The 72,089-nt window shown below is 39.0% G+C and overlaps 1 protein-coding gene across 1 annotated transcript; it reads right to left on the reverse strand.

Annotated features, from left to right (window-relative positions):
• Nucleotides 1–23,538: 23,538 nt before the first annotated feature.
• LOC128497665 (uncharacterized) lies at nt 23,539–33,089 on the reverse strand. The gene is made up of 4 exons (XM_053467829.1): nt 32,969–33,089; nt 30,998–31,096; nt 27,052–28,287; nt 23,539–23,908 (listed from the first exon to the last, which is right to left on the reverse strand). Exons 1-4 carry the CDS (start codon nt 33,087–33,089, stop codon nt 23,904–23,906), a joined length of 1,461 nt encoding a protein of 486 aa, XP_053323804.1. The 3' UTR covers nt 23,539–23,903.
• Between the last annotated feature and the right edge of the window lie 39,000 nt (nt 33,090–72,089).

Here is a 72,089-nt window from a genome sequence, read left to right on the forward strand (position 1 = left end):
GAACTTTCTTGGTAAAAGTAAAAATATTTGCATTGTAATTCAAAGTGATGTACCTGATAAATCATACACAAAGTTTATAAAACAATTGAAGCATCTTATAAAAAAATGATCAATTTTTATTACCTTAGCAATGTTTACAATATATTTGAAGGATCACTTTGCTAATAATAATTGTCACATTAAGAAAAACAGTCTATTTAAAAACACATAGTCAAGTAGACATTTATGGTAGTGAACCATCCAGAGAGGTAATGGGCCGTGATTGAATGATCAACCAAGCGGTGTATTTGAGCAGGATTAATTTTTTGGAAGTCTAATGGCTTTGCTAACATATTGTGAACAAATTAGTCCTGAAGACTTGATTTAGTGAGATAATATGTTTAGTTATACCGAAACATAACGTTTAATAGACTAGCTCATGCCTAATTGAAACTGCCTGTAGTATATTTAACCATAATTGTCACTTTGTACATTTGGTTGTGTCACAGTGCTTGATGAAAGAAGGTGACATCAGTAACACAGAGAGGGTTGGTGCACTCTGTGGTTAGATTCTAAATGCATTGTGTCTGTTATTCAGAAAGAAAATATGAATATACAGTATATCAGCTTGTGCATAGACCATGAATAGAACGTAGAATATAACTATAATAAATTAGATGGTGACACCAGTAACACAGGGAGGTTGGAACACTCTATTGTAGGAATAGGATTCTAAATGCATTGTACCTGTTATTCAGAAATAAAATATGAATATATAACAACTTGCAGATAAGCCTAGAATATAACTATAAATTACATGGGGCAGAGGTGAAAAGGACAACCGACGATAAAGGCCTTTTCAAAAGTGCCAATGCATTTGTGTTAATATGTACACTTTGGCATATTGCAATTTAGGTTTTTTATGTTCTCTGTCTCATATATATCTTATGCGGCGCATTTGACTTATGATAGGTTCTGTACTTTTCCTTTATACTTTTGTTAGTCTTTTATCTTATGTTTTCTTTTTGTACTATAGCAATAGCTGACGGTGGTGTTTTGTCACAGAGAAGAGAAGCTTCTACTTGTTTCCTCCTTTTCCATGCACCCTACTATGTGGTATTCCTGATGTTTAACCACAGAAGGATGGATATTTGTGCTTTTAATGCACAGATCACTTCTCCTCCAAAACAAAGGTGTCTGAGGATAGTAAAAGCACACATTATAAAAAAATACACATATTTTACATTATCACATGTATAAAACGGAAACATTTGGTATATAAAGATATATTTGGTTTAAGCAAAATGTAATTGGCCAATAGAGAAACACTTGGTACTCCTGTGTTTAAAAATCTTTGTTCGCCTATTTTAAATAATTGATAATAAACTTGTTTTATATAAAAAGAAAAATGTATACCTAAGCGCAAACAAATATTACATTTGTGCTGCAAACACAGGTCTGACAGAGAGAGAGGAGACTTTGAGCCTTGCTTCAAGATACCCTGTACACAGGGCCGGACTGGGAATAAAAAGCAGCCCTGGAAACATTTGGAGACCAGCCCCATATAGTTTATCTCACGGTCAAGCTCTTATACCCACACACACCCCTTATACATACCCGAGTCACCCTATTTGCCATACAAACAACTATAAAACATTATTTTTATCACATTATTTGTATTAACCCCTTAAGGACAATGGGCGGTCCCTAAACCCATTGAAAACAATGCATTTTGTCATTAAGGGGTTAAAATGCCAGAAAGCAAAAGTGTTAGAAGGCCCTAATAAATTAAATACATTACACATAATGGAATCAAAACATTTGCTACTGCAGACATTTTTAGATGAAAAAGTTTATTCAGTGTAACAAAACAGTGATCACATTATTCTTCACAATATTCTTTTATTTCTTTATTAATTCATGTAAACTATTTTTTCATATTTAAGAAAAAAAAAATTGTTTTGTTTTTATTTCCTTTTATTTGTCAACCTGCCCCCATCCCAATTTGCACATCTGCCCCCAGGTTTGCCACTCTGCCCCCAGAAATGCCTTATACCCTCCTATATGCCACTCTGCCTCCCTGATATGCCTTATACCCTACTATATGCCACTCTGCCCCATGATATGCATTTTAACCCCCTATATGCCACTCTGCCTCCAGAAATGCCTTATACCCCCTATATGCCACTCTGCCTCCAGAAATGCCTTTTAACCCCCTATAAGCCACTCTGCCTCCAGATATGCCTTATACCCCCTATATCCCACTCTGCCTCCAGAAATACCTTTTAACCCAGAAAAGCCTTATGCCCACCATATAACACCCCCCATATAACACCCCGCTAGACTTACCACTGCTTCTGACTCCCGGGTGTCTGGTGGGGGCAGTGGGTGGAGGCTGGCATTCATGAAATTAAAGGGGCTGGCGTGCATGCACTGCGCCGCCCAATGGCCGTGCCTTAGCTCTTCGTCCTACCCCTTTTAAGACATGTGACGAAGTGCTGAGGCACGGCCATTGGGCAGCGCAGTGCGTGCACACCGGCCCCCTTAATTTCATTAGGCGCAGGAGGAGGCGGCTTTCAATCCCGCTTGCAGCCTTTCAGCGGCTGGTTTGAATGTCGGTCTGCCGGCCTACTGGGAAATTTCCTGGTATCCCGGTGGGCCAGTCCGGCCCTGCCTGTACAAGCCTTAAAGCCATACCTTTAATTAAAGACAACCCATCACAGTAACCAGGCTGAATCATGTTCTCCTACATAGGAGGAGTGGGTTGCTCTTATACCAGGCAAGCATTCCTTTAGTCTATTATCACACATAATCTGAACAATTTTTTCCTCTTTTTATCGAGATAATCTACACTGAGATATGTTTTATTTCTGCAGTGATTAGATTAAGAATAATTGAAACTTCAAGAATCCAATATTTAAAAGGGTAAGTACTCCTGCTAATTTTCTTTTTAACCATTAATGTACGAAATTCACGTTGCTTTATGCCTGCTTTCTTTTTGAAATACAGTTATCGGTAAAAAGCCATGCAGCGTAATGTTAACACAAGTTGAACTTGAGGAATATGACGTTTTCTTATTTGTTGTGATACTTTGGTTTGTGCTACCTAGCCATTTTCCTGATCTAGATAAATGTTTTCTAACCCTGGACATTGAGCTGCGGTTGGTGTGCTATAAATGTAGTTTAATGTAGTTCCAGTCAACTAAGGTTAATGGCAAAAGGCAGTTTGCTGTTCTTTCCTCCTGATTCATTTCAGCCTAATATGCTTCCTTTGTTTTTCTTTTTAAAGTCGAACAGGGTAATTGTTGTTTAACCCTCTGAGTGCCAGTCGGAGGTCAATGCAAATAATGGCACATAATACATTATGCATCGACCTAACCATCATAAAAAATACCATTATAGGGCTTTGATGCTTAAAAGTTTACAGTAATGAACTACCAACACATTTTGGATGAATTTTATTATTGAATAACTGCACTTTTACATGAGAAACAAAAGTTATGATATAAATATCATCAACATCATTATATGAGGCAGACATCCTAGCTCCTTATCATACTGCCTGTGATAAACAGTAGAATGGCTCATTGTTAGTCGCCCAGTTGGACATGCTGACTAATAAAGGTCTATGGCAGAATAGACTTCATTAGGTTTTACCACAAAGAATTAGCCCAGTGTGGGAAGTCACCCAAAACATCATAACAATGGCAGCCTGCAGATAAAGCAAATTCTTGGAACAAAATTAGATAAAACCTGGCTTTTGTTAATGATAACCTACATTACTGTAAACACCATTATTTATTATGCTCAAAGAGATTTTTTTACTGGAATTGTTCTTTAGCCAGACAAAAAAAAATAGAATCTTCACTGGGTAAGAGCAGAAATGTAACTCATATAAAGCTGAAATATGCCCTTAAATGCAGGTATTTAAAGAAATAACAATCAAACCAAAATATCAGTATAGCTTCTAAGGGCAAGTATTTTGCAAACATTCCCTCATATGTTAGTCATTAGTCTGATATTTTTTAAGGTAATAAGCAATGACTGGGTTTTCCACTTTCACCTACGATGGGCCTATCCATAAATGTAATGGCCAATCCAGCTGATGGTCTTCTTGCTCACTTTTTTAATAGTGATACTAACTGCACCTCCGTGGTAAGGCCCATGGAGGCTGAAACACGTTACTGGGGTTACTGCTTCTCGGCTATGGAGGCTGGGTATGCTTGGAGACCCTTGTTAGGCCCACAATGACAGTTGACGTGTGTGGTGGGGGTGCACAGTAAAAATTCACATTGTCAGGGCTGGTAAGAGTACCAATCAATCAAGAAATCTTTATTTTTATCTCTGTCTCTTACTGTCCTAGTATATGGCTTTGGGGTGGAGGGAAGGATTCTTATGACACCAGCCATTAGCTGGGACCTTGTGTGGTAAATATGTTTTCTTTTTCCATATTTTCCATGAGCATCCGGCCATCCCTTAGGCTTTGGCCAGGGAGGAAAGTAAGAGGAGTGTAGCCGTAGAAGAAGAATACTGGGGATCTGGTTTCCTCTGCAGCCCTACCACTTTAGATCAAAGCCGCATTCTTCACAAGGGGAAGTGCAAAATGCCGCAAGCTCCTAGGGAAAAAATGTATGCCTGGGGTTATTGGTTGTCTTGTAAAGGTGACATTTGTCTTGCATTTTGGTTCTAGATTGACCTTGTGGGTGGATAGACTAATATGCTGGTAGAGCTTTTTCTTTTGTCATGACACGTGGCTTTAAATTTGAGACTGACTTGAATGTGGAAGTTTGTTTTGTGTTTTACTCCTTGTAGGTGGGATTAGACTATGCTGATGGAGATTTTTCCACAAGTGAGTTAAAATATGGGACTCTACTGATCACGGTTGATTATAGGACAGGCTGTTAAGATGTCTGTTTGTAGCTGAGCTACCCTCATACCTCTTTGTACACATTTTCTTTCCATTTTAAGAGTGCCACACCTTGAAGTCAATGTCAATATTAAATTTCCGCTTACACCTGTCTCTTAGACACATTCAATGCAGTTTATACTCTCTCCATAATTCGTATGCCTTATCTTATAGTTTTGAAAGAGGAGCCATATAAGAATGGGTAAATCACAAGAAAAGTTATATCAACTTTTACAATGATACTGTTGGATATCACTGTAGTTCAGATCGCTGCATTACTCTCCATTGAAAACATGACCCTTGTATTGCCCATGTTCCTAGGAGGTTCCCATTTTGGTTCTGAACCACCCCCATTAGTAATGACACAAGACACCAGCAGGATTGGATGTAGGCATTTATTTAGAAATATTTATAGACATAAACAGTATGAAAAATCTATCACACCCTATGACACTCTGTATAACTGAACCCATCTGGGTTCCGATTCCAGAACCATCAGTGGGGACACTGCCCCCCCACCAGTCGTCCGGGTACCACACCTTGGATCGGAAGGGGCAGATAGCCCCTTTAGCATGCACTCAACTCACTGGTGTGCTGTCCAAAAGAGGCACCTGTCCCTGTGTTTGGGCTATTTATTAGTCCTCCCCTACCTCTAGACCCTGTCTTCACTCCTTTCCCAGAACCCGCACATCTCTTTGAAATAACACATTGTGAGGGGGGGTGCCCTCCTGGAGGTCATGCACCCTTGGCCAATAACTCCCATATCTTCCTCAGTATAGTCCATTACACTAATTTTTTCCATACACAAGCAGCTCTGTTGTTTTAAAAGGACCTCTAATCATTACGTATAACCTCAATGTAAAGAATAATCTTTTTTTTTTTTTTTTACATTATCCATAATGCTTAAATTGACCAGATATAAATAGAATTAAGATAGAATAAAGATCGGATGACAGTGTAAGGTAACATGATGTAATTTGATAGAACAGTATTACAAAATTAAAGGATTGTTTTGAAATGTTTAAAAACAACCAAGATTTGATAACACAATACAAACAGTTGATGGTATATGAGAAATTGTATAAAGCATTGTGTATATTTTGCAGATTTGCTATAAATATATATGGGTATATTCAAATGCGTTGTTAGATATGTTTTCTTTTAACTAGTTCTAATAGTAGGTAAGAGGATAAAGTGAGACAGAAAACAAATTACTGCATCTCAGAAAAGTAACATAGCTTGCAATAATTACACAAGGAAGGATGGACTGCAGTTAAAATGATTTTTGTGGAATGCATCAAACACAAGCAAGGGTCACTAGTTCACATATAGGGAATTTCCCAAAAGAAATGACAGCTTTTACGTCTACACTCAGAGATATTATGTGCTGTGTCAAGTCATTTTTCAGGAAGGCCAAAGTGTGTAGAAAATCATCTTAAAAGAAATGCCTACAGCAAGCTTACAGGCAACCTGTTCAGGCCCCTTGATGAAGCACTGTTTATAAATGCCATACTCACAGTGGCATCTCCAGCAATCATATTTGGGGCGCGAGTCGCATTGGTCATATCTCTATCTATCTATCTATCTATCTATCTATCTATCTATCTATCTATCTATCTATCTATCATAGACAGCACCCAGATTACACCCACATGACTTGCTCCAACACCTGTATTATACACACACAGGTCTCCTCTCAGTCAGGCTCACATGCACCCTTTATCCATTCTATACACTTTAGGACCAAAACAACAATAATGGATAGATTGTCGAAATACACACATATACACTCTACCTTTACAAATGCTTCCCCATAAACAAACACTCCTCTTGAAACATACATACAGACACATTCACACTTGCCCTACACATAAACATGACGGCTTACACTTGCCCTTGCATCCACACACTTGCTTGCCCTTCAGATGTACTTTCTCTCTCTGCCTTTCTGATTATCTTTCCTCTTTTTCATTATTTCTTCCCTTTCTGCCCATCTTTCTCCTTTCTTGTTACCCCCTTTATCTCTCCCTTTCTCTTTGATCCTTTCTTTTCTATCTCTCCCATTTCTCTTTAAACCCCCTTCTCTTTGATTCCCCATCTTATTATCTCTCCTTCTCTTTACCTCCCTTTTTCTGTATATCTCCTCTTTCTGTAAATCTCCCCTCCTCTTTCTCTTTAGCTCCCCTCCCTTTCTCTTTACCACTCCATTTTTTATCCCTTCCCCTTTTCCTTGAAACCCCCTTTCTCATTAACACTCCTATTTTTCTTTATTTCTTTTCCTATTTTACTTTACCTCCACCTTTACCTCGTCATCTCTCTGTAACAGAGTCCTGGTGCTCCAGCTGAGCACCTCTGCTAATTTTTGCTTCCTCTTCTATTTTCGGGCCATCTGCTATCACTGCGCCAAGTCGAAACTTCTCAGTCGTGCAAAGCATTTAGACGCCCTCCTCGAGACGATCGATCAGTATTTCAAGTTGAATTATAACCAGTGATCGTAACAGTTGAATATAGCAAATGATTATAGCCTTCACCCCGCACTATGAGTCGAGACTACATGTAGATGTCGAAACGAGAAAAACCAAGAACAGGCAGAGCCCTCGGCACCTCCAAAGCAAACAAGCCGCTTAGACTTCCCAGCACAATGCCCCCTCAGCCCCCGTGGCGACCACTCCAACCAGGGCAAAATGGGCTCAGTCTCCTCACCCCTGACCAGATATCCAGGACCTCTCCCACCCAAAATATAGGAACCTCTGCCCTGCACCCCTGGATCCATGACACTCTACCACTTTTCATTATCCCTTCATTTCTCATTAACTCTTCCCTTTCTCCCCATCTCTCTCCCAATCTCACACTATCTCTCTCCTTTATATATCCAACTTTTGTCTCTATTTCTCTTCCTTCTCCATCTTGCCTCCTCTTTATCACTATCTCTCCTCTTATTCATTATGGGCTCAGTCTCCTCACCCCTGACCAGATATCCGGGACCTCTCCCACCCAAAATATAGGAACCTCTGCCCTGCACCCCTGGATCCATGACGCTCTACCACTTTTCATTATCCCTTCATTTCTCATTAACTCTTCCCTTTCTCCCCATCTCTCTCCCAATCTCACACTATCTCTCTCCTTTATATATCCAACTTTTGTCTCTATTTCTCTTCCTTCTCCATCTTGCCTCCTCTTTATCACTATCTCTCCTCTTATTCATTATCTCTCCTTCTCCATCTTGCCTCCTCTTTATCACTATCTCTCCTCTTATTCATTAATGAATAAGAGGAGAGATAGTGATAAAGAGGAGGCAAGATGGAGAAGGAAGAGAAATAGAGACAAAAGTTGGATATATAAAGGAGAGAGATAGTGTGAGATTGGGAGAGAGATGGGGAGAAAGGGATATGACATCATTAATAGCTGGCACACTTTGTGAGAGAGCAGGGAGACAGAGGTCTGAGCAGACCCTGCGTTCCCTATATTTTGGGCCCTGCTCCTCCAGCAGGGTTGACAATATTTCAGTTGGGGGGACATGGGAGCATGATATTAGATAGGAGGAGTATGGCCCCCTCTGCTCCTCTAGTGATGTCACTGGATACTCCATGACAGTCCAATAAAAGTGGTACTCAGGTGAATGCCACTAAAATTGACCCCCGGTATGCTCCACAGTTATATAGTAATGTGTTGGACATGCTTGTGCTTCTGCGGAAAAAAAAACAGCTCATTTAAACCTGTACAAACACCAAAGAGGGGAAGATAAAGGCTTCTAACGACACACAGCTAATTTAAAAGTATTTACTAGGAACATTAAATACCTATTTTTGTCCATCACATTACAGCATATTACAGTTTGCAAGGTATAACAGTGTCTTTATGATAAGTCCTATTATTAGGATGTTAGTCTTTATTAACATCATGTTTCTGTGTATCACAGATGCACTAACCAAAACAAGGTAATGTGAAAGTAAAAAGACTATAACTTTAGAAGTGTCTGTAATAATTTCAATATTAAACTGTAGATACTTTCAACCCACTATGCCCACAGGATAGGGGATAAAGAGTTGGGATCTATATCCCCCAAAGTTATGTATTAATTAAATCCTACCACGCTGCAAACAGAATGATGTTTGAGGGAACCCCTTTTTCATTAAAAAAAATATATTTATTCTAAATAATCTTGTTTTGACAAAATTGTGTGAGTTGCAAACAGGGACGTTCAAATTGTCATTCAACTTGCATGTCCTCACCTGTACCTCAGAAAATGTACAAAAGTCACTTGAACAAATTTCTCCAATGTACTGTGAATACAAAAATTGTGCTAAAGAGTGGGCTGGATTTATCTGAATTCATTTGATCTTACCCTCAGAGACATGGAGTTCTTTCTCATATCTATGCTTTCTTTCGTATAGATGAAAGCTATTAGAAATAAAGTAGAAAGCTTGGAATTAATGTGTTTTTGTTCCCCAGTCCTATCTTGTAAAACTATGCAGTTGGGTAACAGCAAAAATACAACATATTCATTATTTCTTTTTTAAACAAACAATGACCTGACAGATCACCAATGCAATAACAGATTCTTGCAAGTAATCACCAGCTTTTTGCACACAGCTTCTGATGACCAGTCAAGCCTAGTTATATGGAACATCTAAAACACGTCAGGAAAGAAAATGAGACAAGCCTGTCCTGTTCCTGTATGCAGACACACAATCTCACAATATGAAAACTTGAAATTGTGTACTCGTTCAACAATGCCTAAAGGCTTAAGAACATAAAAATATATCAAGACAAACTGAAACTCAATACCTGCTGATAAATCATTCAAGTATACATTTGTAATGGAGCTGTGTGTTTAGTTTTTAAAAATTACAGTAGGGATACATTTGGTCAAAGGACAACAGGTGGTTGAAAAGAGAATTGGCAGCATCTCTGTTATGAGGCTCGGCAGTAAGTGTATTCCTTATCATAACCCATTATTTGTCTGCACTTGTCTGAAATAAAAAATGGGGAGAACCAGATAGTAAAGCATGTGCTAATTTGACTCTGATATCAATTGTGAGTATGTATACATTTTACGTACACGGTGTATTGTACTTAATAAATAAATAGGAAAATTAAACGTATGTACAAGGCTTATGTGTAAATAATTACACAGAATATATATATGTTTGTTTAAATAGATCAATTACAATTGTTTATGGAGATAATTAATTAAGGTTTCCAGTCCCTCAGTTAAAGAATGTTAGCGTTTCCCTCATTCAGCACTATCCCTGTTTTGTGAAGCATCTGTGCAAAAGCTCATGGCATCTGTTGGCACGTAGCAGAGCAATAACATGTGTCACCATCCCAGATGAACGATCATTGCTTTACTTTAAGTAACAACATGACAAAGCACACACACAGTTACAGTGCCTGCTATACAAACCGAGGGTATCCAGAAAGCAATAAAGCTTTGTCATATCGCACAAAAGTGATGCACAACATGAAAAAAACATAAACCAGGAAAAAGCTTTAATAATCTAAAACTATTACTTGCTGTTCATACATAAGATTATTATAGTTGATTACAGAACATGTTTTAAAACACTCTGTAGACCTCATATTGGGATATGCAAATACATCAATGGTTTTCATTGCATTCTAATGTAATGGGACGTTTCCTCTACCAGAAACTGCTGCCCCCCCCCCCCAGGTCTATGGCAGTGGGCCTATCAATGGTACTTTGTTGCTTTAGAAAAAAAAATACATGGGCTGTAAGGTGATAGGGCTGACATCCCGTACCAAGCATCCTTTGTATGCAGCTATAGTGGATCAGCTTCACAAAACTATAGATTATTAAATACCATAAACTTGAATTATGGTATTTATTTATTTGATTGTGAATTTATTTCATTCTATGATTATTACACTAAATACATCAGAGATGGTCAGACAACACCTTAATTGCACAAGCAGGGTTACCACCGAACACCATCAAATGTAGCAAATAATCATGAGATGCTCTGCAATGTGAGTAAATTAGTGCAGTTTATTTTACTCACAATGCTGAGCACCTCATGATTCTTTATTACATTGAATAGACATACACATGTGATAGACAGACAGACGGGTATCGTAGTTTTTCATACACTGAAAATATAAAATTTCGTAGGAATGCAGTGCTATTGTAAAAGTGACCTGCTTTTCTGCATTATTCACATGGACCTGTAGTATTCAATGCTTTGTAAATGGTAATCAATTAACAAGGGAGAACAAAGAAGGGCATGTTTTAGTTTGGGATAAAACTGTATCGACCAACCATTAATGCATATAGTCTTGGCCTTGCTTCTAATTGTATTGATATTTCTCCTAGGCAACTTAATTTGTATTACTTTCAAATTATGTCTTTTCAAGGTGCACCAGTAAATTGAATGTATTTAATGGGTTATCTATCATCTTGGTGGCTGCATTGTTTTTCTATATAAGTGTGCCTCAATACTCAATAGCAAAGATAGGTAACATTATAATATTGTTTCTCTAAAAATCTAAGGGTTGCATGTACATTTTATTTGTCTTAGAATGTAACAGTTTAAATAACAACAAGGTATGTTCAATAAGCTGCAAGTGCAGTCTCGGCATGTGAGGGCATGCGGTTTCAGTCGCGTCTGGTCAGTCGAGTTAGGGAATGGTAATAATTTGAATCAATCAAAACATACCTTTTACCCTTTGTTAAATGTCACTGTGTTATGATCTGTGCTTATTTTTACAGAACCCCTTCAAGAAAGGTTAAAAGGACAATATAAATCGGTAGAAAATCTATTAAATGCAAATAAATGCACACGAACGAAAGCACAAAACAAATGAGATCATGTCAATGGGATCCTCTGGTGATGTTAATAATTAAAGTGATACACTAGCTCTTAATCTGTTTTATTTTAATGTCAATCTGTTTTAAAGAAGTCTCTTTTTCATGGACTCCAATACGATTTGTAAATCAGCGCATGCATTTTTTTTGCAAACGTCTGTTTCGTTTTCCTTTTTCCTGTTGGGAAGCAGGAATTGTGTTGTAGCAAATGCCAGCTCACTTTTCATACAATACTAGTAGTGCTACTTTTGAAATCCACTTGAATGCTTTTGAACTGAGTGGCAGACACTCACAAGCATGTGATTTTTAGACCCCTTGTTTTCAGTGGGATATTAACTTCAATATATATGTGTGGGCTGAGCTTACACACACAGGGAGCATACTTAAGTATCTGCCCGCTCCAATGGAAGCAGGCATGGGAGTGAAAAAATTAAATATTCTCATTTTATAGCTTCAATCAAAAATCATTGCTCATAGCAATGAGACTGGGGTTAGTTGGTGTTATTGGATAATGACAAGAAAGGGGCAGGGTCACCTAGTAGTGGTGGTGGTAGTAGTAGTAGTAGTAGTAGTAGTAGTAGTAGTAGTAGTAGTAGTAGTAGTAGTAGTGCATGATATACAAGGAAGTAAAACAAATGGTGGCAGGGACAATAGGATAAAATGATATAGGGATGAGACGAGGTCATGAACAATGTAGTCTAAGACACACACAAATGATAATGTAAAGCAGATGGTGTTGGCATATTGGGATTTTTTACATAGAAAGTTTCAAATAAAGCAATCTCTGCTTTACCTCTCGGAGAATTAAGAAGTTAAAATCTCTTTGTATAGATAGACACACTTGGTGCAACAGGCCAAAACATTTTAAGTAATTAAAAATACCTACCTTTTAATAATCATGTCATTAAAAATGCAGTTTCAGGTACTGTTTTGCTTTCAGTCCCCAAAACCTGTTCTATACTTTTCTAAGCCTGACTGGCTAACCCTTACTGCACCTTCAGTCCCAAATTTCCTGGGACAGTCATGTTTTTTTTGTGTCCTGACCCGTCAAATATGGGTCTGTTCCGGCATAAACACACACACACACACACAGCCTTAATGCTTGTAAATGAGCTCCAAACTATCTGGTATCTGTACTGGGTAGCCTAGAGCTCAATGCTGCTATGTCACTCAGAGTACATAGCCCAGCCCCTTTAAGCCCTGCCCCTTTAAGCCCTGCCCCTTTATCCTGGGATCCATTAAGGAAATGTTGCTATACACCTTTTTTCTCGTTCCAGGTAAGCTAACCTCCAAAATAGCTTACCAAGCTGAATCTTGGGTCCATGTGTGCAATGGACATAGAGTGGATGAGCCAAATGTATTGTAGGTGGCATCAAATTCCATGTTTTTCTCCTGTTTCTTTTAACCCTCGGAGAATCACCCATCTATTGACAAAGTGGGCTTAGGCAGCCAACTAGGTGCACCATATATTATTGCAACAGGCAACTCATCCTCCCCCAACAAAAAATAGGTTCTGTAGTGTAGTAGAGCTGTCGATCCATGCTGAGCCAAATGGCAGCCCTATGTGTTACCTGTTATTGTTTACCTAACCATAACTATTGAAAAGCTAAAAAATTGTCCTACCAACAATGACTAATAATCAACACTCAAAGGCTTGACCTGGAAGTACAATGGAACATGTTTCCAATCTCATAGTTTAGAGAATATACCCAAGTTGATTATTGTTTACTCCTTTTCTGAAGGAAAGTCCTGACTTTAGTTACCATAGAAACATTCCATCAAGTTTATACATTTTATCACATCATTTAATGTGTTAGGATGCATTCGAAACAGAGTAGTCATCAAGTATTAGGATATTTTGAGCTACATTTATTTAGAACTAAAAATGCTGTAATAAATCTACCCAGTTGTTATCTGCCTTTCTATAAAGTACTTGAAAAGAATTAAGTCATTTAAAAGCTTTTGACTTATAGTTTTAATTCAGATGATTGTTCTCCATGCACTTTTAGCCCAAGCATTATTAAATCACCGTGACAACAAAAAAAGAACATATGTATTCTTTAACGAAACAATTTACCAATTCATGTGGGCTGCCGCCATTCTAAGACTTTTAACACACAAGTGATAAAGGCTTGCAATGCCTGGTAAAATAGAATAAGAAATCATTTTGACGGAACCTACATCTCAGCCCCGTATGCTGTTTATTGTCTTTTCTTTACTTTCAAGGTCAACATTTCTAAGTTTATACGGTCTAGATTATATATGACAGTGTTCCAAGAAATGTAAGAATACCTAGTTAATGTTCTTTCTGCTTTGCAAACAAGATCAATATATTTGACTCCCATTCCATGTAATAAATTGTCGTGCCCTGTATTAAATACTAGAGATGCGGAACGTAGTCTGTGTAGATCTAACCACTACAATAACTGTTCCAGTAACTAACAACCTGTTGGATTATTTTATGACGGTGCTGTCTTATTTTATGTTTCTAGTTCTTTACTGTCAGATATATCATTCTTAACAGCTAGTTGCTGATTTCTGCCATAGACGTAAGGAAGCTTGATACAGCATGAACAAAATGTTTAGCGTGTTCCCATTCATCAATGGACCACACAGTTGGTTTATCAAACAGTGGCATGTGTGCTGCATAAATATACTCTCAAGAGTAGCTCAGACCTAGAGGGGTTTTAAAACATGTTTAAATTATACTCTACATCAATTCTAGGACTTTGGTGAAAAAAGATAAAAAAAAAAAAAAGCAGAGGTCTTTTGAGATTGGACATTAAAAAAAAACATTAAAAAGCATAGTGTCACATTTTGGTGTTTCAGACAATGTATAAGCACATAGTAGCGTTTATGCGGGATCTCATCACCTCTGTAGCCACAATCCCACAGTGGTTGTGCCTCAGGTTTGTTGCAGTGGCCATCCATGTAGGTATGCTAGGCCAGGGAGGAAACCAAAGGTTTAAGTAGATCAAGGTTAGAACTAGGACTAGATTTTTTTTTTCTTGAATTTGCATGGTTCCATGTGAAAAAACATGCAAAATTAAAAGTTAGACACTCAAATGCACTCGCAAACACCTCATATTTTATTGTAGCCCTTATCTCGACTAGCCATTTAAATCCTTTGTGAGTAGACCGTGAATAGATCTGTTCCTGGATGAACGCAAGGGGACAGATATTCCATATGCTGACTGTGAGGACATTTCTTTGGGTACTTTCTTTTGAAATGAGGGGACATCTAATGAAATACTTTTTACGCCCTCATATTTTACATTTAGAAAGTAAGTAGATATTGGAATGAAAACATGAAGAACCCCTCATAAGGTTGGACATTTGCTGTAGAAGCCAAGCATCTTACACTTTATAGCTATCTGTGAACAGGGATTTTACTGAAAGAAGATTCTATCAAAGTCAAATCTTTGCTTAATTTAGTGATGCTACATTGAGGGCAGCAAATGACTGGAATCTCAAATACCTTATTATGTCTTATGGCCACTTCATCAAGATTTGATTTGATTTTATATTTTATTATGTAAGAACACAGCAGCCTGGAGTATAATACTCAATGAGAATTAAGGAGTATTTATGATCGTAAAGGGAAAAAAGGTCCCAATAAAAATAAACCTTACATTTAAAGGTTGTATCTGTACTTAAAACAATCGATTCTTCAAAATAACTAATAAGACCATTAGACGGGCAATTATTCTGGCCCGATAATTTATTACTCCTAGCTTAGACACACACACACACACACACACACACACACACACACACACACACACACACACACATATATATATAAAGGTGCACCTGTCTGCTTGTGGCCTGGAATAATACGGCAAACTTTAACCAACCAGCAGGAAAGTTACTACTACTCTGAATGTTAGATTAAGGCAAATTCTGTTTTCTTTTTTTTTTCTCTCACTTGTCCCAGGCATGCTGTAAAGTATATAAAACAATTTTTCATCTAGGAATTGACAGTTTCAAAATAACTTTTATTCTGTCAATGACTCTCTTTGGAATAATCTAATTTAATATCCATAATTTATAACTAAACCTTACTGACGAGAGATACATTTGTAGTCAAAGGGAAAGTTGCTGATCTGCATAGTAACAAATATTTTGTGAAATACTCGGAACACAAGTGTGCATGATGTGCGGTGCAGGGAATTTTGACATTTTTTTGACAGATGATGATAACATTCTTTGGGAAAAAGAAATGTCCTCTTATACACCCAGTAAAGTTGCAAAGAGATTCATGCTTACTTTAACGTGCCTACTTCAGAACCACTCCGGGGACCATTCACTAAGGGACAAACAACTCCATTGTGGACTATTCAGTTTAAAAAAAAAAATCTGGGTATTAACTGCCATCTGCTGAATGTTGAAATTACTTTGGTTTAATTGAGCCAACTGGTTTGCAGTGGAATCGCCTAATGATATACATACATTTCATTGAGAAAGACACAGTTGGCAGCTAAACTGACCTACCGAATCCCGTTTGGAAAGCTTTACTCGCACATTCATCACTATCAGCAGAGAATATACTTTAGCCACTGAATTCTTTATTCACTCCGTTTGCAAATCAACAAATTTACGTTTCTACTTTCAAATGAATTTCAGCTGACAGTAGCTAACATCCTCACCCTTATTATATCGTGGGTATCATCATGGAATTATAAAAATATAGTATTTTTATTGTTCTATTGTTACACTGCATTTCCTCTTGTTAATGTGTTTGAATAGCTTGATAAAGCTAAACACATCATTAAATAGGCTAATTATATACAATTAATTTAATCAGTTTTTTTAATGTGAGCTGTCCAGCTAGATGCAATTTCTGAAATCTTTACTGTGATCTTAATTCTAAAATAGAGCTTCCTTTAGTTCTTTGTTGTGAGCTATACACCTTGATTCTTTTTGAGAACACTCATTAATCAATACGCATTATTAACCCCATAATGACAAAGCCCGTACAAGTATTTTAATATAACCTAGGGCTTAGTTGTTCTGACCCTTCCCCTTGCAACTTGGCATTTTGGATGATCTGACAAGAACTGCTTGCCTCTTGAGCAATAGAGTACATGGGTCTTATCCTTTGCGTATGCGTGGCTGCTCCTGTATGGAAGGAGGGAGGCATTCTGGATTTTTTAACTTTAGACAATTTCAGCCAGGAGATGGATGCCGGTGCTTTGTGTACTTCAGTGAAAGAAGATTTTTCAATTAACCAGGATTTGTTGTCCACAATTGGGCGGGTTGTTCAGCAGTGCAGGTCCGACTTGGATTTCTGGTCAGGCATCAATATTACTGAGGAACTGAACATTCCTCACCCCTATTTTGGTGCTGATTTCTTCTTACTCCTTTTTTGGTGTATGTATACTTCTACTAAATATTGACAATATTTATGTAATACACTTATTTATCAATTGCCCCCCCCTGGAGATTTTCTTTTCTAAAAGTGCTAAGTATTTTTATATTATTTTAGGTTTTGTTTGACTACTTGTGAGTCTATGTACCATTTATATAACATACTATATGTATGCCTATATATTGCAGACTATATGTATGTGCCTACTAGTGTTTAGGGTAGCAATTGCTGAGCCATTTCCTTTTATTTTATTATTTTTTTTAATATAACCAAGGTCTCTGTGTATCACTCAATCACACCCAACCAACAGCTTACTGGTTGGACAGCACGCAAACCTCAGTTTAATACCGGTTGTTTAGGTTGGTTCTCTGTCCCAAACTCATCAGGCACTAACTTTTAAGCTTTAGTATCTGCAGAAATCCCAAATGTACAAAAACAAATAGTAATTTAGGAAATAGTCATAAATCGAATAATTCTGTATCCCAATGCAGTACATACCGTTTGCTGGTTCACTCTTTGAAACACTCCTGTGTAGTACGTTACAGTGATTTGTGTTGAATAGCATCAATAAATGGTGGCATTTCACAGTACCATTTCCTGCAAGAGATGCTTAGTGTAGTAACATGCCTGTAGTTTCTGTGGATCAATAATTGGCATTAGGGAGCAGTTGACTAACAGACAGATTTAACTGTATTCTCTTGGCAAGGCTAAAAACGCATTTTTCGTCTCTGAAAATCTCTGGCAGCTATGACTAAATTGTCTTGTTGGAATAACAGTACACGCTTAAGTCTGACAGAGACCAAACATATTTAAATTGCAATATATCAACGGGCTACAAAGGTTTAACACAATTTTAACTTGACCATTTTGTTGCTTTAATGAGAAGGTATGTTAAGCAAATAGGTAATCATACCTGTAACACAAAAGCTAACTTAATTTTATTTTATCATGATTAGATTGATTGAAGTTGTTGAATTGTATATGATAAGCTGGAAAAGCAAATGTTTAATGGTATCAATACATAAAGCAACAAACAGTAAAAACTTAATAAATACAGTATATTGCATTATAAAACAGATATGGAAGTGAAAGCAATGATTTAAAGGCCTGTAAGTACTTTATGGTTCGTTTATCAATATAATGAATCAATCATTGAAATATGTATGTGTATATTGTCCCATATATATGTTATAAATGGGTCTTGAGAAATGTTTTTGATACTGCCAAGTTGCTATAGACAGGACCGAGACAAAACATTATTCTAGAATTATTAAGTGACCAGTCATTATCTAAAGTTATGACATCCTCTCTTGTTTATATCAAGATGTTTCCCTACATATTTTAGAATTTAGGCACACTCCAGCCCTATTATCTCGTTAACTGCAGATTGGAGTCCTTTAGCAAATCAACATATGAATTCTTATGTTACTGGTGTAAGAACATGAGACTTGAGATGAGCTCCCGTTCAAATCAATGAGACTAGTGCAGCCAAATGCATGTACTCTGTCTGTCTGGACACTGATGCTTTACTAGCATGTTACTCCTCCAGCTGCTTATACTTCCTGGTTTCAGCAGAAACAACCAAGGGAGGAGTTAAATGAGACTATTATTTTCTAAACCCATTAAACACATTGATTTGTGTGGAGTAAAACATCCTGCCTCAAGATACTGAACAATACGATTTCATCAACTGACGTATTGGTGGGGGGAGGGGATGTCCTAAAAGTGTACAAAACCAAAATTGGTAACACAAATATTTCTCCTCTGCATACATTCATTTACTGGTATTGTGCATTTCCTTGGTTTGTTATTTTATTAATGTTTTTAATTTTGTATGCTTTTATATCCTGCAATTGGTGTGTATAAAAGTAGTTATTATTTTTAGCACAGGTCACTCACCCCATCTCTGACCGGCATACCCATCTATTTCAAGTCTTGATGTTTGGCTGCTTGCAGGTAGTCCAGGTAAGAAAATCAAAGGAAGTAATCATATGAAGTGCAGATCACAGAAAATGTTATTTGATCCATCAACAGGACAGAAATTAGACCTATGATTAAGAGTTGTTAAGCAGCTTGAAACACTTTTGTATGTTTTGTATCGTTTTTGTATCTTTCTGCCTCTGCCCCCTCCCTATTTTTGTCCTGGTTATGGATTCAATACTCTTCCAGACAAACATCCAGACTTGACATAGTTATGTTTTAATTTCATTTACATTTTAGTTTATAATTTTCTTTTTCAGTTTTTCACATTAAAAGTTTGCCGTTTTTATGCTTTAACTAGCGTACCACAAGCTACAGCCATTACGATGCTGAGATATAACGCTAGACATTGAGACGGAGTAACTGTCTTCAGATTATTGCTGTGTAATTATACACTGTAAAATGCAATGAAAATCTAAAGGATTAAAACAAATTTGAACAGGCTAAAAGATTGACGCTGGTAATGGTTTGAACAGAAGATTGTTTGTTCTTGTTTTCTGAAGTGTTAATTATAAGCAGATGGCAAAAAAGATGATGCTAAAAAATCAATTTATCTTCATTTTTTACTAAGGTATAATTCATATCATCCATTAATTAAGCCTTTTGTAGCATAAAAACGACATAATTAATACATTTGCAATAAAGTGACATACAATTAGCAAAAAATGTAAGGAAATATGCATGTCTTAGCACACACTATGCCCATACTTCTGTGCACATAATTCTGATTGGTATTATATATTACGTGATTTAAGAAAAATATTGCAAAACAACGAATGCTTTAAATTTGCAACTTATTATACACATTTTTATTGCTACACAATCTAGTGGCTGGCAGTATAGTAGAGAAGTTCTTCTCAAAGCTGACATCACATGCAGTGGTGTATTCAGAGTTGCCAACATTTGAAAACAATTTCCAAGGACACTTGACCACTGCCCCAAAGCTCCATCCACTCTGCCCAACCCACATAATTAGCATGATTCAGCTCTACTTAGTTATAATGGTTCATTATATCACCACTGTTGCCATGGCACCCACACGTCTTGCCATGGAACCCAGAGAACGTGTCCTTCTACCCAGTGACTTGCCATGGCACCAGGCTCCAAGCTTGCTTTTATAAGACATTAAGTGACAGCATTGCATACAGGGATGGATCCAGAGCCTGACCTGGGGAGGGCTACTCTTTCAAACACTCACACTACCACACACACCCATATTCAATCACTAACACACATAGACACCCACACTTCAATGTAGCTCTGCTACAGCTTTGAGGTCACTGTGCATCACACCTGGCACAGGAAATAACTGCTCTGCCTCCTGCTCTGTACAGTCCTTCTCCTTGCACCACCTCCCTGGCCCATACACTCTAACACTATATGCAAACACACACATTCAGTCTAACACCTGTGACAGAAAGCATGGGATGATAATAGAGGGAGTGTATGTATCCCCTTATATTTTTCAGGGTGGCTACCCTCAGTAGTTTTTACCAGATGTTTGGAATTTTGCTTCCATGGTAAATAGTGTATTTTTGGGTCCCTAGGGTGGAGCACTTGGAGAGTATGGTGGGTCAGTGCTCCACTCCACAGTTTATGAGCAACAGAAGAAGAGCAGGTGGGAATCAAGTCTGGGGATTCTTACAAACTCTCATTAGTGCGCACCTGCATTCACTTATTAATGGGAGAGACAGTTAAATAGCCTCCTGATCTGAGCAGACGGAGATCATTTGGCTCCCTTTGAGCAGGGAGAGAGCTGTGTGAGTAGTTGTTACTACATGTATCCTCTTTTGTTGGTAACGGAAAAGACGTCCAAACGTCCAAAACTCTGTTTAGTTAGTGCTCATAAGAGCAAGGATTGTGTGCCTTTATTTAACCCTCCTTGTGTTACTTAGAAAACTGTGTGAGCAAAGATTCCTGGACAGAATACCAAGTTAAGGAGTATCGACCACCTGCTTCATACTGCTATCCATATTTGGACTTCATATCTCCATGGCCCGTTCTTTTAAGGACACTTGGTGCCGTGGGACGGCACAGTCCTCTATAATGTCAATGCGCCTGTTTGGGAGATCAGTGACATTCCTTTTAACCAACTTATAGAGCAGGGGTGCTGCAGGGAGCCTGATTACCAATCTAGACCTGCAATCAGCTGGCTCAACCTCTGTCTTCTGATAGAAGTTGATAAATAATGACTACCATTTTTCTTTAACATAGTAATATTATTTGCCCTCTAATCCCACCATGATAAAGCAAAAGCAGATAGACCTCAAAGCAAAACAGACAACATTATTAGTTCATTAAGAACTTGTATTGTATTGTCAACATGTATCTTCCTTTTGGCTATATCCTAATTATTTTTGATGTTGATACACAGCCGACACACTTAAAACAGAACGGATACACCTGGCATCTCGACTAGTTTCTACTTACGTTGCCCTTAAGAGCTAGAGCAGGTTTCTTGTATTCTTGCACCTTATGGACACCAGCTGTAATAGTGAATACTATTATTATGGTTGTTAGAATCATACCTATGTCTATGTAGTAATTATAAAAAAATAGTAATTGTTACATTAGGGTACAAGATGTTTTCTGCGGTGTCAGCCAAACTGGCAAAGAGATTCTCAGAGTGTCTGTTTCCTAGTAAGATATCCAAATATTGTGAACTGCAGGTCAACATATACAAAGTTTGGATTTCTGGATATGAAATCTGAAGAACAAGATTGTTCAGTGATAGGGTGCCATTTAATAGCCTTAATAGAATAGGGCTTTTCTTCCTTTTTCGTTTCCCTTTCTTTTCTCCACCAGATAGAATTTACCTCTTAATGCCCAGAGGGAAGGTGCAGTTTTTCAAGATATTCCTCATATGTTTTTGTCGGGATCAGGTGGAGAAACCCGGTATGCAGGACAGAGACCAACAGGCAGTGCTAGATTAGTAAACGCAGCAAGATCAGGAGCGGAAATCAGCAGCGTAGTCAAAAACAGTAGCCAAGGGTCAGGAACGGAGAGAACAGCATAGTCAGTAAACGGTAGCCAAGGGCCAGGAACGGAGAGAGCAGCGTAGTCAGTAAACGGTAGCCAAGGGTCATTCACAGGAATCACTAGGCAAACGAACACTAAAGCTCTGAGTGGCACAATAACCGAGCACTGAGGGAAACTCAGTGCTGGTTTTTAAATCCACCACCAGGGGTCGCCCCACCCCCTGTATGTGGCGTCGTTAATGCGCATTCCCCGCCCTCCCCACTCAGGGATGAATAAAGAGAGGTGGTGGGACGCGAGGGCGGCAGACGGAGGAGAAGCAGGGATGGCAGGGATCCAGATGTGGATCCTGACAGTTTCCTCCAAAAATGGGAGTTTTTCCTCTCCTGAGTGCTATAGAATGACTCTTTGGACTCCAGAGGTAGTCCTTCTCTAGCCCGCTTTAAGGTTTGTTAATCACTTCTGTTCCTGGACATAGATTGTATTCAATAAAGCTTGATTATTTTTATAATTCTTGTGATGCATACTTCCAAATAATAAAACTGTTTATTTGCCTTCAAATGCTAACTTTCCAATTAAAAGACGAATAAAAAGCTAATTTAGCCTAAACGATCATACATAGGCAGGTTTTCCGTGTTGAAGTAAGTGAGGTCCACTTTATCAACACAGGTTAGATATATATTCAGTTAATAAAATAATTGAGTTAAAAAGCAGCAAACAAAGGAGAAGAGACAGTCTACATAGCAACAATTATGCTGGTCTGTACTGGGACTGTACTGGGACTTTTATGTCCAGCTGTTGTATTATGAAAGCCTTATTTACTTTCGTTTGTTTTCTTTTAAAACTCAGCATCCATTATTTTAACACATAGTCATTTATGTTACTTGTATAGCTCCCACTAAGTACATCTTAATGTGTGTTAATGTTATAGGCCAAAACTACTGTTTGTTCTCACTTTCCTTTTGCAAAGCACTGCTGAATCTGCTGCCACTCTATAAAACACTGTAAAAGTATAAAATATTTGTGCCAGTCATAGTTTCGGAAAATTAACTGGTGAACACAGGATGGTAGCAAGATACCCCAGTGTAACGTGACAAACTGGAGGGTTGTTTAGCATGTATTCTTTTTTTTGGTTGATGACTAACAACAGGACAGAATGAGTTAAATCTGCCGGTAACTTGAATGACTGATTGTAGGTCACGCTTAGCTTTTATAGTTTCTATGTACACTGGAGATACCACAAGGGATATTTGCCAAGAAAGATTCTGTCACTCTCAATATTAAAACTGCTGAAGCGGTAACTATGATGGATTCTCTTTCTTGAAAGGTGGGGTCTTTAATTTTGTTCCGTTATCAAGCCTTGCAAACAACATTTTTCCCTCAGACACTGACCCAAAGTAAGAAAACACTAGTGAGTAATTTGGGCATTTCACCTATGCAAGGACTATATTAACAAGTGTGCTCGAATAATTATAATTTTAATAAAGACAGGAGGCGAGTATTTTGCATATCTTCCTTTACTTCTCACCAATAGCAGCAAAGAAAGAAACATTGACAAAGAAAAAACAACCAATAGGCATACACCACAAGGTATATACACCCTAGCCAGTCCTTCCACTTCCTCTTGCGACCGCTGCGAACCGGAACCTACGAAGAACATCCAAACACCGGCGACGAACACCGGACACAAACTGGAACTCCAACCAGAAGTCGGAAGAAGGCGAAGAACAGCCGACGACCTCCGACAACAAGAAGACCGGATCCATGGCAGGCTCCAAACAGGAACAGGGGAGTCCGCATGGGAAAGAACCTCAACAGCAGGTAACGAAGGATCTCAACCCGGAGGGGTACCACCCGGACAGGGCATCAAGCTGAAAAGCAAAGAGAACACGTAACAGTACCAGATACCAATGATACGGTAAGGGAGAGCACAGGTACACAGAAGCTGTAATATCAGAGGCAGTAATCACCACAAAAGCGCCGAAATGCACGAATGACAATAACAGGAGTAAAAGACACCACAAACGAAAATTACCTCACCATGGATCCCGAAGCTAAACGGGAGGGAAGGGAGGGAAAATACTCGCCTCCTGTCTTTATTAAAATTATAATTATTCGGGCACCCAGGCTAGAATAATTTCCAATTTTAAGGCAAGACAGGAGGCTTCCTATTTTGCAGTTTTAACGCCCGACACCAACGCGGGAACTGCAGAGGATAGCGGACGAAAGTAAAAGGTGCGAAAGGTAGCTGCACGAGACCAGTCCGCCGCCGACAAAATATCGCTCAAGGCCCCCCCAGCCCGAAGAGCGCCCGAGGCCGCCGCACCCCTGACCGAGTGGGCGCCAAAAGAGGTCGCTACACCCGCCAGGGAGAGCAACCAACGAACCCACCTGGCTAAGGTAGGGCTCGAGACCGGCTGAAAAGGCCGAACATACGAGATGAGCAACTGAGAAGAAGAGGGAGACCGAAGGGCCGACGTACGTGCCAGGTAAGCCTGAACGCATCTGGCAACGCAAAGTTTAGGATCGTCGGATAGGTAAGGGTAGGCTACGGAAGAGGACAGAGATTTAGTCCTCCTGTGAATGGAGAAGCGAATACCGTCAGGCGAGAAAGAGATAGCCGAGGCATCGAAAGCCCGAACGTCAGAGACCCTGCGAAAAGACAAAAGACATAAGAGCAAGGTAAGTTTAGCTGACAACTGACGTAAAGACAGGGAATCGTTATCGGGCCAGGCCCGAAGGAAATCCAGGACCAGGGCCACATCCCACAGGGAGTCATACCGAGGGGCCGGAGGCCTGGACAATCGAATGCCCCGTAGCAAACGGCACACCAAAGGAGCCTTACCCACAGGCTCACCCGAAAAACCTACATGGCCAACAGAAACGGCTGACCGAAAAAGGTTAACAGTCCTATAAGACTTACCTTCCTGAAACAAGCCGGCCAGGAAATTAAGAACACCCTCTAAAGGGGCCGAATAGGGATCCATGTGTTGTCCCAAACACCAAGAAGCCCATCGTCCCCAAGCCGCCCGGTAAGACTTCCGGGTGCCCGGAGCCCAAGACTCTCGGAGCAGGGACTGAGTGACCTCCGATAGGCCCTGGACAAGCTGGGGTCCCCCGAGATTGTCCACAGGACCAGAGATAGGCGTCCCTCTAGGAGGAGGGGGTGAAACCGCCCCTCCGAGTCCGTCAGAAGAGACGGAAAAACCGGAATGGCCAACGGATCCTGAACCGACAGTTCCAGCAGAGCCGGGAACCAGGGCTGCACATGCCAAAGCGGAGTCACCAGAACCAAGGAGCCTCCTGCACGCCGAAGAAAGTGGATGACCCGAGGAATCAGGGCGAAGGGGGGAAAGGCATAAGCGCCGGACACCGGTCAAACCTGAGTGAAGGCGTCCGTCGCCATGGCCTCCGGATCTGGAAGCCAGCTGAAGAACTCCCGGAGCTGGCGGTTCGTCCTCGACGCGAAGAGGTCTAGGTGTAGAGGCCCTCGGAGACGCAGGATGTCCTGGAAGACCCTCGGGTGAAGCCTCCAGTCGCTTGCATCTCTCCAATGTCTCGAGAACCAGTCTGCTAACAGGTTCTCCGGACCCGGAAGGTATTCCGCCTGCAAGGTGATGTTGCGAGGGAGACAAAAATCGAAGATGCCTTTCGTCAGATCGGCGAGAAGCTTGGAGCGCGTACCTCCTAGGCGGTTGATGTACCGCACCGCCGAGATGTTGTCCATACGGAGAAGGAGACAGCAATCGGAACGGTCCCTTGCCAAGCTGCGGATAGCGAACGACCCCGCAATCAGCTCCAGACAATTGATATGGAGGGATCGCTCCTCCAGCGACCAGGAGCCTCCCGTTGCCTCGGTGAGGGATGCTGCACCCCAGCCTAGGGAACTGGCGTCGGACTCCAGGATGAAATCGGGCTGGGACCCGAATATGGCCCGGCCGTTCCAGGCCTCCATATGACGAAGCCACCAATTCAACTCCTGACGAGCTTCTTGATCGAGCCGGATCGGCTGATCGTAGGAAGGGAGAGAGCGGAGGTGTCGCGCCTTCAAGCGCTGGAGAGCCCGGTAGTGCAAAGGGGCTGGAAAAATGGCCTGGATGGACGCTGAAAGCAGACCCACCACTCGAGCTAGCATGCGAAGGGAGCAAACCTCCTTCCGCAAAAGGACGCGGATCTCCTTCCGAATAGTCACCATCTTTGACCTCGGGAGACGCAGCATAGCCGCCTTGGAATCTATGATGAACCCCAGGAACTGAATCCGCTGACGAGGAACCAACTCGGACTTGAGCGTGTTGACGATGAAGCCCAACTGATGTAGCGACCGGACCACAAAATCCGTCTGTCCCTGGAGGAGAGTCCGACACCTGGAGAAAAGAAGAATGTCGTCGAGGTAAACAATACACGTAATCCCCCGAGAGCGGAAGAAAGCCATCACCGGCTTGAGGAGCTTCGTGAAGCACCAGGGGGCCGAACTAAGGCCGAACGGAAGAGAGCGGAATTGCCAAAGTTGATCGCCCCAGAGAAACTGAAGGAACTGCCTGTGATCCGGGTGGATAGGGACCGAGAGATTGGCGTCCTTGAGGTCCAACCTCGTGAACCAATCCCCTTCGGACATAAGGTCCCGTAAGAGGTGAATACCCTCCATTTTGAAGTGACGGTAAGCCACGAATGCGTTGAGGGACCGGAGATTTATTACGGGGCGAAATTCCCCGGAGCGTTTCCGGACTAAGAACACAGAGCTGAGGAACGAGACGGGACCCCTGGACCGTTCGATAGCTCCCTTGGCCTGTAGAGACCGGAGCTCTGACTCTAAGAGATATTGGTCTGACGCGGATCTGACCGCCGGAGGAGGTTTGCTTACCTGGAACGGGGGAGACACGAAGTCTATCAGATACCCGCGAACCGTTTGAAGGATCCAAGGGTCTGACGTAATCCGCACCCAGTTGCGGAAAAAACGGGAGATCCTGCCAGCGACCTGTGGATGGGAATAGAGACAGGAAACATCTGTACTCACCGAACCCTGAGCGTCCTCTGGGGAAGCCGGTAGAAGCTCTGCCTCTGCTGCCTCCACGTTGTGGAAAGGGTCGCTGCTGGAAAGCCCCACGGTAGGACGGTTGAGGCTGCTGGGGGTATCTGGAGCCTTGGAAAGAGTAACGGCTGGCGACCCGGCCCCGCGGTCGTCCAGCCCTGGAGGAAAAACGAGGGGCTGGCTGGAAAACCTTCCTCATGGAGAGCTTCGCTTTATTCCACGAAGACAGGAGGGAAACATGACGATTGAGCTCTTTGACAAAGGCGTCGCCAAAGAGCATTCCGTTGACGGCTGCCCCTAAATCTTTGGAGCCCAGTTCTGCCAGCCGAGGATCCATACGGAGCAGGACCGCCTTACGCCGTTCTGTGGCAACGGCGACGTTGGCGTTTCCCAGAAGGCAAACAGTCCGGAGAGCCCATTCCCGGACAAGCTTGGGATCAAGGGGAGAGGCCTGGAGATAAGCCTTGTCTGCTAAAGACAAAATTTGGGTAATGGGGCCAACAAGATCCAGGATCTTATCCTGGGCGGATTTAAGACCCTGTTCCAAGCCCTTTCTAGGGTAGCGCGAGGCGGACAAAAGGGCGACCACATTAGGGTCAAGCTCAGGAGTGAGCGCCACCTTGTCGGGAATGCAGGGACGGGGACATTCAGCCCGTAGCTTATTGCGCACCTCCTTAGATAACGGTTTGCGCAGCCATTTGTGAATATATAGCGCAATGTGCTCAGGAGGAGCCCATTCCGTGGCTCTGGGATGGCGCATTGTGGTGGGGTCAAATAGGGCAGAACCGGAGGGGTCTACGACCGGTAGGTCCGTAGATGTAGAGGCAGAGTGGGGGGTAACCGAGGGGCCTCCGGAATGATGGGGTTCATTAAGAAGGGGTTCCTCCACCAAACACTCACGTACGTATCGTGAGTCTAGAGTCCTGGACGAGGCCAGGTTAAGTGACGCCTCAGAATTATCAGAACCCTCTGCCTGCCATTCGTCTAAAATGGAGAGGGGTAGTTGGAGGGAATCCTCATCCCCAGCAGCATGGTGCACGGAGAGCAGGGAAGGGGCAGGAATTTTCGGGCGTTTGGCAGGAGCCTTGCCCTTGCCCGCTGAGGCACTGTTGCCCTTCCAGGGGCGTTTAGAAGATCTAGTCTCCTCCTCGGACTTGTCAGACCCAGAGTCTGAGATGACATTAGAAGGAGCCACCGGGGCTGGAGGTGGAGGAGGGCTGACTGGGGTATAGATGCCGACATTTTAGAAATGAATGACTCCACAGAGGAGGAGAATTTGGAATCTAGCCATGCCATGAAGGCGTCTTGGCTCGGGGCATTATCCTGGGACATGATAGGATCACAGGGGCTCAGCCTGATGTATATAAGGATATGAGACAGGGACTCAGCCTGCCGAAAGCCAATGTGATAATGGCCCTCAATATATATGCGCACAACAGGGGCTCAGCCTGTATAGTGTGACAGGGGCTCAGCCTGTCTGAAGCCAGAAGCAATAGAGGCTCCAACAATAAACTCTGAGGCACACAGAGAATAAAATTCAGGGCTCTGAAATAGAGAAACCTGCAATAAAAAACAGATGAATAGAAATGACAAACGAGTAGAAAATATAAACAGACTGAAAATAAATCATAAATGGCGACCAAATCATGAAAATACCCGAGATCCGGACGCCACCAAAAACATGGCCGCCGAAAACGGCATCAAGAAGTCAAAAAAGGAAACCAAGATGGCCGCCGCCACAGAAAAACCGCAAAATAACAAAAATGGCGGCGAAATCTCGCGAGGCGAGATCTCCCCGTCAAACCAACATGGTGTGAGGGAAAAGAGCACAAGAAAAGCCCGCGAAAACGGCGAAAACCGCCGGTAGCGGCTCCACCAGTACAGCGAAACGGCGGCAGACAGAAACGCCGACAGCAGAGAGAAAAAACAGAAAGTGTGGTACTGATCCTGGGGGGGGGGTCGCTAGTGGAGAAACCAAAAAGCCCTCAGGAGAGGACTAAAATGACAAGGACTAAAGCCTAGGGAATCATTCCATAAAAGGCAAGAAACATACAGAAGACACAGTAATGGATAATATATCAAATATTATTAAAACAGAAATCTGTACTAAACGAATCTGACCTGTCACTATCGGTGAGCAGCAAAGAAAGAGGAAGTGGAAGGACTGGCTAGGGTGTATATACCTTGTGGTGTATGCCTATTGGTTGTTTTTTCTTTGTCAATGTTTCTTTCTTTGCTGCTATTGGTGAGAAGTAAAGGAAGATATGCAAAATAGGAAGCCTCCTGTCTTGCCTTAAAATTATGTGTTACTAGTAACACATGAAAACAGAATTTGACAACAGAGAAGAACCATTCGACACATCTAGTCTGTCCATTTTTCCTGACGTAAATACTCAGTCCTTAGTCAGCCCTTGGCATTGTCTTACATTCATGATAGGTTTATGCCTGCCCCATGCATGTTGAACTGCCCTTACTGTAATAGCTTCTACAATTTTTGATGGGAGGCTGTTCCGTTTATTTTACCACCTTCCTTAGTCTTTCCTGGTGGTGTTTTTGTTGAATATGTCTATATGTAATTTTACTTTTCTTTACATCAATGGATATTTACATAAATTGTTTCAATACATATATAGTATAGTATTTACAGCATTTTACCACATAACAATGTTAATTGAACTAGGTAAGGATTTTTTTATTAAAGAGATTTTGTGGTGCCAAATCACCATAGCAACTAAAATAATTATCCTACTGGTTACTCTGTAATAGCACTTTACATGAGAATTGTTGTTTTGGCGCCCCACCCTTGTGTCTTTGGCCTATTGAAGGACCATGTCTCTGGAGCCCCTTCCTGCATGTGAACATCAGGAAGATCATGGGTTTTGTTTCCTGTGCTAGCTCTGTTCCTTAAGCAGGGACATTGTTCCCTATAAAAAGAGCATAGCTTTACCGTGTTGCATTGCTTAAAAGTCCTGATAACTTAAAGAAGAGCCTGAAGGTGGCATTCCCCACCAGCTCACTTAACACCTGTATAATAGTGCTGGCCTTAGGTTTTTATAAATACCTTATATGTTAAATCCATAGTGGTCGTTGTACCTCCTACTCACAAAAAAGTATGATGCTTAGGGGTTCTATTCTTTTTTGCATTAGTTTTTATATTTACTATTACTTTGTAAGTATGTGGGATATGCTGCCATTTTGTAAATATATATTATCTTGCAAGATGCAACCTGATCTTAAATGATATTCTTTTAATGGAAATACTATATAATTTTATTGACGTGTACAGTTAAAATCATCTCTTTTTTTCATGATGCCTTTTGTATATCTTGATTACTTTTAAAGTCTTTTGGCTATCGATTTCACTTTAGGTGTTTAACCTTAGGTAGTTATTTGATGATTTTGTCTATTTTTCTTCTCCTGGTAGCCATGTTTACACAGTTTTGTATTTGAAAGATTGCGGACTTACAGATTTCCTGGATAGCATTTTTTTAATGTTGTTCCAACGTCTTCTGTTGGTACTATCATGTTATTTTTGCCAACTTAAAACAAGTGATTTTTGTTGCTGATTTCTTTCATTTGTACATTTTGTACTTTTAGAATTAGGCTTGCACAGATTAGGATGATCACACCAGCTATTTTCCCAGCACCAATATACATTCCACATGTAGCAGACCACATATGCATGCAAGTATATGTGTACATGTTTCTGTTTTTTATTCAGTGTAGCGATGTCTGTATATGTGATTCAATACATGGATGTTACATGTGTCTTTTGTGCTTTTGAATTACATTTTATTCATGTTATAAAACTAGGTCTATTTTTGTATTGTGTATAGTTAGTCTAAGGGACGGTGGAAGGATTTTTGCCACCCTAGGCAAAACTCTGCCTCCTCCAGAAAATGAAAGAGGTAAGTCTTATGTCGGGACTTACCTCCCACTGGGACCCATGTAAGTGGTGGCTTTGCTTCTGGGAGACCAAGAGAGTTGTAGCCTCCAAGCACAAGTAGTAGAGGCTTATACAGTAAGGGAACTAAAATATGTATTGGATAGGCATATGGATATCCTGAACCTAAGGCAAGACCAAGGACTGATTAAGGTATGTGTCTTTTACGCAGGGGAAAACAGGCATGGGCTGAATAGTTCTTATATGCTGTTAAAAATGGGAAGTTGATATGAAAATATGTCTAACCAGCTTCTTCTTAGTTTAAAATATTGGGCACAATGCATAGGAAATTATGATCTGAAAGGGATTTTTTTCCAATGCATTCAGTTTATGGTTTATAGTTATCTGTTTTGGTTACCATAAACCACGTGACGAGAAAGAAAAGGTGTCAAATTAGATATATGCAGTCATAATACTGAAGAAACAACTTAAAAAGGTGATTATTAATAGCAGACAACACCTACATGCAGAAAAAAATAATATTTCAATTTCATTTGTTAACACAACATAGTAAAAGATTCAAGAAATTCAGTTATGTTTGTTCAGCTGTCTACTGTTAAATTGTTTGTGCAATAGGTGAGCAATGCAGTTAAAAGGAGAGGCATAGAAGAAATCGGTATATGAATCACTAGATAGTCTAGCACTGTTCTTGTATGTTTTGGGGGAAATATATTGACAGTTTGCTGTGGGTCTAGGAGAGTGACAACAAAGGTTATTTGGGCATTCTTGAGCATATCCTACTTCTTTAAATGACAAAGACTAATGTAGTATAGTTGGTGCCTTCTATCATGCACACATATAATTTAGTTCTATAAATAAAATCATAGGAATAGGAGGTAGCAAGATTCTATATGGACCTGAGCCTCTAGATTTCTTTTCTATTGATATTTAAATATTACATACTTTTACATGGTTTTCATAGAATACAGGTACTGCCCCGTATAGCCAGTCACATAGCCTCTGGGGTGATCCAGCCCCCTGGTGTCTAATTGCACAATATGCTTGTTACAAGGAAGGTCTTGGATCTCCCCGATCAGTCTATTTACACAATGGAGGTGAACAGCTACTTTTATTTTCTTGGGATGCTTTCTGCGGATGGTGGCAACTGGGGACTGCCACACTGTCCCAATTTTTTGGGCACAAGGGATCAGAGGCCCGTTGGGAAAATCCTACATTGGGAATATATTTTATTCTGTATAGAGTAAGAAACTATGCTGTTTTGCATCCCTTATTTATTTTTATTTATTCAAGTTTACAATCAGTCCAATAAAACTTAACATGCAATTCACAATGTCCACATGGCAGCAGTCATCTTAATTCAACAGTGGCAAGACTTTTTTTTTTTTAAACTTTTATAACAAATGAGTTGCTCAGTGTTTCCAGGTACCTCCATTACAACTGAAGCCTTATTGTAAAGATGTGGAAGGGGCGCCCATTATTTTTAATATTATACCCACACAGGCTGTTATACAGTATGTGTCAGTAGCCTAGTAAAATCAAGCTTCCTGAAGTCTCCATACAGTCCAACGGAGTAGAAATCTAGATGGAGGCAATATAGTGCTGTTATATATTGAACCTGTTACACCAGGTGGTCTAGAACTTTTTGTGAATAAAAAGTAATGTAGGGCCTGATTTTTACTAAAATGACACACATAGCAATTATTAGACAGCTTTCAAAAAAAGCCTTACAAAGTACTAACAAAATAATGAAATTAATAGGTGATATGGGTAGTATGTATGTAAGTCAGTTACTAGGTCAGTTTGTTGGAAAATGGTCCTATAATTTTCTTAAAATAGCAGGACATCTGTGTATCCAAATGAAAAGTTGAGAAGAATGTACACAGCTTATGACCATAACCTGAACCTCAGCTGCAAACTTGTGTTCAGTGAATAAACTCATAAATAACTTAGAAATTCAGCAGATATGTTTTCTAGACTTTTACGAGCCCAGCTCCATACTGACACTTGTAGGGTCACTGATCGACCATGAGTTTATGAAATGGGTTTCCAAGGCTGAGCAGCAGCACACAGGCCGAAGATCACTTCGTGCAATGCCAAGTGTCATTGGACTCTTGGTCATCTGGAGTGATCAAGTTTCAGTGATCTGATGGGCCAGTCTGGATTTGACAGATGCAGGAGAACACTATCTACCGTAATGCATAGAGCCTGCTGTAATGTTGGTGGAGGAGGTATAATGGTGCATACACACTGATTCACATATACTATTATATATTATTAAGAAGTCTTGAAAACCATGTTGATTTCAGATTTAATAATATACATACACTCATTACAGACATGAGTACATACAGAATGTTAACCCCTCTAATACCAGGCATTAGTAGTTTCAGAGAACTAACTCCACCATTACTAGACATTACACACACAGTCACACAAACAGACAAACACAAACACTGTGACAAACTGACAAACACAGTCACACACAGAGTCAAACACACATACCTGGTGCTGGCTGTAGCTTCCTCTGACTTAGTGTGAAGGAGGAACTCAGCCTATCAGGAGAGGCTTCGGAACTCTCAGGCAATCAGGAGATTTGAGAAGTCTCTCCTGATTGGCTGAGACCTTCTTCACTCAGACTCCTCATTCTGGGACAATGCATTGTCCCGGATTGAGGCTGCCCGGGACCCAGGACTTAAAGTCCCATTGCGGGACTGTCCCAGGAAATCTGAAATCCGGGGCATGTGGTGACCCTAGACTAGGCCCCTTAGTAATGTTAATGCTACAGAATACAAAGGTATTTTGGTTTTGTAATGGGATGTCCAACAAGCTCATATAGCTGTGATGGTCAGGCGTCCACACGTTTGGTCATATAATGTATTTATACATAACCCCCAACAATTATAGTGACCAAATTGGCACACCTGTGTTGAGAGATGTGGCATGAGGTTAAGAGGGGTGGAGTCGGCACTAGAAGTGGGAATACACAATGTCACCACAGACCTCCACTGAAAAGCAAAAGCTGGACCTGTTGGGAGTTATGTGTACCGTTCCATGCCTCATTCTCTGTATAGGAAATAAGGGGTTAAGATGATGAACAAAAACTTAATGATAAACTATCATTTTAATGATAAACAATTTACATTGGGCCCACCAGGCATTTGCCTAGGGGGCAAGATGGCCAGTCTGGGCTGTGGTTTTCATCTCCCCTACTCACTGTATCTAATGGGTTTTGCTAATTAGTAATACACTATAATTGTGATATTCGTTGTGGCTTAGAACTGGAATACATTTATAGAAGTATCAAAATAATGTCCAAAGAACACTATTAATGCCTGATACATGGCAGTATCTTACAATAATTTAAAATTGAATTTATAGAGCAAGCCACCTTTCGGGGGTAAGGTTATTTCTCTGTCATTTGAAAGCAGGTGATTTTGAATTGAGTGATTGGCATTTATGCAGAACATACTATTACATTGGTTCAGTCCATCACTTTTGCATTTTAATGGTATACCAGCCAAGAAGAAATGTGTCACATACTCATATAAAATAATGACAGAGGTGGAGAAAAGAGAGATTATGTAAGTACAAAAAGCGAGAAATAGTTTAATCTTGCATTCAGTATGTAAAATTGCTATACCGTCAACATGATTGACATATTGAGCGCTGACAAAGCAATGCCAATTTATCATAGCCAGCATAAATCTAAATCGCTCTTGGGGATTGTTTAAAAAACAAGTTAAATACATAAAAAAAAAATCACAATATCATTTAAAATAACCAGCTATATAGATAGAAGTTATAATAACAAACAAACAAATTGTTACATGTGTTAAACTGATTTTGTTGACTAATTAATCATAGTTTAAAAATACAATGCTGTAGGGGCTGTCTTTTGTGGGTATTAAAATATATTTAGGTTGTACATATGTTTCCATTACTTGTTTTAATTCTTGTGGGTGTTTTGTGTAACTACAGGCATATATTTAAAATTATTTTATTTATTATTTAATTTTTTTTGTAACCAAAATGTTCATTATGTTATATCAATCTATATATATATATATTTATTTTAAATGACGTACAGCTTTTTGTAATTTAAACAGGTGCTTCAAAGGTGGCATGTGGCAATGGTAGGCTGTGCCCTATTGGGCAAGCATAATAATAATGCAATGTAATATGGGAACCCACAGACAAGATTAACACATTGGCCAGTCTGTGCACTCTGGCCTCTCCTACGGCTAAAATGTGCTTCTTGGGAAGCTCATCAAATGAACTGCCATTCTGTCCATAGGGTCAACATACTCGTGAGGAGCTTGCACTACGACAAGGAAAGTGCTGACAATAACGTTTTAAAACTTTAGTGAAGTCACGTTAAATTAATTTGTGGTAATGAATGTGTGGCTGATAGGAACAAATGTAATTTCACCACAACTTTAGTATTTCAGCTCTTTGTGATACATGGCACATCATATTTTGATTTGCCTTTGACCATACACCCTTACTACCATGGATGCCTTTGGAAACAACCGTTTACAACCACATTGGCTCAACCAACTCTGCAATAAAAAGCCATAATTAGATAATGTTATTATAAAAAAATGTTCTTTTTAGTTTTAGCAGGTATTTATGAAAAAGGTGTGTGTGTGTAATTATGATAGCACAGAAGATGGAGAGCACAAGGTATACTGCCCTGGTAAAGTATGCTGATTTCATTGGCCTTGAGATTACGCTGATTTGCTATAACAATAGATCTATAACAATAGGTTACGTCAAGCTAATATGGGAAACAAGGTATTTCTATTTTACGTCAATAGACACACAACTGAAATGTAAGTATTATACTGATTTAATTAAATGTATTAAATTAGAGACGTTCTGGGAAAAGGAGTTCATTTGATACATGGTTGGGGTTTCTGTTTTGAGTAATAGTATTATGTGCAGAGGAATTCACGTTTTAGTAAATCGCAATCTCTTGCTACAGACATTGGAAGAAATACAATACTCAGTTGTTGGGTAATAGCACATTAAGTCAATGGAAACGGCATACTATATAATGGTATTTCAAGTAGAAAAACATTATAAAATATGGAAATTCCACATAACAGAGCATTTGCATTTTAATCACTTGATTTTTGTTTTACATTAAAATGAGATACTCACAAACTCAGTCATTAGTTTGCTTCCAAGCTATTAAATCCTCAATTTGTTAAATTTGTTAGGAAGTACCAAAACTAAAGTGTCTTTATCGCTTTCTATAACAGCAAATGTGATCATACTCCTCGGCATATATTTTGAATTAGTGAATATCAAAAAAGGAATTTGTAGTACACTTCCTCTTATTATTATTTTTTTATTTGACTTAAGACAGGTGAAAATAATTTTGGTTTGAAATATTCTATTCTGTGCAATCAAGTGTGTTGTAGTTGATGCTAATGTTCGGAAAATGTATTGATCTGTTAAATCCTAAATGATTTCTTATTGTTACTTACCCTGCTTTACAGTGCGACAGTTTAGCATACACTTCAGGGGATTTCATTATGCTGCCTAACATGTAGTTGACATGTAAATCATTTTGCAGAGTTTTATGACTGTGGTCCTGGACAGTTTCAGTTCTGAAACCTTCTGCTCAAGGAGAATGTGTTGGGAGCATGTACATGTACACTTTTGATGGCTATACACGTGAATGTAGTGGTGGTGGTGTTGCCTGCCAGAAAACCAGGAAAAGGAGGAAGCAGAGTTTCTGAGTTAAACACTCACCCGATGAAGGGCATCAGTTATCAAGCACTATTGTTGCTGTACTGATACGTGAAGATAAATGTTTATGAGACTGCCCCCTTAAGACAAGTCTTCATCCATTTACGGTATATGTCTTCATTCACAACTTTAGTCCAGGATTTGATTAGCTAAACATTTTGTTTATTTAGTATGCTGTCTTTTATTAAGTTCATGGCTTTATTGCTTTCATATGTATCTCAAATTTTCAGGTTTAGAAAATTTTCATTTGTTCCATTATTTGTCTACATTTCACTTCTATTTTAAGCAGTAATTGAACTATTGGAAATTGTTTTGGTGATAAAAATCATTTATTGCAAGTTTTTATAAAGAAAGGTAGACAACACGTCATTTAAAGTATATTATTTTTTAATATAGGGAAACCTTCTTTCCATATTCTCTCTCTCTTTTTTTTTTTTTTAACAAGAAACAATCTACATTGCAGGTTCCAAGGCGGATACTGTACCTCATAGAACCTTTATCTTTACCACTTAATGGATGGTGGCAGGCAGACCCACGGGCAGGCAGACCCAAGCACATCAAGCAAATACACAAGTGAGACACTGCCCAAAGCACTTATGTGCATAAACACATACCCTGCTTCCTGTCAAATGCAGCTATTGGCAGCAATTATGTCATTAGGTGGCCTCTGGTACTTCAATAAAAACAGGACTGGTTTACTCAAACAGGATAACGCATAGGCAGGATTCAGACTTCTGATAAACACCTTGATATGAACTTTGGACAGGTAACTTGGCAGGATAGGGATATGGACCTTAAATAGGAACCACAATTTGGAAATTATATAGACAGGAGGCTTTGGTCTTATTGGTGGGGCCCACCCTCTGTGGCCAAATAGCCCACTCATAGGACACTATGGCTGAATAGCTCACAGACAGGAAGCTGTGCAGCTGGATAGCCCACGGACAGGAAGCCCTCAGGCAGAGCACAAGAAGACGTAGACAGCAGAGCAAATCAGGATCCAGACAGCAGATTCGGAACACGCCGGGTCACAATGGGTTGGATACAAATCGGACACATGAACTAAAACCAGAGTAAGAGCAGAGCTGCATACTCCTCAATGCAAAGGCATAGACTGAAAGGGACAGCAGGTATTTAAGGGCAGGGGGGTTGCACCCAGGTACCAAGACTCTGCTGATACTGTTAATTAGGTTTTAGCCTGAGATGCCAAACCTGATAGGGAGGCCACTTTTTAAATAATTCTGGAAATTAGCTTGTGTCCAACCCAAGAAACCTGTATGGAAGGTGTGGCAAGAGGCACTAGCGGAGACAGAACTGAGTTTATTGGGGACAGCACAAACATTTATACACAAAACAATTGGATTAGAGGTATAATCTCATCAACCACCAGACAGCCTAGCACCTCCCTACAGTTCTATTGCCAGCAATGCCCACGCGACAGAGTCTCTATTTTGGGGTGATCCCTAAGAAGGAAAATAACATCTTGACAAATGGGCTGTCACAGGGGGCTTTGGGAGGTATGATAAGATAGTCATGCCTACTTTCAATTATGTAAGGATTACACAGTATAGATATGTTAAGGAATGTTTGCATATTTGCAGTTCCTGACCAGACTTTAGGGTTAGCCACCCACTTACAAGTCTCAGAGAGACTTTGCAGTTGTGGGGAAGGTTACACCCAGGTGATGTGTCAGCGGTCTGAAGATAAACTCAGGATATTTGGGAGAAATCAGCAGTGGACTAACCAATTTCCTACTGGGACATTTTCTATGCTTGTGAGTTTTACTGTGGTACAGTAGAGAGAGAGAGAGAATTCTTGAAACTGTGACAAATATTGGTCACACTGGAGCTTAAAGTAAGTACACTCTGATTGGCCCCTACCCACTCATGATTGCAATTCCCATACAGTATCTCACAAAAGCGAGTACACCCCTCACATTTTTGTAAATATTTTATTATATCTTTTTTTATGTGACAACACTGAAGAAATGACACTCTGCTACAATGTAAAGTAGTGAGTGTAAAGCCTGTATAACAGTGTTAATTTGCTGTCCCCTCAAAATAACTCAACACACAGCCATTAATGTCTGCACCTTGGCAACAAAAGTTAGTATACCCCTAAGTGGAAATGTCCAAATTGGGCCCAATTAGCCATTTCCCCTTCCCGGTGTCATGTGACTCGTTGGTGTTACAACGTCTCAGGTGTGAATGGGGATTAGGTGTGCTAACATGTGGTGTTATCGCTCTTACACTCTCTCATACTGGTCACTGGAAGTTCAACATGGCACCTCATGGCAAAGAACTCTCTGAGGATCTAAAAGAAGATTGCCAAGACCCTGAAACTGAGTTGCAGCAAACTGGGCAAGACCATACAGCGGTTTCAGATGACAGGTTCCACTCAGAACAGGCCTCGCCATGGTCAACCAAAAAAATTGAATGCACGTGCTCAGCGTCATATCCTGAGGTTTTCTTTGGGAAATAGACGTACAAGTGCAGCCAGCATTGCTGTAGAGGTTGATGGGGTGGGGGGTCAGCTTGTCAGTGCTCAGACCATACACCGCACACTGCATCAGATTGGTCTGCATGGCGTCCCAGAAGGAAGCCTCTTCTAAAGATGATGCACAAGAAAGCCCACAAACAGTTTGCTGAAGACAAGCAGACTGAGGACATAGATTACTGGAACCATGTCCTGCGGTCCAATGAGACCAAGATAAACTTATTTGGTTCAGATGGTGTCAAGCATGTGTGGCGGCAACCAGATGAGGGGTACAAAGATAAGTGTGTCTTGCCTGCAGTCAAGCATGGTGGTGGGAGTGTCATGTGCTGCCGGCACTGGGGAGCTACAGTTCATTGAGGGAACCATGAATGCCAGTGGCAACCTGTCGGCACTGGGGAGCTACAGTTCATTGAGGGAACCATGAATGCCAGTGGCAACCTGTCGGCACTGGGGAGCTACAGTTCATTGAGGGAACCATGAATGCCAGTGGCCACCTGTGAAGCCAAGGCTTGTGGAAACCATTAATGTTTTAGGCCATTTAGTCAGAAATTTGTCACAAAACATAGAGATTCTAAATCCTGGTCACGGGTAATAATAACTAATTATAAATAGATCAATACAATTAATACCCCTGATTATTATTCATTGGATTCTATATTCTAGTATTCACTACTAAGGGGATTATTTCTTTCTATGTGTTCTTGGGAGCAATGATGCTTCCTGTTTAGATTGTAAGCCACATTTTTGTCCCATTGTGTTGGATGCAGCTTTGAGCTCTAGGATATAGGAGATAGTGTGAAATGTTGTTTTGTAGGATAACACAGACCTGCAGCTGCGATGATATTGCTCCTTCTGTGCAAATGTAATGATAAATTATTCAAACCTGTACTCTTGTACTCATCAGTGTGGCCCTTTAATGATTTAATTGATGTACTTTTTATTTAATTATTTGTAAATTATATATTATTAAATATATTATAAATGGGTTTTATACAGAGAAACAGGATGTATATAATCACTGATTAAAAAATATAACTCAGAGAGTAATTCTGACAGACCATTTTGAATACACATTTAACATAATCAGATAACTTTTATTTTTAATCCTATAATATAATCTGAAATGAAACTAAAAATGATTTCAAACCACTTGTCAGACTTTCATAACTATGTAAAATCTTTGCTGATTGTGTCAAAATGTAAATGTTAATTTGCATTTTCTTTTACAGATGTTTAGAAGTATGTATAGTTAATTTACATTGTACAGTATATTTAATCATGCCACAATTACTTTCACCAAAAGCAAATGCATATATACTTTGCAGACACATATAAAATGTTATGCTTAAATAATGATCACGTATTTATATCTATACAAAATAGGGCTTCTCGGTTAATCCTTTCACTTGTCTGCTGGGTCCCATACTTGAATCGGGCAGGAAAAGATGTCATCACGTCCAGTGATCCATAGTGCCTGATGAGCTGTACCATTGGTCACCAAAGTCTCTTTGGCTGTACCATTGGTCTAGCAGGTGATCAGCATGTTGTTCAGTTGACTGTGCTTCATTAATTGAATGGTTAATTGAACACGCCTTTCGGGAATGCAAATCTACAAACCAAGGCACCAGCACAAAATTCACCTGATGCTCTAAGCTTTTTAGTTCTTTAGAACTTTAATGTTTTAGAAGGGCCTCTCTTCAAAGTGTTCATTTTCATATTTCTCTTTGTCAATGTCATCCCAGCAAGATCATATAAAAAAAAATCAGGAATAACGTTCTCATTTCTCAAGTTTCCGTTTTTATCACCATTCCACTTTAGTTTTCAATAACAACACTATAGTAAAGTTCTAATCAAATCATGACAAATATTATGTCACATTAACATAGATGTGTACTGCCGTTAAACATGCAAAGTCAGGCTGGCAGTCGAGCTAATGGTTAAGTCTACTGATATTTTATCAACTGTGGTCTTAAACATTCACGGGCTACAACTTACAAGCAACTTGTATATTCAATAATATACCAGTTGTTTCTGAGTTGATGGTGCTTGCAGGTCCAAATATATTCTTTGTTTTTTTGGTTTGGTATATGTCTGTAACAAAGATCATATAGTGTTACATTTTACAATTACATTTTATGACTTGGCAACTATTCAGTATATTGATTTCACGTGTCTAGGAAGGAATCAAGAAAGACTATGAGAACATTACGGCATATATTAAGGATTGTAACTTACAAACTTAGATGCCTCCTCTCTTTTTTGAAGTGGTAGAAAAATCTTGCTGTTATGAATGTTGTATCTTCATTGAGTAGATAAAGAAGTGAGTTTTTGATTATTATTATTATTAAAACGCACGTTTATATACAAGTAAATTATTTTAGACCACATTAATTCAGAATACTGAAGTAAATCACTTAATCATTGTTCAAAGGGCCACAAAAAGTGGTAGAATGTACAGTCTTACATGGGAAAACTTTGGGGAAGTAACATGCAGCGACATTTTAGCAAGTGATTTTAATAGATCACTCAATACTCTTCTCATTTAGTAACTATCTAATATTGTAACCTTTCAAAATTAATTTTGTGAATGCAGCAGACAGAATGTTCTTGTCTCCATATTAACTTATTCTGAGTGTATTGTTTGACAAATTACATTTGATTATATATTACATTTTAATTAATTCAAATGTATTTAAATAGTTTCACTAATTCCAATGTTAAGCTATTAATGTGTGTGTGTGTGTGTGTGCGTGCGTGCGTGTGTGTGTGTGTGTGTGTATATATATATATATATATATATATATATATATATATATATATATATATATATATATGTGTGTGTGTGTGTGTATATATGTGACAGAAAGGCCGGTACAATAGTGGATGGGCGGTATATACGCCCTACTCTGGCTAACTTTGTGTGTCCTTATGTGTAAAATTGAAGTCCCAGGGAAAGATGTTGTTTGACTACAAACTGCATTACTGGCAGTTTGCAAAACATGGTAAGGGTCCCTGGGGCGGAGCATCTGGAAGAGCAGGGTGGGCCAGTGCTCCAACAGCACTAATTGCTGTATTGCGCCAGTCCAGAGTGTGCATTCTGGACAGGAGCTCCACAGGTGTGGACTAAGTAGCAGCTCACCTGTGGTTGATTAATTAGCAGGCAGAGGGTAAAAGGAACTGAGCCTGATTCAGGAAAAAAAGGCCATTGTTATTCCAGCTGGGAGAGCTGAGGAACTGAGGAGTGTGGTTTCTCTCTGAAAAGCCATTTTGATGGAAACTTGTGACTTGTTGGAAGGTGAATGTTTGGAGCTCTTTTATACTAAGTCAGTGCTCAAGCAAAGACTGTTATCCTGTGCTGCTTATAACTGCTGCTGTTTCTTCCTGTAAAATAAACATTGATACTGAGCTGGATGTATCCTGGGCTTCATTGACCCTAGAAGACTGTGGTAACAACCAAGATCCTTGACAAAAATCCCAAGGAAAAGGGAGGCCTGTCGCAATATATATATATATATATATATATATATATATATATATAGGATACCAAATGCAGCTGAAATTGGTATATACAGTGCTTTTATTTTTTAATATGTGTTAAATGTTTCAGGTCATCAAACTAATTTTAATATTGGACAAAGGTAGCACAAGTAAACACAAAATGCAGTTTTTAAATAATGATATGTATACAAGGGAAAAAGCTATTCAACCATACCTTGCCCCTTGTTTACTAAATTAGCCAAATTTAACTGATAGTTGAGTTCAATTTCACTAGAAAGACCCAGCCATGATTACTGCTAGCCCTGTTGAATTTAAACATAAATTAAATTTAGTAGGCTAAAAGGTCAAACAGTATCTAAAGAAATTAAACAACAGATGAGAAACAAAGTCATTGACATCAGCCTGGAAAGGGTTACTAAGGCTCTGGGACTCCAGCGAGCCATTATCCAGAAATGGAGAAAAATTTGAACAGCGGTGAACCTTCCCAGTAGTGACTGGCCATCAACGACTCATCCAGGAGGTCACAAAAGTACCCAGACTCACTTCCCTCAGTTAAGGTCAATGTTCATGATAAATAAGTTAAACAATATCATGCATGGGACAGTTGCAAGGTGAAAACCACTGCTGACCATAAACATAAAACATATTGATGAACCCCAAGACCGCATTGCACAATTAGAACATCATACCACAGTGGTGGTAGTGTGATGGTCTGGGGCTCCTTTGCTGTTTCAGGTCCTGGGATGGAACCATGACTTCTGCGCTCTACCAGAATCCTGAAGGAGAATGTCTAGCCATGAGTTAGTGATCTAAAGCTCAAGCGTGGTTGGATTATGCAGCAGGACAAACATCTGAAGTACACAATCAACTCCACCTCTGAATGCTTCAAAAGACACAAAATGAAGGTTTTGAAGTGGCTTGTCAATGTGGTCACTTGAATTTGATTGAGATGCTATGGCATGACCTTGAAAAGGCAGTTCATGTTTAAAAACCCTCCAATGTGGCTGAATTAAACAATTCTGTCATGAAGAATGGGCCAACATTGCTGTACAGCAATGTAAAAGACTCCTTGCCATCATCATGAATGTTTGATTGCAGCTGAGCCTCCAAGGGTGGTACAACTTGTTATTAGGTTTGGGGGGGGTGACTTTTTCACACAAGTGATATAGGTTTTGATTAACTCTTTACTATCAGTAAATGAGGTGGTAATTTAAAAGCTGAATTGTGTTTACTTTTGCTGTCTTTGTCTTTTATTAAATTTATAAATTGATACAAAACACTTAAGTGCAACAAATAAGCACACATTGGAACCTGGAAAGGGTAAATACCTTTTCACAGCACTGTGTATAGTCTTTAAATATATATATATATATATATATATATATATATATATATATATATATATATATATATATATATATATATATATATATATATATATATATATATATATATATAAATCACTCTTATACAAACTAGCTTTTATCCATATTCTAATTAATTTTCTAAAGGTCCTTAATATTAATAATATGTATGTATGTATATATTTATATATATATATATATATACTCTTAATGTTAAGGACCTTTAGAAAATAAATTAGAATATGGATAAAAGCTAGTTTGTGTAAGAGTGATTTTTCCATACTGAGTGGTCGTCAAAACATATTAATGTATTTTTTAAGTTGTAATTATTATAATTACCCCAAAGTAATTTCCGCTTATATTTTTCTAGCATTGCGATAGAAGCTTTTGCAGATACATTTTTATTATAGTTATTTCAATAGGCAATTATCAGGGAGATGCACAGATATTAGCTACTAATGCTTTTCTCTAGCAGGAAAATTAATTTAGCTATATATATATATATTTTTTGACTGGTGATCACCAATGAGGGCACAGCAATGTCTATGTGGGCAAACTATGTGTGGATGATAAAGTTTAATTAATTAATTAATACATGAAAAAGGTTGATATAGAGGGTATTAAGTAACATTTTTTTTATGGCGCAATCTCAGCTTAAAAGTACAGATTGCTAGATAAACATTGAATAAGGTGTATAGAAATAACATTTCATTTTTTTAAAATAGATCCTTATGTGTAATGACAATGACAGTTGTGGAAAAGATGTATTATAACAAGCCTAAGGAATAAAACTTTGTGAAGCAGCAACAGATGATGCATGAGCAAGATGAAGCATTGCACACCAATAGAGACTGAGTATTGTGTAGCTAGGTTAAAAGAAATAAAAGAAGGATCAGCAGCATTGACAGAGCAGACCACAGTGGAGGTAATGAAATCAACCAAATATGAGGAATATCACATGGTGACTTAAAGTTGAATAATGCTGTGTAAGAAGAGACAGTGATAGGCTCTACATTGAATGTAGGTAATCAGACATATACACAAAAACTCTATTATGATAACGAAATGTAGACATATTATGAATATTATTTGCTCCTCCAACCAAGTAGAGGACTCCATGCTACATGCACTGACCTCCCACCAATATCCCCACAGCTCATCACTCATGTTCAAGGAACCTCCGATATAGGATTCAATAATGTTTGTAATAGATAATATAACGTATAAGAGGTTTTGGTTATTCTTGTTATTACCTGTGTTTTGGTGATAGTCTTGAAGCCAATACCATCTTCTCTTTATATGCTATGAGATATTCTCTTTGGATTTTTTTTTTAGTTATTTTTATTCTAATACATTTTTCAAAAAAAAAGTAATATAGTGACAGTGATTTAAATAAATGTATTCAGTATACATGATTGAAATGTATTTTAATATCGTATGTGAAGAGCGTTATTTCCTTAAAGACTAACAATAAAAGACTGCCAGCTTCAGGTGTCTGTTTAGTAAGGCAGTCTAAATATGGATATTTTCCTAATGGAATTTTTATTAATAATTCATTTTTATTTCCTATTTCTCATACAGGCCCCATAAATATTTCTTTCCAGTATTTATTTGTGCTGTTACTCATCAGAAGCAAGAGGGTAATTGGATTACTAGACATAAAGATTTTAGGCCATTTGTATATTCTCTTGGAGTCTCTAGAATAACAATGACTTTTAGCAGCATTTACACCGTAACATGATCCTCTCTAACCTGTTTGTATGACATTTCTATGGTGATTATATGTTTGATAGGTCTGGATCGTGTAAATTTAGCTTATACGATCACTAATTTGTATGGACCACTTGATCATTACCCATTTGGCTAACATTGCCCACATTTCCTGCAAGTTGCTAGCGTCTCCCTGGGCAGGTGATTGGAAAAATCAGTACAACACCTCAAGATATATAACATATTAAATATTGCATGAAAACATTCTAAGCATGTTACATAACATCACAAGTGTGTGCAACTACCGTTCTTGGGGGCTCTGGATAGACAATACATTCTGTATATCTTGTATGAAAACAAGTAGCTTAAGCTAGAATAGTTTACAATTGTGGCCTGTTTGCACACGTCTGTTTTAGAACGTTTGCAGGAAGTTTTTGCCCCATATCAGTTAACCATTGTTCTGTTTTATACAAGCACTTACCCTAATCAATGATGCATAGTTTCTTATAGTAAAGTATGTACAAAAATCTGGCATATTGAATTTTAAAAGGTGGATGTTTTAGGCCACACAATCACATATTGCTGTATCTTAAGGGATTCTAGAAACCTGTTATAAATTCATTAGCCTGGAAGTTGTTTGCATTTTGCAAAATGCAAATTGGAACCTATTTTCAACTTTCAAGTTTGCTTCCCCCAAGGAATGCAAAGTGACATGTGAGTCTGCTTACCTGAGCACACTATAAATGTACAAAAAAAGAAAAAATGCTAAAACCGTAAAAATAGGCCCTAACCCCCCCCCCCCTTTTTACCAGGAGAGATGATCATCTCCACTCTCTCTGTATCTTGTGCATGGTGGTGTGTGTGTAGATGTTAAAACCACTGAGTTCGGTTTCCCCAATGTAATTTTTTAAATACATCAGGTTTAATAAATGTTACTTATTACTTTTTATTACTATTACCGTATTGGCTCGATTATAGGCCGCACCCTAAAAGTTAGGTGCTTTTTTAAAGAAAAAATTAAATTCTAAGTGTAATAGATATGCTCTGCCCTCCTCCGAGATATGCTGCCACTCTGTCCCCCCAAGATATGCTGCCACTCTGTCCCCCCCCTGAGATATGCTGCCACTCTGTCTCCCGCCCCGGGATATGCTGCCACTCTGCCCCCAAGATGTGCCCCCCCCTAGACTTACCAGTGCAGACTCCTGGGTGTCTTGCGGGGCCTGCAGGGGACATCTACGCAATACGTGTATACAACTTCCGGTGCTGGCATTTCCGCCGTGGGAAGTGGCGGCAAGGAAGATTGTTAAAGCGCATTGCACAGACGTTCACCGGCTGCGGCGATGCGAGCGTAAACAACCTCCGCTGCCTGCATGCCTGCACGATGTGTTTTAACAATTGTAGGATGCAGGTTCCCTGCAGCAATGCGGGGGATCTGTATCATAACCCTGCTCCCTGCTCGGCGCCCGGAACTGCATGTCCCGGGCATCGGCGATACGAATTGCGCATTCCTGCACTAAACCCGAATAAAGGTTGCACCTCCACTTTAAAGACTTTAAAGTGGGGGGAAAAGTGTGGCCTATATTCGGTCGGGCAAATACCGTACTTAATTTGTACTACATTTTGAGAGTTTTAGCGAAGTCTGACGCTTGCCCTGACCTGAGACTTGTCAGTCACAATCGCAAACAACAACACGTATGTTAGTGAACCTAAGAGTTCTTTCCCCAAGTTTTACCATGTAACATCATTCAAGTGTGATTAGTTGATGTAATCCTTAACTCCACAGACCCCTTGATTCTCTGAATAGACCCAATAATGTATGAATAAATAAACCCGGACACTTATGGTAGGAAGACCTAGCATAATGTATACTTAAGTCAGTTAAATGACTTTTAAATAATGGATTTAACTATGCACAATGCAGGGCCAACAACGTGTTTTTTCAGCATTAAACACTCACTGCGGTTGGCTCTTTATAATGCATAGTGAAGTAATTGAGGTGATACTCATAGCTAGGAACTTCTGGGAACTTCTGGGCTCCGGAATAGTCCTGGCCCTATTCCCTTGCGGGATAGGGCCAGGACTGCACACTGATGTCAGCGGCCGGTCCCGCTGACATCGATGGGAGGTCCGGCTGACCTCGGTTGGAGGTCCTGCTGACGTCGGGGGCATTCCCACTGATGGCAGCAGGAAACACCCCCATTTAAAGAAAAATGGGCGGGGCGTGTCAAGAGCCCGCTCCCTCGACCCGGAGGATTTGGGTCTTGAACCGTGGAAGCAGTGCTCATCCGGCAATCTCTGGGTCAAACCCAAAGAGTGTCCCAGGTATGGTACAACCTGGACAAGGAGGTCAAGGAAGAGCCTTCTAGTACTGGAAGGTACAGATAGGGCCAGATAGTATAGGCTGGACTGGAGGGTACAGACAGTACTGGTTAGCACAGACAGGACCACACAGTGAGAAAGGGCTATACCAAGGCAGGATTGTGACTAGCCTGGTGCACAGAACAGACTGGATAGGACATGGACAGGGCAGTGGGCTGGATAGGCACAGATAGGGCACTGCAGGTAGCAACAGATCAGGGAGCCAATGACACAGTCTGAACACACCGGCGCAACACTCCATAATGCACTGGAGGCCGCAAGCACCACAATTGGTATAATACATACATCAACTTGGCAAGTGATGTGGATCCATTTCACTGCAAATCTCCAAGATACTTTCTCTTTAGAGAATGAACTGCAATTACAGCTGTAGTTTTGCCCTTTCTTAAACAAGATTTTAATCCGTTGTCTGGCTGTTAGGTAAATATCAATACAATTTCTGATTATGCATTTGTAAAAAAAAAAAACATTCAAGCAAAAATTATTTACCATTTGAAAAATAATTTCTGGTGTTATTTTGGTTATTTAAATTTCCCTGTCAATGAACATTTGTTTGCCTTTTAGTTTTGTGATTTCAGTGTCTTGTTTTACACTAAAGATATAGATTTTTCTATTACCACTTTATAATCCATTGGTCTATAGGTTGTGGCCCATTTTCTGCACCCAATTGTGATTTAACCCCTACATTTCGTATGTTCGGCACTTTGTCAAAAGTTGAATTTTCATGGATTTTTGCAGAATTATATATTTCTATATGTTTTCTCTGTTTCCATCTCTTTTTCTATGGTGTAAAAATATAGAAATAATGTTATGATTTCATTAGCATGTTTCAACCCTGCCGCTTTGAACTCTGAATTTGAATTAAATCTATTATTTTCAGCTATAAAATGTGATGCCTGACAATGTTATTTTTTTCTTAGCTAAGTGATCACACAGAGCCAACTTTTTCACACAGAATCAACTTCATAAGAAAACATAGCATGACGTCTTGTTTTGTTGGGGTTTTTTTTTTTTGAGAAAAACAGAAGTCTTTGACAAAACTATCCTTATCTTCACTTCCTTGCTGTGAAAAAAAATACTTGATTTTTTAACTTTCTATAGTAGTGTTTTATATATATATATATATATATATATATATATATATATAGTTTAACTTGTGCCTTCAGAGTGTTAAAGAAATCAATCAACATAATACAGCCCTAAATAAAATTCCTTTTACATACTGCCAGCCTTTGAGATAACCGCAGATCACCTACCATTGGCTGTAATCAAAATTCTGCGCACCTTGTTTACATTATTTGTGTTCCTTATTTTACCAGCAACTGAGAATTGCACTTAGATTATATCTGCAGCAATTTGGACAGCTTTTGTTGGTTTGCCCTTTATACGGGGTGGATAGTTGAATTGGTTTTGTTTAAGCTCCATGTTTAATACAGAATATGAACTTGAAGAACTAATTGCAATAACATTCTTTTTAACTCGTTTGCCACTTTTAAATGCCTGAACTCATGTTTTTTTTTTTTCTCAGTGGATGTTGATTCATTTTCCCTTAGCTTTTTCATTTAAAGTACACGTTTTAAGCCAAGTTCTGTGTACTTTAATTTGATATGCTGTGCTTTATTAGAGTAGTTTATTAGTCGTAGCTTTTCTAGATGATTTTGTTTGCTAGTTGAGCATCTGGATGTAAATTATAAATCTAGCCCTTGACTTGTTTTTGTTTTTTTTATTTTTTGTTAATTATATTTTTCCTTTTACTTAAACCCACCAAGGCAAATGTTTGTTTCATTGTATTTTTGTATGCATGATTGTGAGCAATTGTCTATCAACTAGTTAATTTTATACATGGAAATTATTACATATCTAGGAAAGAACTTTCGATAAATTGACACAGTTAGTGTTATCCATTGTAGAGAAACAATGAGCGTTTCAGGAAAGCTATAATTGTTCATACATCACCCAAACAATGATGGGTTATTTCCAGAGGCAAATAAATAATTTACATAGAAACAAACCACTCAATCGATCAGCACTGACAACTTCTTTTGCTGGGGAATATGTGAATCTTTGTGTCTACAGAAATGGGTATAGTCATATTTATAAATGTTAGGAAATGCATCTAAGGGGGCTAGGATTGTCACCTGGACAGTTCCTGAATGAAGAAGTGATTTATGGGTATGGACAAGTCCAGATTAAGACACTTGGGGTCTATATTAGTTATGCAAAAAAGCCCCATCTTGCCATCCTTCAGGTACATACTATATCTACTGCTTGCCTCCCTGAAAATTCCTCATGGAAGGTAGCTCCTCCACTGTGGTGCGCACCTCCTAAAATCACTGTGGCCCATGACATCATGTAATGGGTTTGAAAAACTGGGATAGCACTGTATCGTCAGAATAATGTAAAGAATTAACTTTATCATTTTACATTTAAATCACTTTCGGAAAACAGAGTTCTTTACGACCCAGCAATCACATTCACAGTACGATATAAACAATGCAAGTAAACTTGTAGCTCTCCTGTACGTAGTGTATGGTCTTAAAGTGGGTAGCTGGGAGTATGTGTGCATATGTATGTACGTAGAAGTGTAGAGCTGCACCCCACCATCCTCATACCCACCTACATCATAATTAATTCCCGCCTGTCCTGACCCCAACATCTGAGGTAGGAGATTTAACAGAGTATCAGGAACTGCTGTCAGAATGCTTGGTTGTATAGGGAGCGGTATTATGAGTTGAAAGAGGGAAGTGCTTGTGTTGTTGTACAGAGCCCTGAAGAGAAATCACTAGGAGTGTTGTACACAGTACTGGAGACCGAATTTCAAGAAGGATATAAATTCTAGAGAGACTTTGGGGAGAGTACAGAGTAGAGATACTAAAGTGGTTCATGGCTTGCTGGATTAAACATACTATGAAACATTAAAGGATCCTACAATGTAAAGCTTGTAAGAAAGATGAGACAGGGATATGATAGAATCATTTAAATACATAAAAGGGAATTAACACGCTAGAAGGAGAGTATACGTAAGAGAAGAAAAACTACAACAACAAGAGGACATAGTCTTAAGTTAGCGGGGCGAAGGTTTAAAAGTAATATCAGGAAGAATTACTTTACTGAGAGGGTAGTGGATGCACGCAATAGCCTTCCCAAAAAATGGTAGATGCTAGTGCAGTGAAGATGATTAAGCATGACGAGCTACAAACATAATTGGATAATCTCTATTTGCAATAGAAATGCTGGACAGAAAACTCTAAGAATAAAACATCTGCATAACCCCAATATATGTATGTGTATATATATACACTATATGACCAAAAGGTATGTGTACAGCCTTCCTAATTATTGAGAATTATCTGTTCTTTTTTTTTTTTTTTTTTTTTTTTTTAGCCTATCGGATATATCTGATCATTGATTGATTGATTGATTTGATTGACATCAGGACATTATACTACTAAAAATCGTACCAGACAGGTATTATTTATTTCTAACTAATTTTTTTTTCCTTTTTAAGTACTGGTTATCTACTTTATAGTTATCTATTATTTGTGCATTGCATATTATTATTACTATGTATTACCTGTTTTGTTTATCTGTACATAATTGTATTACTATATTTTGACCAAATCAGTAGTAACAGAAATATTACAGCATGTAAAGTTTGCTTCAAAAGCAGAATTTCAGTACGTCAAATCTACAATTGTGTAATTGATTCCATTATGTTTATGTTATGGTAACTGCCAGGACTGTTATCTCCATTGTGGTACCTGACCGCTACTTCCTCTGCTTCCCTCGCATCCTGCGTGTAGCAAGTAGCCCCGATTCCCGGCTTTCCTTCAGTAACATGGCCACACGTTAGCTTTTAAAGGGGACCTGCTTTACCTCCGATTAACCCCATTTCTTGGCACTTTTCTTTATTTAAATTTTGGGCCTACATTTCCTCCTCACCATTTGTTGGTGTAGGTTGGAGAGCTCTTGTGCTTCCTACTTCCTGACTTGGCTTGTACCTGTGACAAAGACTCAAATCTGCTAATTTGGCTTGGCACTGTCCAGTGTACTTTCAGTGCCTTGCACTGCTACAACCATAGACTTCGCTGTTGCTGCCTATTTGGCTTGGTTCCTACCTAGTGTGCTTTTGGTTGCTGACGCGGCTACAACTTGACCATTGAGTCTGTTCATTTGGCTTGGTTCTTGTCCAGTGTGCTGCCCCGGCTATGACCTATGAATTTGCTTTGCCTACTGTTGTTTACCTTGCCTGTTCATCCCTTGGTTCCTGACCAGGTCTGTTGGGACCTACTCTCTACCTACATTGTCAGCTCTTTAGGCCATTTCTTTCTGACAGCTCTGCTCCAGAGTTTGGCCTTCTGGTGCCCAATCTCGGCCACTGGGTTCTTGCTACCTCCGTTGAACTTTAGAGTAACCTTTTAAAATGAGAGTTTATGATGAGAGTTTATTTGCAATACATCCAACATACTGCTGGACATTTAAATGAAATATTTTAGAGTCACCTTTTTAACAATTTATCGATTTCTGGTATGATGAAGATTCAGTATAGTTAATGGTTAAGTAAACATTCACGCTTCCATCTTTATATCAAACATAAAAAAACAGTCCAGCTGTTGTATGCACTTTAATGCATATGGCATATGACAGCTCGGTGGTCCCTTTAAATGTATGTGGTGACCCCCCGTTGTAACCCACAACCCCCACCCCATGCTATTGTCCTTGCGGGAGATATGTGTAATTACTGAGCAAGGTTTGTGAGGGATATCTACTTCACGTGTTCATATGAAATTAATGGTCCAAATTGTTGGACTGTAGAGGAGGTCCATGGACAGATGTTTAATTTTAAATGCACATTCAAATACCCATGAAGTAAACAGAGGATCTTTACAATTCTTTATGACTTTAAATAGACAATATATTTTTTTGATTATGTCATTAACGTATAATGCAATCTGTTTTAAAACCTGTTTCAGCTATTGCTCCATGCTTTCTGTCTCTTGAGTTGGTGGTCTATATATCAACTTGTTAGCGTTTGTTAACGGAAAAAAACCCAATATATAGTCTTCATTTTTTTAAACATTTCTTTACGTGTCTTGAAGGGGGTGCTAAATAACAGAATACAGAAATAACTTGAAAACCTTTAGTCTTTCATATAGAACATTCAGTGGCAAGTAATAATACCTTACTTGGTGGGAAACGACAACCCCTTCTGAAACGTTAAAATTCAAGTGCTGTAAGAATTTGGAAAAAGAGTCAAGCTGGATAACAATTTTTGTCTTTGTTGATTTCTTAAGGTATATGTAGAAATGTATATATTTTGAATAAGATTTAATTTTTTTTCTGCTTACCCTTTAAAATATATTTTTCCGATTGAATGAAATTCGGGAATATGTGTGTCATAGAGGTATGCAAAAAAGGTTTGTGGAGGACATTATACGTACAAATATTTAGAAATTATATATTAAAGTCCCACAAGTATCACAATTACAGGCAGATGTCTCCACATATGCATAAAGGTATTTGTGTCCAGTAAGGGGATTTTTGACTTTTTGAGCCAGAGTACAAGAGTGATCTTATTTTATATTAAATAATGTAGCATAGTTCTATAGAAACACATTAAAATGGCACATTTCTCATGTGATTATGCATACCACCCACATTTCAATTCTGCAGGTGTCATGACACCTGTGTTGAGGGTGTGGCTAGATGCGGAGTGGGCAGGGATATAGGCAGGAGTGGGTAGGGCCACAGGCATGGCCACACACTCGCCTTCTGTGTCAGAAGATGGCCACATGGTAGCTGCAATGAAGGCTTCTTCATGTGAGAGTGCTTTTTCAGACACAGAAAGAAAGCTAAGTTATAGCTTTAATTGTATTTCCGAATTTTTATTTGCAAATATAAGAATAATTACTTGCAAATACAAGAATGTAAGAACTTCTGTTTGCCGTGAACATCTCAAGCAGGGAAAATATTGTAATAAGTTGCTACAGTAACTTATCACGTACATTAAGGCATATGGCCTCTTTAATTATCTGTGGTATCTCCCTTGCAAATATATGGTGATTTGGCTGAATACCCCATATTCATTTGTTCCTTTGCCCACCCTCAAGCTATTTTAAAGTTCTACTAATTTCAGTGGGAGCCCTGTCCTCCTGTGATTGGCTGTTGCCAGTGCTGCAACTTCTACTAGACTGCTTAGGCCTATACCTGATGTCTCCCCCACCATCCTTTACCCCAACCAAAATTATTATACCAAACCAGATGTTGTAAGTACCTAGGCCAGCATATAACATTTGAAGTAACCACCTGCACACAACCTGCCAGCTGCCAAGCATTAGGTGAGTTCAGCCCACCTGGAACCATAAGCCCCCATGTTGGACACGCCTCCACAAGCCCAAATGCACGGGCATGTGCTCTCCCCTCCTAGGTAAATGCTATGCCGGAGATATGTTTGACTGAACACATATCTTTCATTGAAGATTTGTATGTGATTTGAAAATTGAAGCTTCAAAGGGCTCTGTGTTCATGCCTTGTCAGAAATAACTTTTCTTCTACAATAAGGCTTTATTTGAACTAGGATATTCTGACTTAAAGAATTGCAGCCCTATGTGCTGTGGAAAAAAAATTACACTGTGAATTTTACAGTGGCGAAATCAGCCAGCAATATGTCTTCTGCACACCATTACCATGTATAAAATCGGCAACGTATAATTAAGATCTTTCTCCCTGAAGCTTTTCTGGCAAAGTGGAAAAACCTTAGACATTTATTAAAAAGGTCACACTTTCTCTTAGCCTAAAATAGCAACAAAAAAAACCCTATAGGCTATCTACAAGCAGAAAGCACACTGCAATAAGAATGATGTAAAAAGGTGAACAAAAGATTCTATATTTTTAATCTGTCTACAGTATCTGTCTGTCTATCTATTTATCTATCCTTATTACTTAATAATAATTAAGACCCTCTTATACATATGGCCTAGGTACATACTCACACAGGGACACACAAATTTTCATACCAGAGAATGGTCTCGACATGACTCTCATTCTGCCATCACTAAATTGAACACTGCATTATAGAATAGCATTTAACACTGTATTTGGTATTGCAAAGAATTTCTGAGCTAATGTAATAAATTATATGATTGCTCTCTTTTAACCCCTTGATGACAATCAACATGTCATGGGGTTAAACAATTGCTTTCTTCGCTCAGCTGGTGTTGCTGCAATGCCTATACATAGGCATTCAGCAACACAAACAAGACAGGGGCCTAGGAGAGTTTCAAACAGCCACCTGTTAGAGACACGCTGCCTCTAACAAGAAGGCCACGCACATTCAAAAAAAAAGGGGTTCCAGAGGGTCTCTTGAGTCCAGACTCTTCAGAATTTTGAGCCAACAATGCAGGTCAATGGAGCCCAGCTCACTAATAAGATAAGATGTAAAAATAGTACATAAAAATCTAATAAAATTTTAAAATAAAAAAGGCCCCAATCCCTCCAGTTCAAAGAAAATATATCCAATATATATATTTATGAGCAAGTTCTAAAATTGGTGCTGTATCTTCCCCAAAATCCTGGCATTGAAGGAGTTAAAATACCAGCATTTGAAATACCTTGAGTAGTTTTCAAAATATATATGGTTTGAGGGGGATAAATTGAATTGGCACGTTTCAAAGATGTCACAAATAGGGCATAGGTCCAAACTGACCGGTTTAAAAGAAAATGTACTCCTCCCTTTAGCCCCCAAACAACCAAATAAACTTATATGTGGTATCACTGTACTCTATACATACACACTGTATATATACCAGAAACTATACATGTGTAAATTTATACCTGTGTGTGCAGGAGTACTATCATTAGAAATATCCTGGTGTGTCTAGTTTTCAAAAATATGGTTTGATTGGGCAAATTGAGTTGGCCAGGTTCAAAGATGTCCCAAATAGGGCATGGGCACGGGATCACTAAATGTCAGTTCAGCATTGCAAAAATGTGCTCTGCCCAAATGTGGCCCTTTGGCTCCCAAACAACCAGGCAAACCTATGCATGGGTGTAATCGCTGTACTCAGGAGATGTTGCTAAACAACTTGGGGTGTTGTTTGACATTGAATTATACCAGAAGCTTTACATTCATACCTAAAGTACAATGTGTGTGAAAAAAACACACACAAAAATACTACTGCAATGTCAAAATTCCAAGTTGAAAAACTAACCCGACAAACCCATGCATGAGTGATATCACTGTACTCAGGAGATGTTGCTGAACACATATTGGGTGCTGTTTTGAAATAACAAATACCAAGAACCATAAATTGATACCTAAAGTACAATGTGTGTGTGGGAAAAACACAAACAAATATTACCATAAAGTTTGACAACTCACAGACGTCATAAAGGTCCCAAATAACACAAAATAACCAGTTTTGAAATAGCAATATGCTACTTATACTATATTATATTGCCAAATAACTTGCAAAAGAAAAAAGCATAGAAACATTGGGTACAAATAGAATCTAGTTAGCAGTTTTATCGTTAGCTGTTGTATATGAGTAAAAGATTATTCAAATAAAAGTAAGTATTTTTTGCCATATTTTATAATTTTATTATAGTAAATTAGATAATATGATCAAAATGAAAATGGCATCTAAAGAAAGCACTTCTTGTCTTGAAAAAAAAACAATATGTAATTTGTGTGGGTATGCCATAAATGAGAGAGAAGAAAATTACAGTTAAACACAAGTACTGCAGAAATGTCACAAAGGGTACAAAAAATAAAAAAAAACACCTCTGTCCTTAAGGGGTTAAATGGCAGATTAGAAACTTATTTTAAGAAATGATTCCATGAAACCTCAAGTATTATATGTTTGGGGGATAAGAATATAAAATAAGTGTATCAAGACTTTACATGGTAAAGGTTTTCTCCACAAAGATCTTCACAGATGCAAGCATATTATACATTTTTTTTTATCACAGTCTGTATTATGCATGCAGAAACGCTTGTGGTTTTCTGTTAATAGTACTGAGGAGACCAAGTGGAACTTGTTATTTGGGGATTTGCCACCCAAATACTGAAGTACAACTGTATCTACACACTTCACTTGTCATTATTTTCCAACCGTGATTTATTTTTTTCTGAAGCATATTCGACTGGAGAATATATCTTTCTTCCCCAGCCAATCATGAACCATGTTTATTAACACATCTATAAAACATTTCTGGTGCAGCTTTGCCCAATTGATTTAACTGAGGAAAGGCATTACTGATGTAATTTAAGTTTTTTTAAATTTGGTACTTGAAGTGCGCATGATTAAATTAAAGTCCTCCTAAAAACAAATATTTATCTAGAGCTAACTAACTGTCAGATTCCCTTTTTTCATTAACATGAGTACTGTGTTTCATCAAAAGCAAACCAAATCAAAATTAAAACAGGTTATCTGAGTAACTGAGACAGTATAGTCACATAAACTATTTTACGAAAAAAAACTTATTACCGTATTATCAAGTACCAAGACTGTTTTTGTATAATGATTTCTACAGACATCATTTACATCTGTTTGCTCCAATTTAAGGGAGAGGATGTCACTGCAAGTGCCGCCATATTGCCCTTAGTTGGCGTTTTTGGTGACGTCCTCTTCCCCGATTGTAGGATCGGTGACAGAGTGTCATCGCAAGCGCCGCCATTCCCGCGGGGTTATATCTGCGGAGATGTGTACAGAGAAAGAAGATAGCTGATTGAAAATATGGAGAAGAGAAGGGAGAAAATAGAAGACAGAAAATGAAGAAGACGCGGAAGTGGTCGGCAGAGAGTGTAGGGAAACATTTAGAGAGTGTGAGAGAGAGTAAACAAGAATGTGAGAGAGAATGTGAGTGAATGTGAACCCACAAGATTCATAGAGGGTCTGGCCTAGTTTCCGTGGCTTTGTATTTTGTGTTATATAGCATGGTGTCAGTGTTAAATCTGTAAGATTGTTCTGCAGACTTATATTTATGTAATCATCCAGCAGTGCTGAGTTTCTATGCATGAATATGTGCGTGCAGTTATGGTGACAGAGTATTGGGGAAGTCAGTATGTATATATTTGTACCATAATGGAATATTATACCAAGATACAATGCTGCTGTGTAACTACAGATGAAAGAAAAAGAAAAAAGGGAATGAAAGGATTTGCAATTTGTTTCTGCATGTTAAAATCCATAATGTCTGTAAATTTGGTTTCATTTTCCCAAATAGAGTATTTTGAAGATGTTTGTTACACCTCCAGTAGTAATCACTTATTAATTCAGAACTAAATAGAGCTGCAGCACAAAAGCCACAGCTGTGATCTTATCACAATTCTCAAAGGCTGCAGCAGTTCTGCACAGGAAGATCAGAAAGATCTCAGTAACATCTCAGTAACATACCTATTACAATTGTAAAGCTTTGAAAGTGAACAATAGTAAATACAGTTTTCTTCATCCCACCCTTTGGTCTTGACTACTTCTGTCACCATAGGAAGACAAACATTGCCCTTTGTTTCTTAGGGTCATCTGCCCCAGGACTAATTACCCTAGTAGTCTATAGCTGCCCCACATTCCCATTGGGTTCAGTTTTGGTGATATAGCACATCACTAACGTTTAGAATGAAGGAACCAAATAGTTTTTTGTGTGTCAATAATAGTGTAACGGGTTCACCAAGAGAGCTGTATTAACTCCCAGAGATCACTTCCAGCACCAGTCAGCATGGACACCTTGGAACCCTGCTATGTGTACCCAATAAGTAGACACAACTACCTTGAATTGAGTACAGCAGGAATGAACAGCTTATTGTTGTAAAACATAGACTCATATAGCCACAGAACCTTATTAACATACATTAACATTGATAAACAGGTACATGTAGACAACCCAACCTTTAATCCCCTTTAGCTACTGAATCTCCCCCTGGCAGCCATCCTGTTAATGGTATTAGTTTACACAATGGAGTTCCTGCCTGTTTGGCAGCCAGGCTGGAGCCATCTCTGACTACCTTGGGGCCCTGTATGACAGGTCATTCTGTCACAAATAGCAAGGTTATCTTTAGGAAATTTAACTAAGGTAAATACTTAAAATAGGCGTACTTGCTGTGGTCTAATCTAAAAACAGGCATGTACTTGAGTAAAGTGTTCTTAATTCACATCAGTATCTAGTGTAAGTTGCGTAATGACCTGCAAAGCCTATTGCTGCAATTCTGAGGGTTGGAAACCCCTGGGTCACTTTACTATTGCACTGGAACACTGAATGGGCCTGTCGAGACGTCTGTTTCATGCGGATACTTTCAACAGAATATAGAAACAGAGCAAATGGCTAAAAATAGCAATTCTGTAGTCAATGTGGAATAATTCAGCCAGAGTTCATACTACCAGTGTTCTCCTCTGAGCATGCTAATTGCTGAATGTTTGACGTTGCTAATGGGAACATGAAATGCATTTCACAAATATTTGATTGCTTTGTGCCTGGAGGCACATTTAGAATAAACAAAACCTCCCCCGGGTTAGCCCCCCCATATTAAATTTTTTTACAAAAGATCATGGCATTTGTTAGATCTTTGTTAGATCAGGTTTGATCAACTGTTTTTTTCGTTAGATCAACTCTAAAATAGGCAATATTAACAATCTTTTTCAGGGGGGGCTAACCCGTAGCCAGCCCCCCCTCAACAAAAATTTCAACAAAATGTTACTGATTATGATAGCTCTACGTTAGATCAGGTTTGATCAGACAAAATTTTTGTTAGATCTAGTCTAATTACTGAGATATTGCATATTTAATGAGGGGGGGCTGGCCCCCCCTCAACTGAAATTTGGATTTTTTTTAATGGATCTTGGTAGATATTCGTTAGATCAGGTTAGATCAACAGTTTTTTTCGTTAGATCTACCACGCAGGAGGCGGAATTCACAATCCTATTTTGTGTGCGGGGGATGGGTACACATACAGTCTGGCCCCCCCTCAACTGAAATTTGGATTTTTTTTAATGGATCTTGGTAGATATTCGTTAGATCAGGTTAGATCAACAGTTTTTTTCGTTAGATCTATCACACAGGAGGCGGTATTCACAATCCTATTTTGTGTGCGGGTAAAGGGTATACATAGGGGCTGGCCCCCCCTCAACTGAAATTTGGATTTTTTTTAATGGATCTTGGTAGATATTCGTTAGATCAGGTTAGATCAACTGTTTTTTTCGTTAGATCTACCATGCAGGAGGCGGTATTCACAATCCTATTTTGTGTGCGGGGGATGGGTACACATACGGTCTGGCCCCCCCTCAACTGAAATTTGGATTTTTTTTTATGGATCTTGGTAGATATCCGTTAGATCAGGTTAGATCTACAGTTTTTTTCGTTAGATCTACCACGCAGGAGGCGGTATTCACAATCCTATTTGGTGTGCGGGGGATGGGTACACATACGGTCTGGCCCCCCCTCAACTGAAATTTGGATTTTTTTTAATGGATCTTGGTAGATATTCGTTAGATCAGGTTAGATCAACTGTTTTTTTCGTTAGATCTACCACGCAGGAGGCGGTATTCACAATCCTATTTTGTGTGCGGGGGATGGGTATACATACGGTCTGGCCCCCCCTCAACTGAAATTTGGATTTTTTTTTATGGATCTTGGTAGATATCCGTTAGATCAGGTTAGATCTACAGTTTTTTTCGTTAGATCTACCACGCAGGAGGCGGTATTCACAATCCTATTTGGTGTGCGGGGGATGGGTACACATACGGTCTGGCCCCCCCTCAACTGAAATTTGGATTTTTTTTAATGGATCTTGGTAGATATTCGTTAGATCAGGTTAGATCAACTGTTTTTTTCGTTAGATCTACCACGCAGGAGGCGGTATTCACAATCCTATTTTGTGTGCGGGGGATGGGTATACATACGGTCTGGCCCCCCCTCAACTGAAATTTGGATTTTTTTTTATGGATCTTGGTAGATATTCGTTAGATCAGGTTAGATCAACTGTTTTTTTCGTTAGATCTACCACGCAGGAGGCGGTATTCACAATCCTATTTTGTGTGCGGGTGATGGGTATACATAGGGGCTGGCCCCCCCTCAACGAAAATTTGGATTTTTTTTAATGGATCTTGGTAGATATTCGTTAGATCAGGTTAGATCAACAGCTTTTTTCGTTAGATCTACCACGCAGGAGGCGGTATTCACAATCCTATTTTGTGTGCGGGGGATGGGTACACATACGGTCTGGCCCCCCCTCAACTGAAATTTGGATTTTTTTAAATGGATCTTGGTAGATATTCGTTAGATCAGGTTAGATCAACTGTTTTTTTCGTTAGATCTACCACGCAGGAGGCGGTATTCACAATCCTATTTTGTGTGCGGGTGATGGGTATACATAGGGGCTGGCCCCCCCTCAACTAAAATTTGGATTTTTTTTAATGGATCTTGGTAGATATTCGTTAGATCAGGTTAGATCAACAGCTTTTTTTGTTAGATCTACCACGCAGGAGGCGGTATTCACAATCCTATTTTGTGTGCGGGGGATGGGTACACATACGGTCTGACCCCCCCTAAACTGAAATTTGGATTTTTTTTAATGGATCTTGGTAGATATTCGTTAGATCAGGTTAGATCAACTGTTATTTTCGTTAGATCTACCACGCAGGAGGCGGTATTCACAATCCTATTTTGTGTGCGGGGGATGGGTACACATACGGTCTGGCCCCCCCTCAACTGAAATTTGGATTTTTTTTAATGGATCTTGGTAGATATTCGTTAGATCAGGTTAGATCAACTGTTATTTTCGTTAGATCTACCACGCAGGAGGCGGTATTCACAATCCTATTTTGTGTGCGGGGGATGGGTACACATACTGTGAATGCAGAGAATAAAAAATATTGAAAGTTATCTATACATTGTGTTAGGCAAACTGCAAGAAAATGCCTAAATTCGGAGAAAAATGTGTTTTAAATGTGTCTGTGGAGTCTGTTATTTATGACATTACCTCATACCTCCCAACATCTCGGCAAATTGGGACGCTGGCACGCATGTGCATTGCTGCCATCACTCTTCCTAAACTGTGAAGATCAGAGTGTCAGCGTTACCGCGCATGCGAGCTAGTGCTGTCACTGAAGCTGGCAGTGTTACTGCGCATGCGTACAATGCTGAGCATGTCCAGTAGTCGTTTTCTGGTGACCCAGGCACCAGAGAACTCTTTCAGGACCCGCAGGATTCTGAATCCCGAATTCCATGGAACAGAGGTAGAGCTCAGCGGGACAGAGCCTCCAAATCGTGACTGTACTGCATTAATCGAGACAGTTGAGAGGTATGCACCTGTGGCTTGATGTGCAAATGAACAGGCATGGATATGTAAAATCAAAAGAAGATTGTGAGTAGATAGATCTAACGAAAAAACAGTTGATCTAACCGGATCTAACGAATATCTACCAAGATCCATTAAAAAAAATCCAAATTTTAGTTGAGGGGGGGCCAGCCCCTATGTATACCCATCACCCGCACACAAAATAGGATTGTGAATACCGCCTCCTGCGTGGTAGATCTAACGAAAAAAGCTGTTGATCTAACCTGATCTAACGAATATCTACCAAGATCCATTAAAAAAAATCCAAATTTCAGTTGAGGGGGGGCCAGACCGTATGTGTACCCATCCCCCGCACACAAAATAGGATTGTGAATACCGCCTCCTGCGTGGTAGATCTAACGAAAAAAACAGTTGATCTAACCTGATCTAACGAATATCTACCAAGATCCATTAAAAAAAATCCAAATTTCAGTTGAGGGGGGGCCAGACCGTATGTGTACCCATCCCCCGCACACAAAATAGGATTGTGAATACCGCCTCCTGCGTGGTAGATCTAACGAAAAAAGCTGTTGATCTAACCTGATCTAACGAATATCTACCAAGATCCATTAAAAAAAATCCAAATTTTCGTTGAGGGGGGGCCAGCCCCTATGTATACCCATCACCCGCACACAAAATAGGATTGTGAATACCGCCTCCTGCGTGGTAGATCTAACGAAAAAAGCTGTTGATCTAACCTGATCTAACGAATATCTACCAAGATCCATTAAAAAAAATCCAAATTTCAGTTGAGGGGGGGCCAGACCGTATGTATACCCATCCCCCGCACACAAAATAGGATTGTGAATACCGCCTCCTGCGTGGTAGATCTAACGAAAAAAAACAGTTGATCTAACCTGATCTAACGAATATCTACCAAGATCCATTAAAAAAAATCCAAATTTCAGTTGAGGGGGGGCCAGACCGTATGTGTACCCATCCCCCGCACACAAAATAGGATTGTGAATACCGCCTCCTGCGTGGTAGATCTAACGGAAAAAACAGTTGATCTAACCTGATCTAACGAATATCTACCAAGATCCATTAAAAAAATCCAAATTTCAGTTGAGGGGGGGCCAGACCGTATGTGTACCCATCCCCCGCACACCAAATAGGATTGTGAATACCGCCTCCTGCGTGGTAGATCTAACGAAAAAAACTGTAGATCTAACCTGATCTAACGGATATCTACCAAGATCCATAAAAAAAATCCAAATTTCAGTTGAGGGGGGGCCAGACCGTATGTATACCCATCCCCCGCACACAAAATAGGATTGTGAATACCGCCTCCTGCGTGGTAGATCTAACGAAAAAAACAGTTGATCTAACCTGATCTAACGAATATCTACCAAGATCCATTAAAAAAAATCCAAATTTCAGTTGAGGGGGGGCCAGACTGTATGTGTACCCATCCCCCGCACACAAAATAGGATTGTGAATTCCGCCTCCTGCGTGGTAGATCTAACGAAAAAAACTGTTGATCTAACCCGATCTAACGAATATCTACCAAGATCCATTAAAAAAAATCCAAATTTCAGTTGAGGGGGGGCCAGACCGTATGTGTACCCATCCCCCGCACACAAAATAGGATTGTGAATACCGCCTCCTGCGTGGTAGATCTAACGGAAAAAACAGTTGATCTAACCTGATCTAACGAATATCTACCAAGATCCATTAAAAATAATCCAAATTTCAGTTGAGGGGGGGCCAGACCGTATGTGTACCCATCCCCCGCACACCAAATAGGATTGTGAATACCGCCTCCTGCGTGGTAGATCTAACGAAAAAAGCTGTTGATCTAACCTGATCTAACGAATATCTATCAAGATCCATAAAAAAAAATCCAAATTTCAGTTGAGAGGGGGCCAGACCGTATGTATACCCATCCCCCGCACACAAAATAGGATTGTGAATACCGCCTCCTGCGTGGTAGATCTAACGAAAAAAACAGTTGATCTAACCTGATCTAACGAATATCTACCAAGATCCATTAAAAAAAATCCAAATTTCAGTTGAGGGGGGGCCAGCCCCTATGTATACCCTTTACCCGCACACAAAATAGGATTGTGAATACCGCCTCCTGTGTGATAGATCTAACGAAAAAAACTGTTGATCTAACCTGATCTAACGAATATCTACCAAGATCCATTAAAAAAAATCCAAATTTCAGTTGAGGGGGGGCCAGACTGTATGTGTACCCATCCCCCGCACACAAAATAGGATTGTGAATTCCGCCTCCTGCGTGGTAGATCTAACGAAAAAAACTGTTGATCTAACCTGATCTAACGAATATCTACCAAGATCCATTAAAAAAAATCCAAATTTCAGTTGAGGGGGGGCCAGCCCCCCCTCATTAAATATGCAATATCTCAGTAATTAGACTAGATCTAACAAAAATTTTGTCTGATCAAACCTGATCTAACGTAGAGCTATCATAATCAGTAACATTTTGTTGAAATTTTTGTTGAGGGGGGGCTGGCTACGGGTTAGCCCCCCCTGAAAAAGATTGTTAATATTGCCTATTTTAGAGTTGATCTAACGAAAAAAACAGTTGATCAAACCTGATCTAACAAAGATCTAACAAATGCCATGATCTTTTGTAAAAAAATTTAATATGGGGGGGCTAACCCGGGGGAGGTATAAACAAAGTCCTGTTTGCAATCCGTTATAAATTTTGCCCAGTGAGATCTGTGCATCAAATGAATATCTTGTGTACCTTTGCATGATAAAGTTGATCAATACAATACCATTTGAATATGTTTATTATACCTTTATGAAAAATAAAATCATGTTCTGTAGCTTTAGCTTTATAGGGGTGATCAAAGCAAAATGCTTACGTGATGCACACGTTAATCTCATTTGTCGCATCTAAAGACATACTTTAGACTCAGACTCGCGTTTCTGGCCAAGTCACAAGCATTTACACTTTAGTGCATCGAGGAAAAATAAAATAGTTAAAACAACTATTTTCTCCTTTACGAACTATACTACATTTAAATTAAAATATGTATTTTTTTTATCATACTTATTAATAGTGTACCTATAAAGCAATAAATATATTTCTTGATTAATCTACTGTCGGTAAATGAGTTAAATCTCTTAAATAATTGATGCTTTTGTTATTGAAACGTTGTAATTAACTTGTGAATTGTATAGGAAATGGTAGTAGTAATAATACACTATGCGCCTTTCTTCCGTAATAAGAATAGTCAGTTAATCATTAGTAGTAGAGGCTTTCAGCAGGAGTTTGTACATTATTTAGCACCACATTATCTACATTACATTGTTCAGAAGTATCATTAACAGGCATTAGCTGGAGCGAATTTTACTGTCAATTGCACATGTGAGTCTTTGATCCTTCAAGCTTCTTTTCAGTGCCTAGATTTATATGTTGACGTCATGATAACATTTTTTAATACAATAATTAACAAATGGGACATCAATCAATCAACTGGTGTGTTTGTCCATTCATTTTTGCAGAAATAAGTAAAAGGTGTAAAAAAAAATAAAAAATAAATAAAAATACAAAATATTGATTGATCTTGTTGCAATGACATTGGTTTCTCCTCTCCCTCCACCCCTACCCCATGGGATGGAGGTATGGTGACACATTTTCACATTTTCTATAGACCTTGCTCAAAAGAATACAAAAATGTATTCATTCTCTTGCTAACACGAGACTGATGACGCAAAGTCCAATACCATTCAACAGATATCTTACATTTTTCCTGACCTGTTCTCTTCAGGTAGCTACTGAAAAGGGAAAAGAAAAAGTGTCGGTGCGCTAAGCTAGTCTCAGGCTCAAATAATACAAATGTATAATACGAGGCCTACCAAACAGGTGTAAGCATGCTGCAAAAACAGTGTATTGGCTGTACAATGTATACAAGAAACAAAAACTGTTTGCGCTTCTTACCCTAATAAAGTTGGCAACAAATATATAAACATAATATAAATGAGAGGTTAGCTACTGAAAAGGGCATGTTTTCTCATTTTTTTCCCTGACTTGTCCGGCATAATTGTTTGAAGATCTTCAGCTTAGAAGGATGCCAGCTAATGTCCCCAAAAGCCAAAATCTGCATCTGGACTTGTTAAGTCCTTGGTGCAAAGAAAATGTGCTTCATGCACATATCAGGCTAGACTGATATGATGATGGAGATTTTTCCTGTACAATGGTACAAGTGAGTTTAAATGTAACACTCTCTTGATTACGGCAGCCATTAAGACTCTGTCTATTCTCAGTTGCGTTAGTCTCATACCTCCTTGAATACATTATTTTTACCATTATCGCATGCCATTATGTTTCATATTACTGTTTTCATATAATTTTCTGTTCTACTGACATCGTTGTCACTCACTCCTATGTTCGAATGCCTTACACATGCAGTCCAACTTTATTATTGTATTCTATTTTGCATATTATTATTCTTCCATCTATGTGGTACCAGTTTTCCGTTTCCCAATTTTTGCAGCATTGTGCTTCCCAATATCAATTTAATTTGCAAAACCATTCAAGCAACTCAATGTCATTATCATATCCATACTTTTTTTTTTTACCTGTTCACTATGGTACAAACATCAGGTCAAAATGCAAAAGTATTCAACCAAGAAAAACACTGCATTTCACTGTTTTTGTAGAATATAAGCTACTGAAATGAAAAGTAGTATAGAAAATAAGAGACTATATGTAGTATGTCGTAGAGATAGAAGATTAATTAATAGATGAATGATTGCTATTTCTGTTTGCAGTGAATTTACAATTTTTATAGAGGTGTAAAATGTGAACAGTTTTATCATATTTATGTAACTGCAACTCCAATTTCCATGCTGATAAAGCAAAGAACGAGTAATGCATATTTCAATGAACAAAGACAGAGTAGCTTGTGGAGCCCAATAGAACACAATCTGTATAAAGGCTTCCTGAAAAGAAAACTTATTTGCATCTGGTCAGTATTGAAACCGTAACATGGATCACAAAATCATTAAAGACACAACTTTGAGATAACTTTTTAGCCTGCCCTTACGAAAAAATTACTGCAGTTTTTCTGAACTAATACTGACGTTTTTTGGACATGAAAAAACTGCAATACTGCACTTTTACTGCAGTATTACTGCACATTTACTGCAGTTTTACTGCATTTGTACTTCACTGTACTGCACTTCTTTTTATATTGCAAACCTACAGTTGTACTTCAATGTACTGCAGCTTTATTGCATTTGTACTTCCGTACAAAAATAACTGCAGTACAACTGCAGTACAGTGAAGTACAAATGCAGTAAAAGTGCAGTAAATGTGCAGTAATACTGCAGTAAAAGTGCAGTATTGCATTTTTATCATGTCCAAAAAACTGCAGTATTACTCCAGAAAAACTGCAGTAATTTTTTCGTAAGGGATGAGCTCATGAAAATAAATGTGTTAGCTACCAGAGAAACCTGAGGATGATGATCACATCCATATTCAGTATAAAGTGTTGTTTAAAAAATGAGAAAACAAAATTTAGATTCCAACTTTTTTTCCCAGCGCTAGTCTTTCGTATATTGCTTTGAGTCTTTATTTAAAACATGAAAGCTGGCCAGCCTGCCTGCTAGCGAGGATGTTATTTCCAACACCGACACAGCCCACTCCATCTCCCAAAATCATACACAGAGATGTTATTCTCTCCTAGGATACATTTAATGATGGGGGAGAAATGTTTGGCTCGTCTAAATGATTTCTGCTCAGCTAACCTAATTCCATTATCTGTTAGTCATGTTTACAACGTACTGACAGCTAATAACTCAGGCGGAACTCTGCAACCGTTTTTAATCTTCCTCTTCATCCAAGTCAATGCTCAAAGAGCTTCTCTTCCTTGATTATTAAAGATCGTGTGCACGTATCCTGTCAGCCTTCAGTTCATGGAATCTGAATAAGCCACAAGGTCAAATTTCTCAAACCAACTTTGTAGATTGACATATGATAATTAGAAGTACCTATCAAAAATGATTTGAATTATCTAAGACAAACCACCTTAGACATTAACATTTGCTCTTCAGGCCCGTAAAAAATACAAAAACGGAATGACAGAATCTTTACTGTTAACACCACTGAAGTACTGGAATGACAAAGTGTATTTCCAAATGTAATGTTCTTTCGTTTGTTGAAAGTAATGTGATTTTCTAAGATGTAGAATACATGCCTAGTAATACATTTTATATGCTTAGAGCCCTTAATACATATAAAATTTAATAGCAATGCCTTAGGAATGTATGATTGAATCATAAAGGAAAACAAAGCTTTGTATAGCAAAGAAATTAATGCAATTTTGTAAACAATACCCTTAAATATACTGATCGGAATTAGCATAATTTGGCCATTGAGCTTTCTCTCCTTAAGGTAAGTATTTATCATGTTTACAGGTTTCATATAGTAATGCATGTAATCTGTTTAGTATCAATAACGTATGATGAGATCATTACAAGGGTGGCCTAACAAATATTTTATTGTCCTATTATAATCATTATTTCCAGAAATGTGTACTTGAAAAAAGCAAGACGTTGTTTAATGTATTTCAATATATCCGCTGTTGTATAGAAGGTGTATTCATTGGCGGTGGATGGGCTACCTATGACTCTAGCATGCTTAGGCAGGACTTGCCTTCTGAATACTAGATCTTTGCATGCATCCTACCAGATGGAGTAAAGGATTCTAAGACAAAGGGAGACAAGATGTGTTATTCAGCTTCAGCCTGCAGGCCATTCTTCCTGATCAGTTAGGCGATGCCATGGTAGACAAGTCACATCAATATAATCAAAGTTTAAAAGCAAAATCACAGGCAAGCTGTTTTTTATCGAGAAAAACAATAGCACAATTCAGTGAGAGAATATAATCATCCATGTAAATAGAAGGCTATCGTATACATAACACAAGCCCAAGGACCCAGTGAGGAGTGTGGTTACAGCTGGTAGAAAAATCATACTAGATGAGACAAATTCCTATTTATGATTACTTGCCAAAGCTACATTTGGTATTTATTTTTTATATTGTTAAAAAATGTGCTTTAGTATCATCAAAAAACCCTTCCAAATTCACTAAAGCCAACAAGCATAAGAACTAGCATAAAAATCTTAACTTGCATACACACAATTGTGTTACAATGAATTGTATTTTGAACTCAGGACATAGTTGTTTATTGTACTATCTTACCAGCACGGAGTGTTCTAGTCTCTTGCCCATTACTGGTGGGGACTAATTGTCAGACCTATAAGTAGATGGCTTTCTAAGATTTTAGTGTGTTTTCATGGCTGCCCAAAACTCTAGCCCCTCTGTGGTTCTGAGACTAATTTGTGCTTATTTGGCATGGACTCGTTGTACCTCCCTGCCTTTTTCCTGTGATTAATTTTGGCTTCTGCCTGATTCCTTCTTGTTTCAGTTTATGTTACTGTTCCTGTATGTGACATTGACTATTGGGGTTGTCCCCTCCTTTGCCTTGATGGGTTCCTCCTCTTGTCTGTGCACGCACACTCCTTCACTTTGGATAGAAACATAGAATTTGATGGCAGATAAAAACCATTCATCCCATCTAGTCTGCCAATTTTCCAGATGTAGAGACAGAACTTTAGTCAGTCATTGGCCTTGGCTATTCCTTCAGTAAAATAAAAAAGCATGTGTTATTGGTGTAAATGTCAGTGTATGGTGTCGGGTAAGCCAAGAGTTAATGGCTGCTTGGAGACAAAGAGGGAGAAACTGTGTGTTATTTACCAGGAGGCATCCAAGAAATACTCTGCCAATCCCTGCTATAGGCAGAGCCAAAGCAAGTCAGACCATGACCATGTTGACCTCTTTAGACACAGCGATAAATGAGTGTTTGATTCACTTGGGTTCAGATTGGCTTTGTCTCAAACTACTCTTATAACCCCTGTCTGTTTCTCTAGAAATATGTCTAGTTTTTTAGATTGACATGGAACCCAATTTAAATTCTTTATTTTAGGTCCCAAATCAAATTTGGTTCATAAAATCAGTAAGGGTTCGATACAGTAGCAATAAAAATAATTAACAACACACAGGTTTATCGAAAGGTTTTTTATTTGATGTGCCCACCGTGGATACTTTAAGTAATGTACTTACACTTTTTCTAATTAACTTCATGGCACTATACTTTGAGTATATTTATAATCATTTAAAAATATTTTCTATGCTATGGAAAGTTCATACGAACCTTTCTAGGTAAGCTAACTCGTAGAAACCTGTAAGAACAATTTCTAAATTCATGTCTTCTCAACTATGCTTTTGTAAGTAATTTACCTTAATTAATTTAATATGAGTTACTTAACTGTAGGTCGGGCTGAGTCACTTAAATCGATTTGTAAATGAGAGATTTTTGTCTATTTAACATACGATATACTTTATCTGTGGAATAAAACATTTTCAACAATATTACAACAAAGTGCACTGATTTTATGTGAGTTTTCTGTAATGTTCTTAGATAGAGGCATACAGATATTAAGCATCTGATGGCATGGAAATAATGAAAATAATGGCTAGGTACTGTGTGAAGGCCAGTAATGTAAAGAAAACAAGTCCTCAGATACTCACGGGCCTTACGCATAAAAGCCTATCTTTGCAACACACCAATGTTTAGTCATGTGATTCTGGACCTTTATCAAGAAATGACCATATGCATGAAACATAGGAAGACACTAAGCCTAGTTGGAGAATCCAACTCCCATAAATAACCTAAGGCTTATTTAACCCCTTAACGACAATCCCCGTACATGTACGGGGTTGCCGTGCAACGGGTTAACGACAATGCCCGTACATGTACGGGCTGCCGTTAAATAGCTGCAGCGCCGCGATCGCGGCGTTTTCGCCGCGATCGGCGGCTTTGCAGCATCCACGGAAGCCTCACAAGTGAGGCTGACCGTGGATCCGGGGAGGGCAGCCCTCGGCAGCCCTCCCCGGAAGAAAAATGGCCGCCGCCGCATCGATCATCAAAGATCGCGGCGGCGCCCGGCTAAAACTGCTTAGGAAGCGATATGAATCGCTTCCTAAGCATAAACTGTGTTGCTGACATGCCTCGATATCGAGGCATGTAGCAACACAACCCCCCCGACCCCCGATCGCCTTGTGATTGCTCCGAGGAGCAACCACAAGTGCCATCCTGTGAATGACGTTGCCGTCATTCACAGGATGGCATTAACAATAGAAATGAGTTCATAGAGGGTCTATCCAGACCCTCTTGAGAACTCTCGAGCTCCTCCTGCAGGTTGAATGCAGGTACTGCATCCAACCATGCAAGGTCAATGGAGCCCAGCTCACTAGTGAGAGTGACTAGTAAAAAAAAAAAAAAAAAAAAAATTAAAAAAAAAATTTAAAAAATGTTTCAAAAAAATGTCAAAAATATGGTAACATGTAAAAATCCCCACTGTCACCAAAAAAAAAAAGTTTTTAATAAGCAAGTCCTAAAATTTTTACAAAATATGTCCTAATATCTTTACAAAAATTCCATTATGGAAAGAGTTAAAATATTGGCATTACAAATGCCCATAGGGTGTCTAGTATTAAAAAATATATGATTTGATGGGGTAAATTGAATTGGCCGGGTTCAAA

The sequence above is a fragment of the Spea bombifrons genome, chromosome 5, assembly GCF_027358695.1.
Source record: "Spea bombifrons isolate aSpeBom1 chromosome 5, aSpeBom1.2.pri, whole genome shotgun sequence".
Lineage (NCBI taxonomy): Eukaryota > Metazoa > Chordata > Amphibia > Anura > Pelobatidae > Spea > Spea bombifrons.

Bases quoted from the DNA above. Each gene is read 5' to 3' on its own strand.
- LOC128497665 (XM_053467829.1), bottom strand. From the start codon at position 33,089: ATGACCAAGAGTCCAATGACACTTGGCATTGCACGAAGTGATCTTCGG. The intron at 31,097-32,968 runs GTATGGAGCTGG...TACATATTTTAG, and splicing joins CAGTGACCCTACAAGTGTCA to TTCCCTTACTGTATAAGCCT. The intron at 28,288-30,997 runs GTAAGTCCCGAC...TCTATACCCCAG, and splicing joins TACATGGGTCCCAGTGGGAG to TCAGCCCTCCTCCACCTCCA.